Raw genomic sequence first — 60948 nt, forward strand, 5'->3', positions numbered from 1 at the left:
AATCACATGCAATGAAATGATGGGACCTATCTTTCGTTTCGTTTCATTTCGTTTTCCCTACGGTGTTGTCTTAACGGGTAATTGTGGACGTGTACCATATACTCTACACACAACCCATACATGCGAGTATGGGCTCACCAGCTAGTTCGCACACCGCTGGGCCACTTTCCTTATCCGGTGGGCATACTCTGGGAGCCCCTTATGCCGGGACCTGTTAAAACTAGTAACCGTCATGGCAGCGCTATGCAAAGCATAACGATCGTTGTCCTGCCATTGGATGTACGCGTCCGTACTCTCGTGATGGGATAGGGGTATCCCCCCAGATGCATGAACACACATAATGCATGAGGTCCCCACTACTTCTACATTTATCATTAATGAACATAATCCCCCTGTCACGTTTCATGCTTCATGTCCTTCTCATTTTCAAATTACATTTCATACATATTCCTATCGGGGTTATGATTCCAGATTGTTTATCGTATTTCATGTCATACAATTCATGCTATTTACATTCAAACATTCCATACAATCATGCCATAACCATTCAAGAACAACATATCGTTACATGCATTACACATCACATCAGACTAAACAACATACATAGCATACATTCACGTTCACATAACTACGTACTTTAGCACAATAATCTATCATACAATGTATCATATCATAAACAAGTCATAACGTAAACACTTCATAGTCATATCGTTCTCTAACTTACCATAGCCTTAACGTTCTTATACTTATCACAGACATATCATTACGTAACGTACCTTAGTCATATCATCACAAGGACGTATCCTAACGCTATTGTTCTATCAATCTATCACAAACCTATCCCTTTCTACCGATAACCTAACCGTATTCTTTCATCAATCTCTCCTATCCATAGCACTCCGGTATGTAACCTAACCTTAATGTTTCATGAACGTATCTTACTCCTATCGTTACATTTCGTTTTGTGCATCCTTCTCGTATCTTATCTCAAACATATCCTTGAGCACATCGTACCATAATTATTATCATACAATCCACATATTATAACATAACATAACATAACATAACATATAGGAAGCATATCGATCCACAGACAATTCACAAATATCAATATATATGACACGTGCAGAACCACAGGGCACGTGTCAACATCGAATATAACCATGCCGATAGTAAGGTCACTTACCTGGTTAGCTTAAGTCGTTGTCACGAATATATCCTTAATGAAAGTTCGATTCTGTCGTTATCCTTAATGAAAGTCCATTGAACTCCAACTCAACCTATGTGAGCCCATGACATCAGTTTCAAGTTTGAATTTCTACAAAATTGTTTCTCTAATTTATGTTGATCCATGTGTTATACATCATGCCAACGTTAGAGTCTTTGCGTGAGTTAGGTCTTGAAAGATTTATATATGTTTGTTATAGTATTATTTTCATACAAACCATTTAATACCCATTAAAATTTTCCAGATATTCTATTTTCTCTTACCGTGTTTAATACCCTTTAACATTTTCGAGATAATCTTCCCTCCCTGTTTGTTACTGTATTTCCTTCTCTTAATTATCACTCTGTGTTTGATGATGACTTTTAATATCATTAAATAAAATAAAAGAAAAACTACTTACCTCTTCAAATGCAAAATCTCTTTCTAGCAAAATATCTCTTACTAGCAAAACTAAATCTAAACTTTTTGTTGTGTTTGTTTTTGTAGGAGGGAAGAAATTTAAATATGTTTAAACCTTTCTTTTTATTGTTATTTGTTACCTTTTCAATTAGGTTAACAATTATTTTGGCCAATTTAATAGATTCTAGTTTTTTTCTGCTATTGATACTGACGATCACGGTAGATTGCTAAATAAAATTAAATAATTGAATAAAGAAAAGGAAATCTGAGATATAACTTACCAGAAATCTCAAATCTCTCTCCCAGGTAAATCTTGATTGTAAATCATCTCCTATAAATTTGATGCACTAGTTGTCCGTTTTATTTATTTATTTATTTTTGGGCTGTTACACTAGTTGTCTGTAGCTGGATGTTTGGTAGTTAGAAAACCTCCGAGTGTCATGTGAGGCATGATCATCATCATAGTGTACGCGTTCGTACTTATAATCATAAATGGGAAAGTCACCCGATGTATATGAACGCACAAAATGCATGAGATCCCTTTTTAACTTTTTCATCTTTTAATCATTCTAAGGCCAAAACCCTATGCATTATTCAAACATCAATTAGGGTTGTGTCTTAGAAAACTCGCCGTCATAATGTATCATGACATTTAATACATGCACATAATCTTACTATAGAATAAAATCATATTAAGTCATTTCATCATCATGCATCTTAAATCATCATGTTATCATGCATCATCATCATCATGTCATTATCATGTAACGTCATCATGTAACGTCATCATATAACATCATCGTGTAACATCATATAACATTATATGACATCGTCATATAAGAGTCTCATCATCATAAAACATAGTCACATAATCATATGATATAGTCACATCATCATATAATATAAAGCATAAATGACACGTGCAAGTGCCACTGGGCATGTATTGAAGGGAATGAACTCTTCATCCACGTAGCGGAAGCATTGGGAACCGTTTTGATTTTATTATGAATTAAAAGAAAAGCAATAAATATGAGAGTAATAACTCTACCTTTGTAGAAACCCTAGCTTGTAAGACTCTTCGAGTATTCCAACCATGCAGAAGTTTTTCAAGGCTTGGGGAGCCTCTTGAAAGAAAATCCCAAAGGGATTGGAGAAGAAAGAAAGAATTTCGAGAATTCTCTAGAGATGTAATTTCATTTTTCAGAGAAAGTGGGAGAGATTGATGTGTTTTGGCTCAACACGAGGGTCCTATTTATAGAGACTCTTGGAAAATCTTTACCAAACAATATATTTGCCTATTTAATATATTAGGATATAATGCCTTATCTAAATCATATTTAGATATTATAAGATATCCTAATATATATTTAATTAGTTTGAATCTCATTCAAATTTCAAATATATTTTTATTTAATGAAATACATTAATTTATTTAATATTTAATGGTATCAAATACAAAAAATATATTTTTCTTTTTTAATATAGCTAATATATTAAATATTAATTTGAACTCTTCACATTAATATATATATTTTTTTCATTTATATTTAGCATATCTAATATATTAGATATTAATGGGAACCCTTCAAATTAAATATATTTTTTCTACTTATTTAATATATCTAATATATTAAATGTTAATTTGACATTTAAATTAAATTTATTTTTTCATTTATATTTAATATATCAAATATATTAAATATCAATTTGAATACTTCAAATTTTCTTGTTCAAATAAATTCAACCTTTTAGCGTTACTATGAGTTAGAGGGGCCTTCTAGACCTACAGAGTATAAGCTCCAATGATACAAAATTAATTAATTAAACTCTTTAATTAACCAATTTCTATTAATTAACTATAGGTCACTCCACTATAGGCCTAAAGTTGAACTCTTATACACTGTAGGACAAGTTATGTCCATTGATATAATTATTACAATCAAGTCGATCCTTCACGAGTTGTTCATAATTACAACTGGGTCAAAAGTCCGTTTTACCCCTGTAATTACATCTTTCACCTTAAGTACCACTGATTCTCTAATGAACAATTTGTCTATGACCCAATCATAAACCAAGTCGCAAGGGTGGGGCCCCATTGTTCAAGTCTCGAAATCAGTATTTAAAGAGAACAACTCATCTACTTTCCTTATATGGAAAGGAGTGAATTCCATCACATGATATTATGTTCCCATCTCCCTATTTGGTCAAGTCCCCAAAATAGTAGGCATATTGAAACGACTAAAAGAGTCATTCTCACCCATGTAAATTAAAGGACAAGCCCTCATAGGCAGAATTAAGATCGGAGTCACATATGATCGATTGTCATGTGAAATATTAATCTTCTCAATTTACGGATTTATAAAGAGAGATTAAATATTTCTTGGTCCAGTCTTATACAAACTCATTGTATACGATACCCCCACTTACATGTCTCCACATGAATGATTTGAATCAAGTCATTTGTAACGATTACAAAATGGGCCGTATCAATAGTGTTACCAGGATAAGGCATCCAACTTTATCCATATGCTATAGACTCTTTAGGTTATTACTTGAACACGATCCTCTTGTATGTCAACCACATACGGTTCAAGATTACATTAATAACCTTTAATTATCATACAATGGATAATAATTAAATTACAAATAAAATAATATAAATTATTGTTAAAAACTAAATAATTAATTACAAGGTTTTAGGGCATAAATTCCAACAATCTCCCACTTGTACTAAAGCTGGTGAGACATGTGTCCTAGGGCATACTCTATACCCAACATGTTCTCCCACTTGCCCTAGAGAAGATGAGACATGTCTCGTAATCCTAGACATTCTAGATGACCCTCAAACACTTTAGCCTAGAGAGTTAGGTTATATAAATCAAAATATTTATCATGAAAAGTCATCTTGGTCACTACCACTATGCTTTCTGTAACGATTCAGATTTTCAATTTTTGCCTTATTTGGTTAAGATTTTATTTTTATTTGTATAAATGACAAGATATTATGCTAGTATTTATTGTCGCTGGGAAAGGGTGTGATTTCTAACAAGGAAGTTACTACCTTGAAGAAAAAGTCATAAAAACCTTTTATATTCCTATATTCAACTCTTCTCCTTCCTTTGAAAACGACTTTTGCTCTCCAAAGTTGTTTGTATTTTCGAGGGTGTCTGAGAGTACGAAAAAATCGAGTGTTAGCCAGGAAAACGTGTGGGTGGTTCGCTGGGTAGTTTTCTTGTTCAATGAGTTCTCGAAACCGATTGTGTTGTTGTTTTGGAGGAAGAGTCGAGTGGAAATTAATATCGACATCGGAATCGCTGCGTCAAAGAAGGAAAACCTTCGGAACGAAGGAGGAGGACGCCACATACCGTCGTCGGAAACGGAAGGGATTGCGTTGTCGGCATCGGCGTCGGCGGCGGCGGAACATCAGATTAGGGTTTTCGTGAGGGATCGGGCGAAGAAGACGCAAGGTCGAGTCGGGTTTCAGCCTCTGAACCGACCCACGAAACGAATGTGGGCCCTGTTTGTTTCAGCCCAACACAGACGTGCGCTGCAGCCTTGGTCTCGGCTCGGCTTGACGTGTACGGCGGCTCGGCTTCGTCAAATCCCGCAGCTCGGCTTGGCGGCTTAGTTGGTCGGCTCGGCAGCTCGGCTTGGTGACTCACTATCACTATAATATATCGATTCAAAGGTTTTCGACCCTTCTGAAGCCGTTTCTGCCTTAGTTTTACCAAACGAGGTCAGTATAGTTCCTAAACATTAAAGACATATTAGGTCGGGGGTTTATTTTGATAAATAGCATGAGGTTTAGCTAGGGTATATTATGAAAGGTTCCTAAGGTTTTATGTGGTTATCATAGGACGTATTTGATGGTGTTAATATAACACATGCGGAAGCAATTTGGATCTTAGGCACTCTAAGTACATCAATTATAGTAAATTAGCTAGCATGTTTCAAAAGCATTAAAACTCAATGAGTTTGAATACTAACCTTTTGTCGCTCAACTTTCTTCACAAACCGGTTTCGAACCACCGCTAGTGTCTTCTCCACTATCCTCTGGCCTTAGAACGGGATTGTGGAATCCGGTGAGTGACTAAACTTGGGAGTGATTTTGTATATACGAAGAGAGTGTTTGTGAGAGGTTTTTCTCAAGGTTTTTCACTAAAAGGAAGAAGACCTTCCATGTACCATGATCACTCTATTTAAAAAGTCATGTTTGCATGTTCATGCAAATTTGAGATCACCAAATTTTGACACTCAAAATTCCACTAAAATGTTTGGGATTATGTGGCAAGCATGCATGTTTGAGTTCTTTCTTCATTTTAATTCAACAATTAATTTGAATTATTAATGGATTAATTAAACTATTTAATTAATATTTAATATTAATTCAAATGCCAATCCCAATCAATTCCGACACATAATTGATTAAGATATTTAAATCTTATTCAAATATCTCAGATTCTCTCTTTTTGTTTAATTCATAAATAAAACAAAAATGCAGTTAAATATATCGTATATATGTAGCGCATATTCCCTAATTTGAATTCGAACACTTCGAACTCACTCGTCACACTATTCTATGGTTTAGTCCGATATGAGCTAGCAGAGAGACCTAATGGACCTATAGATCATGGGCTCCAACGATCCAAGATTAACCGGTTAAACTCATTAACCTTGTTAACCAACATTCGTTAGCTACTAGGACACTCCACTATAACCTAGTAGTTGCACTCCTCTCACTATAGATATATTTCTGTCCATTTGATATAACCATGATTAGTAAGTTGATCATTCACAGGTTGTTCGTAACTAGAGCTGGGTCAATTGACCGTTTTACCCCTGAAGTTACTTCTTGTTCCTTATGTCTCACTGATCCTCTAATGAACAATTGGTTTGTGGTTCAACTAGTAAACCGAATCCCTCTCAGGCCAATGAGAGGGTGGGACCCCTTGTTCAAGACCTGGAGTCAGTGCTTAAGGGAACTACCTCTCTTCTATCCCTAAAAGTGGGTAGGAGTGATTTCCATCTTGCACCCCACGTCCCCAGCCATTCACCCAGTCTTACCCCTGAAATGGGAGGCCTATTAAGTCGGCGAACTAGAGCCACTCTCACCCATGAAAATCTAAGGATAATTCCGAATAAATAGGAGTTCATGGTTAGCTCAGGATTAAAACCGAGTTACCTAGGTTATCGAATGAAAAAAAAACCAGTCTCAATAGTAAACGACATTATAAAGTGAGAGTGGTTTTCTTCATGATCCGATTTTATGCAATACTCATTGCATAGGATGCCCCCACTCACATGTCTCCACATGTACAATTTAGTGATCACATTGTTTATATCATATACAAAAGTGGGCCACATCCATAGTGTCCCCAGAATAAGGTACTCAGCCTTATCCTTATACTATAAATCATTTTGACTATATACTTGAACTTGATCCACTCTTATGTCTCTACATATAGTTCAAGTAATCATACTATAGCAAGAGTGTTTTTAGTTTATTGAATTTAGATTAATGATCATAAAGTTCACTTTATTCAATAACAATCTTTACTAAATAAACAACAATAATAACTTTATTGAAAATAGAATATGTTTTTGTTTACAAACTATGAGTTTTAGGACATAAAACCCAACAGTATTTAACCGCTGGGATTAGCTCGTTGTGAGTGACTTCAACTAGGACCATCGAGGTAAGTGACCTTACTGTTGGAGTTAGCTTACTACGTGTTGTATGATGGTGCGTGCCCTGTGGCCCCTGCATGCACCATATTTATGTGATATGATTAGGTGATGTATAGATGGTGTTGACGGTAGATTGTGTATGTTATGTGATGTATGAATTATGTTGACTGTTGACTGTTTATGTTATGTGAAGTTATGAATGAGATGTTAGTATTATATGCCATGAATATGTTGATCGATGTCATAGATACACGTAGAATTATCGAGTCATTTCATGAGATGTTTATGCAACTGGAATGTACTTTCATGTTATGGAATATCCCATGTAATGTAACTCATGTGAGATGCCATATGATGTAAGAAACGTAAATGCGATGTTAGCACTGCTTATGTAATGCCATGTTAGATATGTTAAGGGACCTCATGCATATATGTATGTCACGTGCATCGGGATTCTTCCCCTTTATGATACGAAAGAATGAATTACGATATTTATGTTCGCCATGATATCATGCGAGCCATTTTCTGTTCTGTAGTGTCCGGCGACGTGTAACACGTGCCCGACCAAGCCAGGCCTAAGGGGTATGTATACGAGCCCGCCTGGTGGGTTCATGTACGCGTACATGGGCCATGTGTGAAGGAGTACCACACATCCAACCCTACCCGGAATAGAAAAGCGCCCAAGGCTATGTAAAGTTTATGAAAAGTTAGGTCTCACTCATATGTTGCATGTGTTTGCATTCCTAACCCCAACAGTGGGGTGACTTACTGAGTATTTCATAAAATACTCAAGTCACGTGTTACCTACATTTTTAAGGTAAAGGCAAGCCGCCAATGTACGGTTGATGGTGGAGCTGAGGCTATAATAGAAGTTGGAGATGGAATGTTTTTAGGAGTTTACTTTTATTAGACTCAAGTTATAGGGTTGAGTATTGGTTTATTTGGATTTATTTTGAATTCAGCATTAAGGTTTATTTTTGGAGTTTAGGTTTTGTTTTGGATTGATGGATTTTTATGAAAGACTCTTCCAAGGTTATTTATGATGAGCTTCCGCTTAATAAGATATGTATGCATGGGTGACTTCACTAATTAGGTTAAAGAAAATTAGGGCGTTACACTTTCTCTTTCAATATCATTTTTATAGATTGATCTTTTATATTTCCTTAATATTAGTCTTTGTATCACTATCATCACAATAAAAGTGACAAACTAGATCACATCCGAAACACCTTTCAAATGTTTAAGAAATTATTATAGTCATCTAAGTCATTTTGTTGTTTTAAAAGCAAAAGTATTCCGCTTGTATACCATACTTCACAATCTAAGGTAAAATAAATTTCTCTAAATTGATGTAATAGTGTATCACTTAAAGATCAAATCTTTAACTCCAGACACAAATAAAAAATTTTCATTATCTATCGATACTCTGAGAAAACTTTAATTTTTCACTTAAGGGTCATACCATTAGTTTAACTAATATAATCTAACTAACGGTATATTTAATGTTAATTCTCGTCTACGCATTAATTGTCTCCCACTCAGGAAAGATAATTAATCATACTCTCAACATTTGATGTTACTTAGGATACTATTCTCTGACTTCATATTTCAATGATCGTTATTATTATTTGAAGTCTTGCATTAAATATTTGACAACAATTTTGTCAATATAATAGATATGAGAGTTTATTCTTAAATCTTTATTTTTAGGACATACAGAATTATTCCAAATCATTTATTAGAAATTGGTTAGGTAGTCATCTATTTATATTAGATTGAAAGATTACATCATTCATAATAAGTAATATGTCCCTAACATTAAATAAAAAAAAAAGAAAAAAAAAAATTTGAGAAAATCTGCTATTTTCTTGTTTTCACAAGCTTATTACAATTTATCAAAATCATAAGTTACCAAACCTCTTATTAAACAATCTATAGGTTAAAAATGAATTTTACTACAAACCTTTTGCTTTTGATCTTTAATAATACATCCATATAATAATATGTATAGATGTATCTATGAAAAGAAATCAAAATATTCCTTTAACATATCTCATATAAAAATGAATTAGATAATAATAATAGACTCTACCGGACAACATGAGAAAGTCTTACTTTCTCCCCTTAAGTTCTACTCTTTGTCATGAGTCCTATTTTGAAGATCTGTATCTTCTTACTCTACATAATTTTACTTTTGTAGATCCATTCACATTCTATGAGCTTAACCTCATCAAGAACATCTACAAATCCCTTGGATTTTATGACTTTAAAATATTTATCCTTTGTCATCATCCCTCATAACTATTTTGAGGGTAATAAGCCTTCAAATTGCTCATCTAACATGACAATTTCAATTTTAGTAGGATTGAATCAGTTCATAATTCTCCCACTACGAGGAGGCTTATCGTATTAATGACCAGGATCCACTTGACTCTCAAGCGAAATTAAATTGTTAACAACTTTTGTTAACTATTATCAGCTTCGATTGGAACTATTTAATTAACACTATCTCACCTTATTAAAGGTGTATGTCCATCTATTTGAACTAAATTACATTTGTCATACAAATATATATTTTTTTATTTAGAATTAAATAAAGGACTATTTTGTTTCTCTTTAAGAGTAACCTACCTTTAGGCATAATTTTGAACATATTTGTCCCACCATATATATGCTTGATTACAATTATTGAAGGGTTGTAAACTAAGTTTACTACATTTCCATAATACCAAAACTTGTCTCATAGACAATTTTAAAGGAAATCATGTTCACTATGCAATCACATATCCTAACAAGAGTTCAATAATAGCGTATAATTTTTTTTTAATAAGTGACTATATCTAATATAGTCTTGTTTTCTCCCCTGCATCACAATTTTACAAAATTGTATTGTGATTAGATTTGGAAATCTATTCCACTTTCTATCAACTAATTTTAGTACACAATGTTCTCGTACTATTCATTATGATCGGATCATAATGTCTCGATAGATTTACCCAAATGGATTTAACTTTAGTCTCATTTTTCTTGAACTTTTTTTTTTTTTAAAAAAAAAAGAAAGTATATTGAATAATCATCCATCAGATTGATAAAATATTAACAATATTCTTTGACTTTTACCTTCATAAGACCACTTGGGTCATAATGCATAAGCTCAAAATGCTCTTTGGTCTTGCAGCCTTATTCAATAAAAGCCCAATGGTTATCTTGTATGAAAAGCGAGATCTATAAACATGTAAAATAATTAACTCCAAGATTTAGAAAATTACCTTTTACTAGTCTTTTCATTATATTCAATTTGACATTAATCAAATGAACTGCCAAAGACAAGTATCATCCTTTGGAGAAAACAATTTGCCTTTTTATTCTTGATTCTCTAATCATGAATATCTCAATGTTTCGTAGCACAGTAAGTGTTCATACTAATTGTACTTAATTTGAACGGAACATATTTTCAAGCAATTTTGAAAATATAAACTTTAATATTTCAAAGTAATTCATACTATATGAACTAAAGTTTCTCTTATGGTTATTAAAAATACCATATTCAGCATTTAGACAATTTTTACTTAACGACATCTCAATGTCTCCCACTGCACCAATTGAGATTGATTTCCTAGTGCCAACATATATAATATATTCTACATTATCAAGTATTTTCTAAAAATTACATATAACTATAATGAAAAATAAATATTGAAAGTAGATCTTATATCAACTATCAAGTGTCACCTAGTCTCCATAAAAAATCTAGTAAATCAAATTTACTTTCATTTAGATTTTTCTTTCTTGAGAGTAATTTCCAAAAATTTTCTCACCACTGTAACCGTCTCCAAACTGTTTCCTATCAATAGTTTAGTCATAAAACTTTTCTTAAATTTTATAATACTTAATTTAGAGATTGAGATTGTTTAGTTAATTATCTAAATTTAGCTTCTATAACTTAAACATCTCATATGTTTTTGTCATTTTCTTATCTTTTATCATGACATCCAACATGTCAACTAAAGATATGAATAAAGCTTTCAAATCTTCTTTGATTCACCAATCATGTGCACTTCGAGGTTTTTGAGAACATTTTTCAATAAAGACAAAAAAAAAAAAATATATATATATATATATATATATATATATATATATATATATATATATACTACCAGTGCTAATATTATTTTTCCAAGTATTAAAATTTTCTCAATATGACTAATCAATATTGAAAATTAAACAATTGAGAGATCTCCAACATAATATTTGAAATATATAAAATATTATTTAATTACAAACAATCAACTATCCATTCAATTTCAGCATTGAACAAACAATTTTATAAAATGAACCCTATAAACCATTTCTAATGCTATGGTACTTTAGTGATCCTTTACTAAAAGACAATCTCAACCAAACATTATACCACAACAACTCTTATTCCTATAATATTTATTTACCATTAGTTCGGTCAAGAACATCATTAACAACCTTAATGATCTCTTAGTAAATGTAACCCATCATTTTAGATCTTGTAATTTTATCCCAACAAGTGTCGCGATAGGGTAGGTCAAGTATTAGAAATAAAATTACTATCTTATCCTTCTCAAGAGTTTACCCTGATATTGACCCATGCAAACACCCATAGGGGGACGGTCCAAAAGCCACCACAAGGCCCCGCATGGATCTCACGTTATGAACCAATGATGGAGACCATAGGATAGGTTGACATATTTCCTTCACCCATTTACTATAAATACTTTCTCAATATATTCACCTTGATATTGACTCATGCAAACACCTTCCGTAGGGGGACGGTCCAAAAGCCGCCATGAGGCCGCGCATGAATCTCACAGTGTGAATTAATAATAGAGAATATAGGATATCCTGACATGTATCCTTAATATAATCATGTGAAATATTAATCTTCTCAATTAACGGAATTATAAAGAGAGATTAAATATTTCTTGGTTCAGTCTTGTACAAACTCATTGGATAGGATACTTCCACTTACATGTCTCTACATGAATGATTTGGATCAAATCATTTGTAATGATTACAAAGTGCGTCGCATCAATAGTGTTACCAGGATAACTGTAACGACTCTAAATTTCCACATATCTAGAGTCGCCACTAACGTCTCATGCTCATCTATAATGCGGAAATATAACTCTTACATGAACATCATTTATAACATAAACTTCGAAAAACGTTTAAAACAACTTCTTCTCTGGAAAACACAGCCATGGTCTTACGTGTTTAAATACAAAATACTAAAATTTAGAGAAAATAAAAACAAATACAAAATAATTTAAAACAATGGAATGTAAAACAACCTATTCTAACTTAAAACTAAGAATTTAAATATGAGTCTGTTGGTGTTCGTATAACACATGCGAAAGCAATTTGGATCTTAGGCACTTTTAGAACATCAATTATTGTAAATAACTAGCATGTTCATAAGTATTAAAACTTAATGGGTTTAAATACTAACCTTTTGTAGTTCAAACTTCTTTTGCCTCACCAACCGGTTTCGAACCACCACTAGTGTCTTCTCCACTATCCTCCGGCCTTAGAACGGGATTGTGGAATCCGGTGAGTGACTAAACTTGGGAGGGATTTTGTATATGTGAAAGAGAGTGTTTGTGAGAGGTTTTTCTCAAGGTTTTTCATCAAGATGAAGAATCCCTTCCAAGTATCATGATCACTCTATTTAAAGAGTCAAGTTTGCATGTTCATGCAAACTTGAGATCACCAAATTTTGACACTTAAAATTCCACTCAAATGTTTGGGATTATGTGGCAAGCATGCATGTTTGAGTTAACCAAATTTTGACACTCAAAATTCCACTCAAACTTGTGGGGTTTGTTTGGCAAACATGCAAGTTTGGTTAAACCAAATTTTGACACCTCAAAATTCCACTAACATGGATTTTTCCATTTGATGAAAGTCAACATTTTGACTTTCTTCATTCTAATTCAACAATTAATTTGAATAATGAATTTCAAATTAAAGTAACATTAAATGATTAATTAAACTATTTAATTAATATTTAATATTAATTCAAATGCCAATCCCAATCAATTCCGACACATAATTGATTAAGATATTTAAATCTTATTTAAATATCTCAGATTCTCTCTTTTCGTTTAATTCGTAAATAAAACAAAATTGCGGTTAAATATATCGTATATATGTAACGCATATTCCCTAATTTGAATTCGAACACTTCGAACTCACTCGTCACACTGTTCTATGGTTTAGTCCGATATGAGCTAGCAGAGGGACCTAATGGACCTATAGATCATGGGCTCCAACGATCCAAGATTAACCGATTAAACTCATTAACCTGGTTAACCAACATTCGTTAACTACTAGGACACTCCACTATAGCCTAGTAGTTGCACTCCCCTCACTATAGATATATTTCTGTCCATCTGATATAACCATGATTAGTAAGTCGATCCTTCACAGGTTGTTCGTAACTAGAGCTGGGTCAATTTACCGTTTTACCCCTGAAGTTACTTCTTGTTCCTTATGTCTCACTGATCCTCTAATGAACAATTGGTTTGTGGTCCAACCAGTAAACCGAATCCCTCTCAGGCCAATGAGAGGGTGGGGCCCCTTGTTCAAGACCTGGAGTCAGTGCTTAAGGGAACTACCTTTCTTCTATCCCTAAAAGTGGGTAGGAGTGAATTCCATCTTGCACCCCACGTCCCCAGCCATTCACCCAGTCTTACCCCTGAAATGGGAGGCCTGTTGAGTCGGCGAACTAGAGCCACTCTCACCCATGCAAATCTAAGGATAATTCCGAATAAACAGGAGTTCATGGTTAGCTTAGGATTAAAACCGAGTTACCTAGGTTATCGAATGAAAAGAAAATCAGTCTCAACAGTAAACGACTTTATAAAGTGAGAGTGGTTTTCTTCATGGTCCGATCTTATGCAATACTCATTGCATAGGACGCCCCCACTCACATGTCTCCACATGCACAATTTAGTGATCACATTGTTTATATCATATACAAAAGTGGGCCGCATCCATAGTGTCCCCAGAATAAGGTACTCAGCCTTATCCTTATACTATAGATCATTTTGACTATATACTTGAACTTGATCCACTCTTATGTCTCTACATATAGTTCAAGTAATCATACTATAGCCAGAGTGTTCTTAGTTTATTGGATTTAGATTAATGATCGTAAAGTTCACTTTATTCAATAACAATTTTTACTGAATAAACATCAATAATAACTTTATTGAAAATAGAATATATCTTTGTTTACAAACTATGAGTTTTAGGACATAAAACCCAACAGAGTCTACCCTATCCACGTGCCACAGTCTCTGCTCGCGATGTCGCCGTCCTCCGTACAAATGCGTCATGCCTTTACCTGAAAAATGATGTGGCACACGACCTGAGTATTTCAAAGAATACTCAGTAAGTGGCCCCACTGTAGGGGTCATGCAAATGCAAACACATGCAATCATGATTTAGGGACCTATCTCTAATCATCTTAGGGGTGGCCTCCAATCTCGGACAAATTGGATGAGTAGTACTTCCCTACACACGACTCACACGTGTGAGTGTGAATCCCCAGGGCGCTCGCACACCCTCTGGACCCTCTAGTCAAGCTAATCTATAGCGATGTCCGGAGATCAGTGAAACCCCATAGTGTCATGCGCCTCATGAACACCCTCATCTGTGTGTGCATTCGCACTCATCATACGGTGCGCGCCCGCACTCATCATCTCTCTGGGAAGTAGCCCTATGCTTATGAACATACAATATGCATGAGGTCCCTCTAAATCCATCATAATATCTCTTCTGACACAACCCTCTAGTCTCATCTCTTTGTCACTCTAGGTAACACATACTCGTGGATATTTATATTAATATCATTTTCACGCTCTTAGGGTTGTGTCCTATGTCGATCTAACGACATGATGCAATATAGCACTCATCATCATATAACATGCTCAATATGGAAAACATCATCATATTAAGGTAAACGTCCCGCAATCATCATACTCATCATATTGCCACAAAGTGCATCAAACATATCAAGTACGACATTCATCAAAATATATATATATATATATATATATATATATATATATATATACACTGCACACATCATCAAGTATCGTAACCCACACATCATCATAACTCATACATCATCATAACTCATATACTGCATTGTACGACATAGTTCATACATCATCATAACTCATACAATTGTTAGCCTATCCTATAGTAAGACCACTTACCTGATTAGCTTAGATTGGTATCACCAATTTATCAAGTTCGGTTTTGTTCTTTGTATCCAAGCCAACCTATATGAACCATGACATCAATTTCAATTTCAATTTCAATTTCAATTTCAATTCTCTAAGTTTTACAATGGTCCATGTATTAATCTTCATGTGAGCATTAAAGACTTTATGAGTATTGAATATATATATTTCTCGTTATCCTTTTTACTCTATATATTTACTCTATCAAATTGTTTGTGCTCACCAAATTTTCCATTTTCCTCCTCCACGGTCTCTCTTTTCTTTTCTGCATTTAATTAGTTAAATATATATATATTTTCTTTACCTCTCTCTTTTCATTTATGTATTTACTTAATTAAATATATATATTTTCCTTTACCTTTGTATTTACTTAATTAAATATATATATTTTCCTTTACCTTTGTATTTACTTAATTAAATATATATATTTTCCTTTACCCCTGTCTTCCATCCTTTAAAAGTCTGTCTGTTTAATTCTTTTCAAACCTCCCTGTTTAATTCTTTTCAAACTTCTGGTTTAATTCTTTCTGTTTAATTCTTTTCAAACCTCTCTGTTCAATTCTTTTCAAACCTCTTGTTTAATTCTTTTCTTTTTCGGTTTAATTCTTTTTTTCTCTATTTAATTATGTGAGTTGATCTGATTTTAAATAATTGTATAAAGGAGAAGATCTATGATCTCACTCAAAGATCTGACATGATTTCTAACTGCTAATTAAAATCTAAATAATCGGGTAATGGAGGAGGAGATCTGATTCTAATTAATTCGACATAGGATTTTGATTTTTTTTCTTTTTTTTCCTAAAACTATCAGTCGGAAGGATTTTTTTTTTTTTTTTTTTAATTATGCACTTAGGCCATTTCTCAATCAAGTTTGATTTTTTATAAGATATCTAAAATCTAAATAATTGAAAGAGAGATCTAAGATAACTTTTATATCTGTTGCAAGAGATAAAAGAAGAGGAGAACTAACTTACCAATAACTCCTCTTTCCCTTCCTATTAAATCGGCTTGGAGTGAAGTCATTTCCAATTTTTCTCTCCCAAAATCTGCTATCTTTCTCTTGTTTCTTCCTCCCATTTTTCCCTTCCCATTTTTTTTTGTTCCTGTTTGTTTCCTTTTTTTGCAGATCATTTTGCAGTTGTGGGAGGTGGTGGGGAGATATTTGGGGAAGGTGGAGAGAGAGGGGATAATTTACTTTTTTTTTTTTTTTTTTTTTTAATTATTATTTACTTGTTATTATTATTATTTTATTTTTTCTTTTTCTTCTCTTTTCGGGGTCGTTACAATAACGCACCCAACCTTATCCATATACTATAGACTCTTTAGGTTATTACTTGAACGCGATCCTCTTGTATGTCAACCACATACGGTTCATGATTACATTAATAACCTTGAATTTTCATACAATGAATAACAATTAAATTACAAATAAAATAATATAAATTATTGTTAAAAACTAAATAATTAATTGTGTACACTATGATGATGATGATCATTCTTCACATAACACTCGGGGGTTTGCTAACCTCAAGACGTCCGGCTATGGACAACTAGCCCGACTATGATGGGTTGAAGGGAGTGCGAAACACTTGGGGATTCACGCTTGCAAGTGTGGGTCGTGTGTGGGGAAGTACTACACATCCAATTTTGTCGGGACTGGAGGCCACCTATATGATGGTTTTAATGTTAGATCCAAAATCATGAGTTGCATGTGGTTGCACAACTGAACCCAATAGTGGGGTCACTTTTGGAATATTTTTAAAGTACTCAACCCATGTGCTACTTCTATTTTAGATAAAGGCAAGACGCCCTATACCGTTGCCATTTTCTGGCTTTTTTTTTTTTTATTTTTTTTTTTATTTTTTTTTTATTTTTTTTATTCATTCATTACAAGATAGCTTGGTCAAGACTACTCGAATGAATTTAACATGCAAATCTAAACATAAGAAATGCAAAGGAACAAACTCATTTGTTAAGAAGTACAATCTGAAAGTTTTATTACGATATCAAAAAATCTTCATCCTGAAGGAAAGGTTCTAACTTTCATGGCTATCAATATCATAATCACCCTTAGCTAAGTAACCTATAATTATAAAGACAATTTTCTAAAACTTAAAAAAAAAAAAAAAAAAAAAAAAAAAAAAAATTACAATAAAACCTCCTTAAATCCAAATAACATATACGAGTTTTGTCATCGACCATGAAATCTTTGTGGCATGATTAAGACAATTTATTTTATATAGTAACTAAACCCATTGATGTATAAATAGGACTTTGCATGTATTTATATCATGGTTTATAAACATGAGTCTAGTTTCAACTCTTAAGTATGGCTACATAGTGAGTATATAATCACTTGAGACCGTGCGACAAGAGCATTTCATCTAGTTTTAATTTTCGCTCATTTCTTTTTATCCCATGTTTTTAAATATCACGAAGGTTCTGAAAGATTAGGTAGGCTTGATATATATATATTTTTTCATATGAACTTTAGTTTGTTGCCAAAAGTCCGTGTCATGTATGTATTTGTAGCCGATACAAATTATCACCATGCTCACATTGTCAAACTCGTGATTCAAAATTAGAAGAAAAAAGCATGGCTATAATAAAATTTTTGCAACTTTCTCATTTTGAATTTTTTTCTAGTTTTGTAGTAGAGACATGGTGTTTCACAATTATTTTGTATTTGATATAGTTTTTTTTTTTTTTTTTTTAACAATAATGCTGTTTCCATCCTTCTAGAGTATTAGCTTTTGAACTATAAATTTATTCAAGTTTTGTTTTCCAAAATTTTTATGCTCTTTTTTGGTTCTCATTCTTGAAGATTTCTATCTACAAAATCTATGTTAATTTGTCAAAATATTCGTGTTATTAGCTATAAACAAAGCAAAATTATGCAAGAACCTCTTGAACATGTTTTTGTAATATGGATTTTAATAGAGGAACTTGAAATTGTTGGAAGTCATTAATTCTTTTGATCTTGGGTAGGAAACTTCTTATATTCACAATTGCAATCAATCTTGAGAACTGCAATTTATAGAACAATGCGTTCCACTCTAAGGAAAGATAAGTTTATAATTTTATTGATAATTTCATATCTTATGCAAAGAAAGGAATTAAAGTTGAACCAAAATTAAGGGTCATAACAACAAATTATGTTTGTTGGGTTTGGAATGCATACTCCATGTTGAAATCCTCTTCTAGAACACAACTATATGCATTTATCATTTTCAGCGTCGCTGTCGTTTCCGCAAACTTCAATACAAGTTAATGGAACTGAAGTTTCCAACTTCACCTCTGGATCTGCATTAATTGAATTAAACAAAAATTTAGTGTCTCATAAATTTGAAAGAGAGAAAGAGAGGGAGTAGGAGAGCAATTAGAGATAATAGAGAGGATACGAGAGCAAACTAAAAGCGAAAACATGACCATTGATCTTCATCCTTAACTTCGAAAACTATATGTTTAATTTTCTTGGACCGTGTTATTTTAGCTTTTGAAAATATCTTTTATAATAACCAAAAAAATATATGTATATATATATAAAAATAAATAAACAAACAAATAAATAAGAATATATGTATATGTAATTATTTAGTTTGAGTTAGAAATTAAATGTTAACAATTTTACCTACCATCTAATAACCATTGTATATAAATTCAAGATACTTTTTATCTCCACATCTAATAGCTAGAGGGTCCAATATCGTTGAATGTAGAGAGAGAGAAGTACCTTAAATTACGATAGAGGTCACCCCTATGATGGTTTTAACATTAAATCTCTAATCATGAGTTGCATGTGGTTGCACTCCCAACTCCAATAGTGGGGTTACTTACTGAGTATTTCTTTAAGTACTCGAGTCATGTGCTACTTCTATTTTAGGTAAAAGCAAAACACTCATATACTGCCGAGTGTCGTTTTAATGCGAGTCTCTCGAGTATTTTTGCTAGATTTTAATAACAAATATTTTAGAATTATATGACAATACAACCTCCAAATATCAACGATTTAATTAGACTTCTGATGGATCAACAATAATGGGTAATTAAAAATTTGTCACTAGAAAAAGTAAATTTCAGTTCTTAAAAAGTCCTCAATATGAAGACATTTTATGTTTTCAAGGTGTGTGGGAGCTTATTTGATATGCCAATATAAATTCTCATAAATTTTAGAAAAATAAAACGTGGGAAACTCTTCTCTACAATTACCTTGAATTTATCAGAAAAATAAAAAAATTATTCAATGAAATCATCACAACGAAACTGTCTCATAAATACCGTCGCAATAGATTCAAAAGTCAACCTACCATCTAATAACCATTGTATATAAATTCAAGATACTTTTTATCTCCACATCTAATAGCGAGAGGGTCACAATATCGTTGGATGTAGAGAGAGAAGTACCTAAAATTACAACGGCTAATAAGGCATACAAATTATTAAATATACATTCAAAATGGATATATTATGCTATAGATAATGAAAATAATGAGATAGATATATATACAAAAGAGTCCCTAGTATTTTTGGGTAATTTCACTTTTATCGTCAATTTAATGCAATTATGAAATTGATGTTTTAATATATTAAAAAATATCAATCAAACTTGAGTAGAGTTAAATTTAAAAATAAAGTTGATGTTATTTTATTAGTTCATCCATTGCATGGACAAAAAAAAAAAAAAAAAAAAAAAAACGATGGAGTGAATTATGCTCATATTGACGAAGAATAATAATAAACTTTTAATCATGCACGAGTAACAATAACTTTGTTGGATCTCACTTAGAGCTAGAGCTACAACAACAAGATACAAGATTTGTACTTAGAAGGCATACTCATGTAGAAATCCTCTATAGAGGCATGAGATTAAGTACACTTGGAAGGCATACCATGTAGAAATCCTCTGTAGAGGCATGAGATTAAGTAATCTTGGTTTGCTTTCTCGTTTCTGTCCGCGCAAGTTGTATCACAAGTTAATGGAACAAAATGGTTGGTCTTTCCTATCATATCTACATAACATTCAACAAATAAAACAAAATAAATTAAGTTAGCTAAATCAAATTATGAGATAAAGAAAAATACGAGAACAAAAACTGTTTTAAGTACTCAAAGAGTAATTAAAAAAAATATCTCTAAAAGAGAAAAACAAGGTAATCGGGAAGAAGAGAGAAAGGTATACGAGAGGAAATCGAAAGTGATAGAATGGCGATTATAGTGAAAAAAATCCAAACAAACATATGCATGTTGGTCTCTCCAAAGACCAAATATTTTCTTTTGGGGTGTGATTTTAGATTTTGGAATTCATCGCCGTTAATGTGCATTCATCTTCTTTCCTTTATTTCACAGCTTTACATGTATGGCAATTAACCGTGAAGGAAAACGTAACTTTTATATTAGATATTGATACAGATTTAATTTTACATGTATTAAGTCGACGTTTGTTTGTGTAATTTGTTACTCCTTTTGTTTATGATGATATGCCTCCTTATGTTCACGTTATCAAGCTATAATGTGGGAAATTGTTAAAGAGTCATCAACTAATATTTCCTAGTAAATTGTCTAAATTGAAAAGGTGGGTATTGATAGATATTATCTTACCGTTTTAATTGCATGTATGTTTCTTTGAGAATGTGTTTTGTACTCGAAGCAATTGATGGGCGTTATCTTACTATAAAGCTTTCATATATACTTAAGGTGGTATTCTTTATGCTAGGTAGTCGATAATATTATCTCCATATTAAATCATGCATGATTATGCTCAATTAAGGGTAGGGCGCTAGAGCTAGGATAGTTTTACGTGACCTAGTTCAAAACATTTCCGTTAGACCGAGAATTTGAGGTTCATGAGCAACAATCATTGAAAAGACCCTAATGCTCCTAAGATGAGATGAGCCCCAAGGAGTTAGTCCAAATTGTCTTGGAAATGAAAATTCAAGAATTAAACTACCTACATGTCGTGAGAACCTAGTAAACCTCTACAACATCCTCTTAACAAGTCTACTGGGTGTGAATAGTATCACTAGAGTTTGACGGTCTCCTATTCCCTCTAGTATCTCAATAGTACTATTTGGTGGTATGGGTCAGTACTATGGAGCGAAAGGTATCTAGGAATCTATATTGTCGAACTTGACCAAGGTCAAATAGGATAGTGTGTTGTGGCTACTTGAGGATTTACTAAAGTGTGTAGAAACATGATAAGAGTCAAGTTTGTGATTTCGTAAATCTTTCCTAAGAGGGGGGATGGATTACATAAGTAGTTTAGTTCATGATGAATGTCAAACGTGTGTAGAATTGGTAAGGGCGCTTAAAATAGGGTAACTACATGATAAACCCACCATGAGAGGGGATGAGTGACAACGTAAGAGACTTAGTATTTGGTTGACACACGAGATCTCTCTCAAATTTTTTTACTCTATAGTAGTTCCTGTGGAAGGATCAGCAGGTAACCTTAGATAATGATCTTTAAAAAAAGACATCATACTATCCTTTGAGATATGATGAAGTCACGCCTCTAACTAAGACATTGATCATTCATTGTTAAAGCAATGCAAGCTGGCTAAATCTAAGAACATAAACATTGAACAATATGTGCCCACAGGGTTTGTATTTGAAGAGAACTATTTGGAACATTAAGGTTTCTCTAACAGCTCATATAGGTAAATTAAGGCTCAAACTTCTAAATCCTAGAGAAAATCTCATGGTAGTTTACCAGACAAGTTTGCAATGAGGCCTCTACAAGTATGTTTTTCCAAGTTTCTTGTCTAGATGATTGTTAATTGATGGACGAGTGGTTGAGCAATTGAAAGTTGCGCAATCTTTTGTGTATTTTGTATTATGTTTGAATTTGTATCCCATTCCTAGTCCCCATTTTGTAATAAACTCTAAACAACACAGAATTGTAATTGATTTCGATAATTTTGTACTTTTGTCTTTTTCATCATGGTCTGAGATTCAAACTTCAAAACTCAAGTCGAGATACTACGTGTATGAAAGTAATACACATCCCTAAAAAAATAAAATATGTCCCAACATAATCATACTTTTTACGGACCACAATGTTAAAGTTGTTAGAAAAAGGCCTCATATCAATGGAGGTAGTGTGTCACTTATATACTCTCAGACAAAGTATATTGTAACACCATAAGAGCCCTTGAGGTCTCCTTCTTTGGAACTCTCGAACAACCTCCCTTAATTGAGGCTCGAATCTTTCTATGAATCATCTTCAAAGTATACCATAACACCATAGAGCCCGTGAGGCATCTTTCGCTGGAACTCTCGAACAACCTCCCCTTAATTGAGGCTCGATTCTTTTTCTGAAGCCTTTGATCAACACTTAACTTCTTTATTTGACATGGCAGAGTCAAGATAAAATGAGTTGCTTATAATACTATGTTAGGAACCATGAATCTCAATATTGATATGATATTATCCACTTTGAGCATAAACTCTCATGACTTTACATTTGGTTTCCTCAAAATGCTTCGTACCAATGGAAATAGTGTCTTTCACTTGTATACACATGATCTTCCCCTTAATTAGCCAACGTGCGACCCCAACAATTCTTAATAAAAGTGACTTACTATCTATTCTTAATACTCAACCTTTTTCCAAACCTTTATTTTATATGGACAAGAACATTTTGGATGACTCATGATTCTTTATGTGGAGTATATGAAATCCTAACCAAGTAAGTGACCTCACTATCAACTTGGTCAGAAGACTTGCCTTATTATGACGACACATGCCCAGTGATCCTTGCACGTGTGATTTATGGTTTATATTATATGATGATGTGACTATTTTGTATGATGATGAGACTATGTTATAAGAATGATGTTATGCGATGAGGTTATATGATAACGTTATATGATGATGAGACTTTGCTATAAGAATGATGTTACGCGATGATGTTATAAGATGACATTATACTATGATAACATGATGATGATGCATGATAACATGACAATGTAAGATACATGATGATGACATGACTTAATATGATGTTATTCCATAGTAAGATGATGTGCCTGTATTAAATGTCATGATACATTATGACGACGAGTTTTTAAGACCCAACCCTAATTGATGTTGAGGACCAAGAAAGTATTGGGTACAATTTTTATTTTTTAACAATAATGCTGTTTCACGAATCCTAGTACTTGCTTTTGGACTAAAAATTTATTGTAAGTTTTGTTTTCCAAAATTTTAGGCACCTCTTGAGTTCTTATGCTTGAAGATTCTATCTACTAAATCTATGTTAATTTGTCAAAGTTTTCCTTTCTATTGTCTAAAAAAAATGCAAGAATCTCTTGAACTTGTTTTTGTAACGTGGATTCTGAGAGACTTGAAATAGATGGAAGCCATAATTTTTGAAGTGCACAATTACAATCAATCTTGAGAACGGTAATTTATAGAACAATGCATTGCACTCGAATGAAAGATAAGTTTATGATTTTATTGATAATTTCATATCTTTTGCAGGAATTAAAGTTGAACCAAAATTAAGGGGCACAACAGCAAATTATGTTTGCAGGGTTGGAATGCATACTCCATGTTAAATCTTCTTCTAGAGCATAACTGTATGCATTTATCATTTTCAGCGTTGTTGTTCTTTGGGCAAACTTCATTACAAGTTAATGGAAGTGAAGTTACCTCCTTCACCTCGGTATTTGCATCAATCATATTAAACAAGAAGTTAGAGCCTCATAAAACTGAAAGAGAGAAAGAGAGGGTATAGGGGAGCAATTAGGGATAATAGAGAGGGTACGAGAGAAAACTAAAAGCGAAAGCATGACCATTGTACTGGCAGAAATCAAGAGAAACTTCTGCATCTTCATCCTTAATTTCGAAAACTATATATTTAATTTACTTCGACCATGTAATTTTAGCTTTTGAAAATAGCTTTTGTAATAACCTAGTATATATATTTAAATAAATAAATAAACAAATAAATAAGAAAAGTTACCTCTCTTAAAAAAAAAAAAAAAAAACCTTTTCCCACTTCTCTCCCCCTCACGTCTCTGTATCTTTCTCCAATTATCTCTCTTCAACCAACTAGTTATGCCATAAGATTACAATGACAAGCATAAAAAATAAGAAATGTCACATTTAAGAAAAAATTAAAAGGGTAATTTACGTGAAAAATGTCTTAAATTTGTTAAGATACATTAAATCTTTCTTCTCTCATACTAATTTTATTGTTAGGACATCACATCCAATAAATTAAAAATTAGGCAATAATTTAAACATAATCGAAAATAATACAGAGATGAGAAAAAAAAGGAAAGATTCAATTAATAGAATTAAAAACGGAAACTAAATACCTAGATAAGAGTAGATACAAACAGAAGTTTGAGAAAATTGTCTTTACCTAGTTGCGATTATGGTAATGATGGTCATGAAAGTTGCAACATTTCAATTAAACATAAGTTACTCTAAGGTTTATTTTCAAGACTATAAATAGTCATTAATGTTGTTACTTTATGATGAAGATTTTTTTATACTATAATAAAAGTGGTATATTATACTACTTAAACAATGAATTTATTCCTTTTATATTTGCATGCTAATGTCATTCAAGTAGTCTTGATCAACCTATCTTGTAACGACTAGAAAAAAAAAAAAGTTAGAAAACGATAGTCAGTTGTATAGGGTGCTTTGACTTTACCTGAAATAGAAGTAGCACTAAGCTTGAGTATAAATGACCCCATTGTTGCGATCAGGGAATGCAATCACATGCAACTCATGATTAGGAACCTATCCTTAAAACCATCATATAGGTAGCCTCCAGTCAGGACAAAATTAGATGTGCAGTACTTCTCTACACACGACCCACACTTGTGAGTATGAATGATATTCACGATGATCTTATATGATGATGCATGATAATAGGACAATGTAAGATGCTTGATAATGACATGACTTAATATGATGTTATTCCATAGTAAGATGATGTGCATATATTAAATGACACGATACAATATGACGACGCGTTTTCTAAGACACAATCATAATTGATGTTAATGTCGAGGAAAGTATGAAAGCCAACGCATGCACGTCGCCCAATGTGATGTGTATAGGGTTGTGTTCTAAGAATTATTTAAAGATGAAAAACCATAGGGACCTCATGCATTTTGTGTGTTTATATACATAAGGTTATTTCTCCATTTATGATGATGAGTACGAACGCGTACACTATGATGATGATGATGGGGATCATGCTTCACATGACACTCGGGGGTTTGCTAACCTCCAGACATCCGACTACGGATTCAATGGAGTGCGAAACGCTTGTGGTAAGTGTGTGGGGAAGTACTACATATCCAATTTTGTTCGGACTAGAGGTCACCCATACGGTGGTTTGAACGTTAGATCCCTAATCATGAGTTGCATGTGGTTGCACTCCCGAAGCTAATAGCGGGGTCACTTGCTAAGCATTTCTTAAACTACTCAACTCATGTGCTACATCTATTTTAGGTATAGACAAGACACCCCTAAAAGGCTGACTTTTTTTTTTTTATTATTAGTTATAAGATAGGTTTCTCAAGATTACTTGGAAATCTAAACATAAGAAATGAAAAGGAACAAACTCATTTGTTAATCTGCAACTTTTATTAACATCCAAAAATCTTCATCGAAAGTAAAACCTTCGATGGTTATTCATAGTATTGAAAACAAACCTTGTAGTAACCAATGGTTAATTGAAAGGTTGAAACTTTCATGGCTATCAATACCATAAAGTCATTAGCTAATTGTAACGTATAACCATAAAGACAATTCTCTAAAAAAAAAAAAAAAAAAAAAAAAAAAAAAAAAAAAAAAACCTCCTTAAATCTAAATAACATATACTAGTTTTGTCATCCACCATGAAATCTTTGTAGTATGATTAAGACAACTTATTTTATATAGCAACTAAACACATTGACGTATAAATAGGACTTTGCATGTATTTAATATCATGGTTTATAAACATGAATCTAGTTTCAACTCTTAAGTATGACTACATAGTGAGTATATAATCACCCTTGCTACTTTTTTTTATCATTTTAGATAATGCATAAATATATGAGATCGTGTGACAAGAGCATTTCATCTAGTATTAATTTTCGCTCATTTCTTTTTATCCCATGTTTTTAAATATCATGAAGGTTCTAAAAGATTAGGTGTGCTTGATATATATATAGTTTTTAATATGAACTTTAGTTTGTTGTCAAAAGTTCGTGTCATGTATGTATATGTAGCCGATACCAATTATCACCATGCTCACATTGTTTTACTCGTGATTCAAAATTAGAAGAAAAAAGCATGGCTATAGTAAAAATTTTGCAATATTTTGATTTTTTTTTTTCTAGTTTTGTAGTAGACACATGGTGTTTCACAATTATTTTGTATTTAGTACAATTTTTTTTAACAATAATGTTGTTTCAAGAATTTTAGAGTACTAGCTTTTGAACTAAAATTTTATTACAGTTTAGTTTTCCAAAATTTTTAGGCACTTTTTTGGTTCTCATTCTTAAAGATTTCTATCTACTAAATCTATGTTAATTTGTCAAAATATTCGTGCTATTGGCCGTAAACAAAGCAAAACAAAGAAATTATGCAAGAAACTTTTCAACTTGTTTTTGTAACATAGATTTTAATAGAGGGACTTGAAATTGTTAGAAATCATGAATTCTTTAATCTTGTATAGGAAACTTATGGTGTTTACCATTGCAATCAATCTTGAGAACTGCAAATTATAAAACAATACATTGCACTCGAGAAAAGATAAGTTTATAATTTTATTGATAAATTCATATCTTTTGCAAAGAAAGGAATTAAAGTTGAACCAAAATTAAGGGTCACAACAACAAATTATGTTGGTTGGATTTGGAATGCATTGTCCATGTTCAAATCCTCTTCTAGAACATGATTCTATGCATTTCTCATTTTCAGCGTCGCTGTCGTTTCCGCAAACTCCAATACAAGTTAATGGAACTGAAGTTCCCAACTTCACCTCTGTATCTGCATCAATCGAATTAAACAAAAATTTAGTGTCTCATAAATTTGAAAGAGAGAAAGAGAGGGAGTAGGGGAGCAATTAGAGATAATAGAGAGGGTACGAGAGCAAACTAAAAGCGAAAGCATGACCATTGCAGCGACAGTAATTAAGATAAACTTCTGCATCTTCATCCTTAACTTCAAAAACTATATGTTTAATTTTCTTCCACGGTGTGATTTTAGCTTTTGAAAACAGCTTTATATAATAATGTTATTAACTTCCAATTAATCTCTGTCATTAAGATCAAATACGTTCATTTCTTTCCATGCATATTAATATTAATTCTACATTCATACGTTTTGAGAGTTATTCGAAGATATAAATGCTAATAAATGCAAATATTTGTGAAGTAATATGGATACTATGGAAAATAACTCACGTTACAAAATAATAGTTGGGAATGAGAATTAATTTCTTGATTTTTTCTTTAAATAAAAGAAAAGAAAATTGGATGTGTTTTAGAGCTTTGAGCTTAAATTGGATGTGTTTACTTCTTTCTATGTTTAATGAAATGAAATAAAAATACTTTTTTGGAAAGGTGGTATAAAATTCGTCATCTTTGGTACAAGAACTAAGTTTTATTGAGTTACATAGAAAAAAAATACTAGAAGAAAATAGGAAGAACATGAAATCATGTTGGATTTGGAAATCAATTTGTTGAAGATGAAATGTAGGTGTACACGTATTAGGCGCAAAGTGGATGAACGGGGCTGACAAGGATAAGGACATGCATCGGACATTGTTCAGGCCACACCTTATGACGCCATTTTCCGAAGAATAAATAGAAATTCTTACATTCATGATACTCAAACACATGGGTTGGAAAATGGAAGGCCAGTCATAGGATACGTGTTGCAATCGGAGCATGGCTACTCCCTTCAAATGTGCATTTGTACTAGTGTCTAGGTTACACACGTAGATCACCTCCAGTCCAGTAACTATATTAATTACGAAAATTTCATACATAAATCTTAATAGGAAAAACATGCCCTTAATAAAATACTATAAGTTCACGTTTTCTAGTCTCCATAAACTAGAGTTTCCTAACATGAGACAATTTAACACGAAGCAAAGAAAAAAAAACATAAAACATAAAACTCTAGTCATCCTGCGGACGGCTCTCACAACCTTACTTGTCACTCCCATATCACGACTTTGCTTTAACCTAAAAAATCATTTTTAAAAAGGTGAAAAGGTGAGTCCTAAAAACACTCACTAATGCACTCATTTATTGGGGGCAAATATGCACAAAAACATATAAGAATAACAAGCAAAATCAAAGTTCAAAATTTATTTTTAAAATGGGGTCACTGGCTCATGTCCTATTCTAGATCAGAATCATCTAACTCGACTCAAACTGGCACATAGAGACACCAAGTAATCAACTTCCAAGTTAATAAACAATTCTCATCATCGACGATTCGTAATTGTAACGCCCCTAAATTTCTTAACCTAATTAGTGACGTCATCCCAAGCATGCTTTAATCACATATGCAGAAGTTCTTAATAAATACTTTTAAAACAAAGCCATGGACTTAGTATTCAATTCAAAACAAGAAATTAAACCTAACATAGTTTTAAATATAAAACAATTCCATTAAAACATCTATCAACTACTAATTGAAACTGAATGCCTTCTACGGTTCTATCATGCTCTATCGGAACTTCTATGGTCTTTCCAACAATCTGTCATCTGTGCATGGAAACTTTACCTGAAAAATATAAGGGTAGCACTTGACTTGATTATTTTAGGAAATACTCAGTAAGTCACCGTTGGGGTTAGCAATACAATCACACATATAACATGATTGGGACCTTTCTTAAAACCATCACATGGCCTTGGACTCTTTCCAATTATAAGCAGGGTTGGATATGTGGTATTTCTCCACACACATCCTACGTGCACGCACATGAACCCACCAAACGAGTTTGTATAGGTACCCCTAGGCCTGACATGGTCGGACTTAACGCGTTAGACATGTCGGACGCCACAAAAAAGGAAAGGCCTGCATGATATCATGGCGAATATGAATATCAAAAGTACACGTCCGTACTAACATAACATTTAGTCTTAACATTAGTAGACATCACATTGCATACATAGTACAACATAACATTTCAATACATAAAGCACACAAGCATAGCATAAAAAATGTTAGGGTACATGCAGGGGCTAGAAGGCATGCACTATCATATATCATACAGTTAGCATTGGAATCGGGACGAACAAGTGAAAAATCTAGCGAAAAACAAACGAAAGTAGGTGGTCCACATGCTGACACACAATGACAGGCTCCCCCACGTGCGGGCTCCACGCGGGGTCAGCACAGCAACGCACGGGCAGTGTCGCGCTTCAAACCCCACCGGACAAAGACTTAGCCTTCAAATTTTCTGGGAGAGACACATGGCGTGCAAGGACTGTCGATAGAATTCAAGTTAGATCGTGGGTTGTCGGATCGCTTCATGGTGCGCGGGTCAGTTTCCAGTTTTGGGTATATGGGTCGGTAGTTGGACGCATGCTAGCGCACGGCGTTGGACGCATTCCTCCACAGAGTGTTCGACGCTTGTCCTCCTTGTTGCCGGATGCGTCTCCCCCTTTCCGGCCTTCGCATGTCCATCGCCAATTGCCTGAATTCATCAAATTTTCCAGATTCGATTCAAATCACATATCAACCTATTTGTTTTGAATTTTTCTATCTTCCAATCCGTTACTCGTACTAACTCGATTCCTTCATGAGAGTTCAATAATAACCATTGCATAAATATTCAAGATACTTTTATCTCCACATCTAATAGTGAGAGGGTCAGGATATCCTTGGATGTAGAGAGAGAAGTACCTTAAATTAGAATGGCTATTAAGGCATACAAAGTATTAAATATTCATTCAAAATGGTTATATTATACTTAGATATTGAAAATAATGAGATAGATATATATAAAAAAGAGTCGTGTTTTTGGGTAATTTCACTTTTATCTTCAATTTTAATGCAATTATGAAATTTGATTTTTTAATATATTAAAAAATATCAATCAAGCTTCGGTAGAAAAACTTGTTAAAATTAATAATAAAGTTGATGTTATTTTATTAGTTTATCCATTGCATGGACAAAATAAAATAAATAAATAAAATCGATGGAGTGAATTATGCTCATATTGACGAAGAATAATAATAATAACTTTTAATCATGCACAAGTAACAATAACTTTGTTGGATCTCACTTAGAGCTAGAGCTACAACAACAAGATACAAGATTTGTACTTGGAAGGCATACTCCATGTAGAAATCCTCTATGGAGGCATGAGCTTATGCAGTCTTGGTTTTCTTTCTCGCTTCTGTCCGCGCAAGTTGTATCACAAGTTAATGGAACAAAATAGTCGGTCTTTCCTATAATATCTACATAACATTGAACAAATAAAACAAAATAAATTAAGTTAGCTAAATCAAGTTATGAGATAAAGAAAAATAGGAGAACAGAAACGGTTTTAAGTACTCAAAGAGTCATTAAAAAAAATATCTCTAAAAGAGAAAAACAAGGTAATCGGGAAGAAGAGAGAAAGGCATACGAGAGGAAATCGAAAGAGATAGCATGGCGATTATAGTGAGAAAAAAATCCAAACAAACATATGCATGTTGGTCTCTCCAAAGACCAAATATTTTCTTTTGGGGTGTGATTTTAGGTTTTGGAATTCATTGCCATTAATGCGCATTCATCTTCTTTCCTTTATTTTACAGCTTTACATGTATGACAATTAACAGAGAAGGAAAACATAACTTCTATATTAGATATTGATACAGATTTAATTTTACATGTATGAAGTCGACTTTGTTTGTGTAATTTGTTACTCCTTATGTGTAGGAACCTATCCTTAAAACCATTATATGGGTAGCCTCCGGTCAGGACAAAATTAGATGTGTAGTACTTCTCATCACATGGCCCACACTTGCGAGCATGAATAATATTCACGATGATGTTATATGATGACATTATATGATGATGCATGATAACAGAACAATGTAAGATGCTTGATGATGACATGACTTAATATGATGTTATTCCATAGTAAGATGATGTGCATATATTAAATGACACGATACAATATGATTACGCATTTTCTAAGACACAATCATGTGATGTGTATAGTATGAAATTTGGTGGTACGGGTTAGTACTATTGAGCGATGATGTGTATAGTATGATGTGCATATATTCCCTCTAGTATCTCAATAGTACTATTTGGTGGTATGGGTTAGTACTATTGAGCGAAAGTTATCTAGGAACCTATACCTTCGAACTTGACCAAGGCCAAATAGGAAAGTGTGTTGTGGCTACTCGAGGATTTACTGAAGTGTGTAGAAACATGACAAGAGTCAAGTTTGTGATTTCGTAAATCTTTCCTAAGAAGGGGGGAGCGATTACATAAGTAGTTTAGTTCATGATGAATGTCAAACGTGTGTAGAAATAGTAACGGCTCTTTAAACAGGGTAACTACATGATAAACCCATCCTGAGAGGGGATGAGTGACAACATAGGAGACTTAGTATTTGGTTGGCACACGAGATCTCTCTCAAAAAAAAAAATTTACTCTATAGTAGTTCATGTGGAAGGGTCGATAGTTAACCTTAGATAATGATCTTTAGAAAAATACATCATATTATCCTTTAAGATATGATGAGGTCACGCCTCTAACAAAGATATTGATCATTCATTGTTAAAGCTGTGACCAAGGGGTTTGGATTAGAAAAGAACTATTTGGAACTTTAAGGTCTCTCTAGAAGCTCAGATAGGTAAAATTAAGGCTCAAACTTCTAAAACTTAGAGAAAAGCTCATGGTAATTTACTAGACAAGTTTGCGATGAGAGTCTCTACAAGTATGTTTGTTACTAAGTAGTATGTTTTTTACTAAGTATGTTTAGGCTCCCGAAATTCCAAGTTTCTTTTTTAGATGATCGTTGATTGTTGGACGAGTGGGAGAGCAATTGGAAGTTACACAATCTTTTGTGTATTTTGAACTTTTTATTATGTTTGAATTTGTATTGGGTTCCTAGTCCTCATTTAGTAATAAACTCTAAACAACACAAAATTGTAATTGATTTTGATACTTTTGTACTTTTGTCTTTTTCGTCATGGTCTGAGATTCAAGTCGAGATACTACGTGTATGAAAGTAATACACATCCCTAGAAAATAAAATAGGTCCCAACAAGAGTCATACTTTTTACATACTACAACCGTATGGTTGTTAGGAAAATGCCTCATACCAATGGAGGTAATGTCTGTTAGTGGTTGTCGCTTGTTAGGAAAACGCTTCGTACCAATGGAGGTAGTGTTTGTCACTTATATACTCTCAAATAGAGTACACTATAACAGCATAATAGCTCCTGAGGCCTCCTTCTTTGGAACTCTCGAACAACCTCCCTTCATAGAGACTCGAATCTTTCTCTGAATCTTCAAAGTACACCATAACACCATAGAGCCTAGACTTGGATTTCAAATGACAAAATCGAACTTTAAATTAGTGACAACAGCTTAAATTAATCAGGCGAGTGGTCTTGCTAAAAGATAGCGTAGAAATTGAATAAGTTATAATTTATGATGGATGAGCTATGATGATGTATGAGTTATATCGTATGATGTAATATACTAGTATATGATGATGTATGAATATGATATTTGAGCTGTGATGCATGATAATGTACGTAATTTATACATTTGGATGTATGACGTACACGATATGTTTGATGCACTTGTGGCGTTATGATGAGTATGATGATTGCATGACATTTATCTTAATATAGTGATGTTTTCCATATTAAACATGTTGTATGATGATGAGTGTCATATTAAGCAGACGGGGCTATTGGGACGCTATAGTATTCGGCATTGGGTTTTTTGCAGGTTGGACAGGCGATGAGTCACGGGCTTGCATGCGAGCTGGGCTGCTGGACTTGGGTCGTGAGAATGGATCGGGTCCGACCCAAGTCCAACGAATCCTTCTTCCTTACCCGACTCTCTGCAATTCTCCGACGCCGTTTTCTCTCTCCTTTGCACGATGGTTCCTAACGTTGTTTTTTCGTTCTTTTTCTTCCTCTTCCTCTTCCTCTCTGTTTGCTTATCCTCCTCTCTCTCACGAAGTTTCGTGGTTGTTGAACGTCGAGGGAGGTAGATCTGGGTTCTCCAAAAATCCGATTTCTCGGTTCCTTCTGTGACGGTGGTGATGACGGCGGGTGGAGGTACTTAGGCTGACGTTTTTTTAGTTATGGCTTCTCTCGCCAGAAAAACTACCAAGTCTCTCTCTCTCTCCCTCTCTCGTTTTTCTGCTCTTTTCTTCCTCTGTGCAAGTGTTCGAGGCATTGGCTGGAGGCTAGAGGAGGGAGGGACGCATCTGGAGACGATCCACGAGGTCGTAGTCATGTGAGATTCGAAAATTTCGACAGTCGCTGGAATTTTCACGTCCACCGGCGATTGACGCAATTTTTTTTAAATAAATAAACTTGTGCACATTTAATAACCATCCAATTGAACAACTAATTTAAAATAAACAAATACATTTAAGCATTTGAAGGGCAATCAGATAATTTACAAAATAACTTTGAGTTCATAAATACATCATCAATCTAGTCCGACCCCTATAGCCCCTCAACTCGTGGACGCCCTTGCCTCGATCTCTATTTAGGCCTCATCTGAAAAAGAATTAAAGTAGCATGGGTGAGTTTAAAAATACTTAATAACTAACTTGTCTGTAGTTCTTAATTCGTTCTTAAGTCTTACAACATTGGTTCATTCGTTTGTCTCGTGTCTTATTCATGCTTAGGAGTTTGTTTCTAAGTATCAGCTCTTTCTAGGTTGTACCCTACGTTAAATTGGTTCACCTAAGCTCAACTTAGGTTCATGGTAAGAAAATTGTATGTTTCTCTTTTCGTAGCCCTACTTGGGTCGTTAGTTCTCATAGTTCGTTCATAGGTTTCATAGGTATATTGTTTAAATGTTCTACTAGTCCCTTTAATCGTCATCATGGACCTATACCTAGTAGGTCCTCGAGGTGTGACCCCGACATCGTTTCTAACTCATAATTCTCATCATATTATGGACAGATCATGACTCAGGGGTGGTTGAAAACCCCGTAATTGCACCCATAAGGCGCTTCTTAAGTTTCTCATTTGATTCATGCATTTCAAGGCTCCACCCTAGTTCTACTCGCTCATAAACGTAATAAAGTACTGTATAGACCCCTGACAATCTAATCGGGTTCATGATTAGGAGTTAGTTGGTAAATCCCTAATCATCCTATACACTAGCATAATCATTCATACACGAACAAATCATTACAAGAATCCAACTGTGATAGATAACAGACGAACAATAATGATAAATAGAGGCAAGTGAGGATTATAGATGAAGGGGGGAGATAGAATGAAAGGAGATAGAAAAAAGAAAAAGACAAAAAAAAAACTTTATATGAAAGGTTGAGTTTTAAAACAGAAAGACCAAAATCAATTCACATTTCAATCATCAAAATCCTATTAAATTCAAACTTCATCAACCAAAATGTTATTACCCTTCCAATTACCCTCCTATTGGAAGGACCAAAATACTATTAACTCAAAATTCATGGACCTAAATGCTATCGATCTTAAATTTTATGGACTTAGCTATCAAACTCAAACTTCATGATCAAAACGTTATTAAACTCGAATTTCAAGAACCAAAATGCTATCAGACTCATTCGAATAACAAAAATTCAATCAAACTCAAGCTTCACGAACAAAAATGCAATAAAACTCGAAGAATTCATCGAAAACCCGTAAATCAACTCATGACGACTTAGAAAACAAACAAAAAAAAAAAAAAAAAAATCATGAGATAAAACGTTGGATCTAAATAGAGATGAAACAATTACCATTTGTCTCCCAAAGTTCTGCATAGTTTCATTCACACCACCCGCGGCCGTCACTCCAAATTCAGCCCCATCCATCAAAATGCTATCCAATTTGGGCGTCACAACAACACCATACGAAAACGCCTTCATCTCAGGGCATCGTCCAATGATCAAACACTCCAATCTTGGGAACTCAATCCTACATTTCCCACAATAAAAACTCACCAATTCCGGCAACAAATCCAACTCCACCGTCTTCAATTTCCCAAAAACAACACCACCCTGTTCTTCCCCCGCCGCAACCACGCACCTCATCCCTCTACAACAACGCACCTTAATCGACCTAAGATTCACCAGCCCTTTCGCCACAGTCGCGCTAAACAAACTCATCATTCCATTACATTTCTCCACACTCAGCTCATTCAAGCTCAAGAACAGCATCGATGATGGCAGTAATCGCTTCAAATTCCCACATTTTCTCACCTCGATCCTCTCCAAACTGTCGAACCTAGCGCTTGTGCTCGATGGAAACATGCATCTTAATCGCTTGCAACCTTCGATTCTCACCGTTTGGAGTTTGCTGAAGGAATTTGAAGACAACCCATCACTATGCCATAATGTCTCCAAATTGTTTCCTTTAGTGATTGATAAATGCTTCAATTCAGGAAATGAAACCCGTTCATCAAAACAGGGGATTATACTTTGTGGGTCTTCTTGGATGAACAATTTGGTGCAGAAACTCGTAAGTTTATCCACTTTTTCAAGTGTTAAAGAGGTTATACTACAAATGCTGCTCTGTTCTTCAGTTTCTATGGATATAATCTCATCCATCATGCCACAATCCGTCACAGAAATCTCTTGAAGATTTGAAACCGCTTTAAGAACAGAGATTGAGAACAGGTTTCTGATCTCCCCACATGATTGAATTGATATGGATTTAAGCTTTTTAAAAGGAAGGATTGGCGAGTTCCTGGGAGATAAATTCATCAATCTCTTCATTCCATAAACAGTCAAGAACTCCAAGGAATTGAAGTCAGATGTGAACAGATATGGCAAATTTGAGTATCCATGTTCATCAATTATCCATAGATACTTCAAAAATGGATACCCATTTCGATTTGGATTGAACATTTCGTTTATAAAACGACCCACTGAATCGCTTAGAACCAATCGTTCGGATCTTTTCAAAAGTGTTTCAAGCCCTCCATCAATGGCGGTTTGAGATTCTATACTAAGAATCATAGTTGTTGCATATTCGTAAGAAACAAAGGGGAGAATAAAATCATCTGATTCATTAACACAAACCCAGAATTCTTTCAACTTATTTGATGTTTCCGAGGTTATCTCCGACAGAATTTTGACATTTGAGCTCTCTAATCTTAAACTTGAAAGGCGTGGCAGACAATTCAGTTCAGAAAGTTTGATGTTCATAATCAGTTCATCTTTGTACCATACTTCTTCTCCCCATCTATCAAAGCTGTCGCGTAATTTCAACACTTCTAGTTTGTTCATACTTGAAATAATACTTGCAGGAAACACCTCCAAGTTCGAGCAATTTAACACTTCGAGTACCTTAAGTTCTGTTAATTGATTCATAGCCACAGGTAAATGATCCAGCTCCTTGCAGCTACAAATCCTTAAGATCTCCAAGTTCTTCAGCTCACCAATTGTGTCAATATGATTGAATTCACAGCGTAACAGACATAATGTTCGAATGTTCTTCAATGATCTCCAAGAAGTTTGGAGGAAACTCATCCCTGACATGTCCAAAGCTTTAATCTTTTCCATTCCTGCAAAAAACCCATCTGGGATTTCAAGATTTCCCACAAACCCATTTGATGATCTTAATATCAAGAGCTCGAGATCAGGAAAGTTCAAGTTTTGGGGAAGTTTTTGAAAGTTATCACAGTTTACAAAGATAGCACGATGAGCTCCACTTTGATACTCATCTTCCCAATCACTAAGCTTAGATCCAAAGCTCATTGTTGTCATGATACCCTCCATTGATGCAATGTGTATAGCAACATCACGAACAACATCATGCATTTTAACATATGTGTCTCTTGAATGTTCATCCGCATCAAGAAGTAAAGAACAAGTTTTAAGATCATGAACCAATTTCATTACTCTGTTCTTCACATCCTCCCAAGTGTTTACTTTTCTCAATAATCTCATACCCATTGCATACATTTGCAAATCATTCAAAGAAATCTTGTAATCATCTGGAAAAACACTGCATAAAAGGAACATTAACTTGGGTTCTTCTCCAACTAAATGATCATAGCTCAATCTCAATGAAGCATAAACTTTGTCACTAACTCCTTTGATATCCATTCCTATGGAGTTTCTTAATTTGCTCAAAGCATCCTTCCAATGGTTCATATGCTTCCCTTTCAATGCCTTGGCAACGGTATCAAGCGCAAGAGGTAGCCCTCCACATTCTCTTACCACCATCTTAGCCAAATTCTCCATATCAGGGGTATCAAACTCATCACCAATGATAGCTGTGAAGAACTTCCATGACTCCTCTTCGCTTAAAGAATTCACCTGAAAACACACTGTTGTGTTCATATTGTTCATCAATATATCCTGTGATCGACTCGTCATAAGCACTTTACATGAAGAACAAGGAATTCCAATCTCTTTTAGAAGATCATATTCCTTCCATAAATCATCCAATATAATAAGAACATCCTCTTCCATTTTAGCCAATTTATTCCTTAGAAAAGAAGCTCTTCCCTCCTTACTCTTTGGTAATTTTACATTCAAAACATCTCCAATTTGTTCTTGAATCCGTATAACTCCATTGGATTGGCCTACAAACACTTCAATCACTCGATCAAACACTTTTTCTTCCAAAACCATCTTCTTAACTTCATTAAGCAAGTAAGTTTTTCCAACGCCTCCCATGCCATAAACACCAACCCTGCTAACCTCTGCCTTTTGAAGTGCTTTCTTGATTTGTTTAGCCATTGAAATCTTGGATTCCAGAACTTGATACCCACCAGGAACAATGATGTTCTTAGTCTCTAAAAGCGGTGCAGGGTAGCCCACTTCCACAAAGTTGATTCTTTTGGCTATGAGTTCATGAAGAGCTTCAATTTTCTTCTTTGTTTTTCTGCCTAATTGGTATCTATCGATCAAGTTAAAGGCTGATGGGGTTGAAGAATTTGATGATAGCTCATCATGGATGGCGTTGTCTGCATCAGCCAACCACTTTGAAACTTCCTCGCGGATTGCATATGCGTTGCTTCTTGCCTCTTGGACTCGTCCTTGGACGTCCCTGCGCGCTGTCTTGAGAGCTTGGAGCTGCTCTTTGAGCTTATTTTTGTTTCTGTTGTAGCAGAGGAGATAGCTTAGTTGACGTCCAATGGGTTTAATCACATATTCTCCCATTATTGATTCAGCTACTGAGACTAGAATTTCCATTCCAGCTCTTTGAATGTCCCTGCAGATGGCATAAACATCAAAATACTTGAAAAAAATGATCTTTTTATGTATGTTTTTGTAAAAAAAGTTATGAAAATGTTGTAAGAAATAATGAATTCCGTGAAAATAAGCTATGATATCATTCCATAAAAAAATAAAAAATAAAAAAAACAAGCTCTGCAACGCTGAACATCGTCCTATAATAGATCGGAAAGGCTGTGGTAGACCCAACTATCACTTTAGCGTAAATGTCATCATAGCTTGTCGCAAATGCACCAGCCGGGAATCGAACCCGGGTCTGTACCGTGGCAGGGTACTATTCTACCACTAGACCACTGGTGCTGTTGATAATGAATTTAAACTCATATAAATAAAATAAGATTAATGTTTGATTAGTTTCAAATAATTTTATTTTAGACATTTTATTATCAACTGTCCTAAAGAGAATTTGGAACGAAACCACGTCTATTAGGGGCACATCTAGTTTTTCTTTTTCTTTTTTTTTTTTTTTGTCCTTTAAAAATTAAATATTTATTTCTTTTCATATAAAACAAAAATATTATCCAAAACAAATAATCTAAATTAATAAAAATACCTTTTCATTTTCTATTTTTCTCAAAAATATTTCTAGATTTTTCTTTTTAAGTTTTAATAATATCCTTCCATTTTAAAAAAAAAAATCTAAAAAAGTATAGTTTTGAATGGAAAGATACCGGGTCTTAAAAAATATTTTAAAACTATCCTTAAAACTTTAAAAAGTTTCATTAATACCCTACAATTTTTTAAATAAAAAAATCTTTAAATACAATTACCACTTTGTTTAAAAAATGAAATTTTAAAGTTAGTATTAATATTTTTAACCTTTATTAAAAAAATGTTTGAAAAAGTTTTTATCACTAATATATAGACGAAAATTATCTATAGATAATTCATACTGTCTCCCTTTTTAATATTACGTTTGAAAGTGCATTAGTATTAGACTATTTTTAAAGTTTTTTAAAAAAATTTAAAAATATTAATGAACCTTTTAAAAATTTAGCTATTTTCTAAATTAAGTTAAAAATATTTTTGAAATCCTATGGAATGTTTAAGGATATTTTTCAAAAAAATATTAATGTAAAGATATTTTTAAACTCTTTTTAAAGTTTGGAAGTATTTTTAAGAGAGTCTGAATTTTAAGAGTATTTTTATTAATTTAACAAAAAAAAACAATAATATCTAATTTTTATCTTCTCCTATAAAATAAAATAATTATAATTGTTTTTTTTATAAAAAAAAATAATCAAGCAATATGCACCTTTTAATTTTAAATAGTCTTTCTTTCATCACGAGAGTTCATTTTACCACTCTACCAACTCGTAGTTGTTAACTTGTTTCTTTTTACTCTATTCGTTTCTCATTTATTCAAATTATAAACATATCGTCTCTTTAAAAAAAAAACAACATACGATCATATTTTATGAAGTAAAACTAAATAGAATTAGATATTATGGCATGAAATGAAAAAGGGTTTGTAAAGATAACTTACTCGGTGTGTTGCGGCGGAACGAGGAAGGTGGGAAGAGTTGATTAGTTTAAGTGAGTCCCAAATTGTATGATTTATATTAACAATACCATTCCCTCCTTCCTTGCACATTCATGAAGCTTAGAATATGCCTTTTCCATCTTCCTTTTTTTAGTGTTTCTTTAGCCCACCCCTCACTTTTCAACTCTCTTCTCGAGTGAGCTCATGAAAACTCTTTTCATCCCTTTTAATACTCACAAAATTATACAAAATTCGAGTTTCTTTTCATTTCTCACTATTCATTCATCTACAAGTGTTCAAAAATATTGAATATAGGACTCGAACAACTCGAACCAACCTATAATGACTCAAGCTCACAATAATGGGTAGGTGTCACGATTAGAGACCCTATTGAGTATAGGAAAAAGTCAAGGTTGATGGTGCGTCAAGGTTGATGTTGCTGACTTCATAAACTGGTCTTGGAAGAGATCAAGGACTACGCCGGTAGGTAGGTTAGTATGAACATCTCTATTGAGTGTAGGAACGGGTCACAGTCGACATTGTGACACTGTAAACTAGTCTCGAAAAGGGACTAGAGACTACACGGGTAGGTGATCATTGAGGAATCAATTAGAACTTCGTATAGATCAAAGGAAAGTTGTGAAACCCTATTAGGAGAAAGAAGTAACGAGAGTCTACAAGTATATTGCTTACTGACTATATTTTTATACTCACCCCTTTTTCCCTTTCTTTGTCACGTACCGGTCAAGGTGGGCAAGTGCTTTGGAGATGCACTATCACAGAGGGGTGTCGACTCGAGGCGTCAGTTAGTTGTATTCTTTTAGGGTTGATTTTGAATTCTTTTGTATCCCTGCCATTTTCCCCATTTGTAAATAACTTGCAATTTTGACATTGGTGTTGTAAAATTTTACCCTATTTCCTACAATATCAATGTTTTGTTTTATTTTGATTCTGTTTCGTTTCTTCATCACGATCCAATTTCTTGAAATCTCGAAAATTTGGTCATAACACAACCTAACTCAAAAATTTATGATTTGATTGGATTGAATTCGTTATATATAAGAGTTGTTTGGATTGAAAAAATTTATAACTACGGATAATTGGATTGGGACGAAAAAAATGTCATTGATATCCAAACTAAGCGTTTTCTAAGTCTCCCAATAATACATAAATAGAAAAATCTTCCTCTATTTCTTTTTCGTTGCACCCTCTTGCAATTCTTCTCTCATTCCTTTTACAATTTTTTCAAACCAAAAATTCCATTCTTCTTCATTTTCCTACTTTCATTCCAAAACCCATCTACCTTCTTACCTAACAAGAAAAACTCCATCAAATATGGCTACCTTCCCAACAATCAACAACAACTCCCCTTACTTCATCATATTCTTATATACCTCTATCATGAGTTTGAGAAAACGTTTTGGATATATGTTCGTCTCTAATCCTCAATTGATGATATTCATAGCATAGATAAATCTTTAAGAACATTGAGGTTCCAATAATTGGTCGAACATGTCAACTATTAGTGGCATTGGGTATTTGTTCTTCATTGTCACTCTACTTAGTTCTCTATGTCCATGCATAACCGCATAAATCTGTCTTTCTTTTTTTTAACGAATAGTACTAGTGCTCCCTAAGGTGACATGCTCAGGCGTATGAAGCCTAAGCCTAACAATTCCTGTATTTGTTCCTTCAATTCTTTCAACTTAGTTGAGGCTATTCTATAGGGAGCCTTGGAGATCAGGGTCATTTCTGGTTCAAACTCGATGTTGAAGTTCATTTTCTACAAGGAGAAAAACTTAACCATTCATAAGGAAATACATCTAGGAACTCATTTAATATTAGAACTGAAGTTATGTCGCATTCCATGCATCTGACATCTATAATACTAAACAATAGAGTCCAAGCTTCTCGACTTATTATTTTTCTCATCTTCAAGGACGAGATCACTTTGGGTACACTCTTAGCCTTCGATCCCCTAAATTTGAAGTTCTTTCTAGAGGGAAACTGGAATATAATGTCTTTGGTGTAAGCTTCAATGTTGGCACGGTTCTTTACTAGTCAATATATCTTCAAAATGACATCAAAGTTGCACATGTCCAACACAATCTCGGTTACATCAAGTAATCGTCCATTACACCATGCTCTCTTCTATTAACAATACTATCTCATACAGGGTAGATACTAACAATTTGTATTCTAAATATTCTAACGTTGATCGTATTTGTCTAACGAATATAGTAGATATAAAGGAATCCATAGACGTAAAATCAAATAAGACTCTGGCATAATGGGCAAAGTATTTGCCACCACAATATTGGCATCCTTCACTCTCATGCTCATGATAGCATAGGTCATGCCTCATCCCACTTCTAGTTTGAGCCTAAACGTTTTCAACTTTTGAACTCTTTTTGTGTGGACAATCTGCTACTATATGCTCACTTTTGTTGTGCTCTCATTTTGTTTTAGTCTTTAAGAATGCAATCTAATTCCAATACCTCATCACGATAGAATAGTGTCGTTTTGTTCTACTAAAACACACTAAAAATGGATCTTTCATAAGGGCAATTCATATACTTGAAAATGGACTTCCAAGTTAAAAATCGGATGAAATCACGTGATTTTGGTCGAAAAAATTATAATTTTCCATGTCATCAACCATACGTTTATAGTGCCCGTGATTGTTATTAATTTTCTATTTTTTTTCCATTGGGTATTACATTGAATGGTCAAGTTCTATCTAGTATAAAATTTTAAGAGAAAGAATGAGCTAAGAAATTCCTATGATCGGCCATAGTTCATTGAAAAAAATAATTTTAAGAAAGCTACAAACCTTAAAAACTTAATATCAATTGTTCATAAACATATATTATTAAGACATAAATCTTGCAAACACTTCAATTTCAAATAATCACTTGATCTAATGCTATGAAATCTTTGAAATATTTAAAATGTGATCTTACAAGATAAATTTTAAAACATAATCTTTAAAATGGTGTTCCCATGGCTAGGGAAACTCATCATTAAATTTGACTTCAAACTAGTGAACTAGTGATAAGGAAATCACGGCAAGAGAAGTAAGATTTGGGTTATCTTGTCGATCGAATATCTCAAGGCAAGAACATTGTTTGAGATTTCAATCACTCCACAAGCAAGATCGATCATTTCTAGCTTGAATGATTCTTGTTGATCAAATATTTCAAGGCAAGAACACTTGTGTGAGATTCGAATCACTCCACAAACAAGATTGATCACGTCAACCTTGAATGATTCTACATGCAACCTAACTACATAGAATTGCAAAGAAACTTAGTCATTGGCTAAAAAAAAAAAAAGCACAAATGCTCCTTTTTACTATATTTTCGAAGTCTCTCTTGCAAAGACAACATACATGGCTATGTATGGCCTCAAAATGAAACTGTTGACCTTCCATTAGGCATTTCAAGAGTTATACCATTCATACTTTAGGACCATAATTAACCATTATGTAAATGTAACCTAAAGTAAATAAAAAGTCCTAAAATACATTAATGAAACATCATAACTCTAAATTATGATCCATCCAGAATTTATAACAATGAGACTTCATTCTTCTTCAATATTGGCATGAATTGAAACATCTTTTGATATTTTTGACAACATTTTCTTCTCATCTTCCTTAAAGTATATTGTATGATTGATGTCTCTTAGTTCATATCAACTAGTCATACTGCCATTGAGTAATCTCAATATGCACACGAGAGCAATTATATATAGGGAAGACTACAAATACACAACAAATAAAATCTAATTGTATTATGCACCGATTGACCTCAACAAGAAAATCTAAGTGGCGAGTTGGACTTTTTCAAGTAATACACGTAGGGATCGCTAGACATGCTAACATGAGCATATCTTGCTTTATGTGGTTAGAATATGCATGGTTAGGACTCATAATGGCCCGTTTAGATGAAAATGTTGTGTATGTTATGGAAAATTACTAAAATGCCCCTAGGATGAGAATTTAAACTGAATATCTATTTTAATGTTTTCCGTTGTGTAAGAAGGGAGGATGGGATATTGTGATTTTTACTCTGAGAGTTAGATCGATGTTATCACCTTGTTGAGTTTGCATGAATGATTATATTATGATTTATGTACTTTAGGTGATAGATAGGAATATCTCCCTAATTAATAAGTATGTATGAACAAAATAGATCATGTTTCTCGTGCTTGTGATTCATGGGAATATCTTCTCAACCAAGCATGTATGAGTGAGTCAAGTTAAGAATAGTGCACCAGAGCTAGAGTGGTTTTCATGTTGACCAAGGTTAGTACATTTCTAGTAGATAAAGCACCCTAGGATCGTGAGCGGCAATCAGAGATCTAAACCTAAGTGCACCGAGAGGATTTGTTTAGCCCCCCCAAAGAGCTATCCCCAAACGATCTGGAAACGTGAGATGAGATCTAAACCGCCTAGACATCCAAAGAACCTAGTAAATCTTCACTTCACCCAAGAAAAATTATGAGAACTTATGAGAACGTTAGCAGCGTGAATAGATCAATTTGAGGTTACTATTGTGTGTAGAATAAACTCACCTTGAGAGAAGACAAGGGACTATATAAATAATTGACTTGAAGAGTCACTATTGTGTGTGAAGTAAACCCTCATTGGGTTTTCCCTTTTAGGCTTCAACTCAAGATTTTTAAAACATGACTGATAGAGAGAGGTTTCCACACCCTTATAAAGAGTGTTTCGTTCTCCTCCCCAACTGATATGGGATCTCACGCCCGAGTCCCGATATGAACGAATTGTTGGACCTATTTAAAATTTTCAACTCGAGGGATTTGATGGAGATTAAATTTCAATTTCAAGAATGGTAGAAAGAAATATTTTTATCATATTCACACAAATCATAGAAAGATATAAAAAAAAAAAAAAATCAAATAGCTAAAAATAAAATAAATAAAAAAAGTCAAATTCAAAGTCAACCTTCTTATGCTCCTCTCCTAATTATGTATGTGCAAATCACTTAATTAAGAGACTAAAAAAAGGAAGAAAATAAAATAAAAGGAGAGAGAGAGAGAGAGGAGAGGGAAAAGGAAAAGTAACTCTCATGACTTCTTAGATTAGGCTCCTCCATTTTTTAGTCAATATTTCTTCATCAAAATTTGTTAGAACCTTAACAAAAGTAGCACCGGATCGATAGTCATTCGAGTGGGTGAGCCAGCCGTGCGTGTGTGAAATCCTCCAAGTGCGTGAAATAATGTGATGGTGCGTAGTGAGCTTCTTTCTATCGGATCGATAGTCATTCAAGTTATTGGTTTAGTATAAAGATTTTGGAGATAAATGAAAGTTGCATATTATGCTTATGAAGTCATGAGTTTGTTCTTTTGCATTGTTTGTGTTTAAATTTATACATGTTAGAGTCATTCAAGTAGTCTTGATTAAACTATCTCGTGGAGCGATTCAAACCACAAGTTTAGAAACAAGCTTTCTTTACTGATCTTGATCATCAAGAAAATCCGTTACAAAACTTTCTCTTGGATTTACTTATCCTTTTTGGGGTTAATTTAGATTTAAAGCATCTTTCTTCAACAAGTTTGTTATATCAAATCCTAAGAGCGTCATAACATTTGACATAAGAACTGTACGTTCTAGGTCGGTTAAGCTAGCTACCCAAGACTATGCACATCAAGAGCAATACACCAAAACCTAGAATAAAGCTCGTGGTCACCTGCTAGGTTATGGATGCGATAAGAACCTTCAAGTAGGTTACTTACTGAGTATTTTTATACTCACCTCTTTCTCCTTTTTTTTAGGTGTTTGCAGGCTGCCGGTCGAGATCTAGGACCATTCGAGAGTTGTGCTATTACAGAGGGGGTTCGAGAGTTGTGCGATCAGAAAGGAGGTTGTTCTGAAGCGTAAATCCATTTTTACATTGTGTAGTCTTTTGTATTTTCTTTTATAATTGTATTCCCCATTTATAATATTTTGAACAACATCTTTTTATAGTTTGACTTATTTGGTATATTTTGTATTCGATTTTGGTGGTGTTGACTTTTTCTGTTTAATTTTTATCAAATTTTTTATCTTATATCTTATTTTACTTTTATTTGGTTTGGGAGTGATAGTCCTTTATAATTGTATTCCCGGTTTATAATATTTTGAACAACATCATCTTATAATTAGATTTCATTTTGGTGTTGTTGATTTTTTCTGTCTTAAAATTTTGGGTTGTGACATTTAGTTAATTATTTCTTTTATGGTCCCAAACCTGCCAACATTAGCACTGATGGTAAATTATTTAAAGTTAACTCTATGATAACTAATTAGTTAGTTATCTAGATGTTTAAGGATTATTCAAAGTTAAGTCCATGATAACGGTTGTTTAACAATAAGTCCATGGTAACTAATTAGTTAGTTGTTTGTTTCTTTCAATGTCCCAAACATACATAGCCAACATTAACCCCGATGGTAAACACGCTAACATTTCCCAAACATGCTAACATTTTCTTTCATGGTCCCAAACAAATTAGTTAGTTATTTCTATCATGGTCACAAGCATCCAACATAATTAGTTAGTTATTTCTTTCATGCCAACATACCATAGACCATTAATTAGTTATTTCTTTGGTCGTCCCAAATATGCCAACATTTTCTTTAATCGTCCCAAACAAATTAGTTAGTTATTTCTTTCATCCGCCGAAATATGCCAACATTTTCTTTCATCTTCCCATGCCAACAATTTTTTCATGAATCAAACGACGACGACGACGACGAAAAACAAAAAAAAAAAAAAAAAAAAAAAAGTCAGAGGGGTCCGTGGTCGCCGGCGAACACGGGAGTTTTCATTCCCCACGACCCACGACCACAGCACCTCCCCCTCAGATGACAACAACAAGTTCCAGACCTTCCGCCACCACGGAGCTACCTGCAACAAAAGAAAAACGGTGAGAAAAATGAAAGAAAGAGAGAGACCGAGGAAGGGACTTCTACGAGGGACCAACCACCGATGATAGCGTAGGACGCATACAATGAGCTAGGAGCTTACGTATATATTTTAAAGAGTACGTCGGCTAAGGCCTACAGAGTAAGTGGCCCTACCATCATAGGTTATGTAAATTGTATGTTGTATGTTGGCACGTGTCAGTGATTTCGCACGTGTCATAAATTGTATATTTGGACTGTTACGATTTAATACGTAAATGTATGTAATGTGAACGTATGCTATTTTGGAATGATTTGATGTGCGATATATTGTGACGTGATATGTTACGTTCAAATTGTTTTATGTGATTGTTGAGATAATTATTATATGAATCGCACGTCATGAAATGGTACGTTAAAAGCATGGAACGTTATGTTATGTCTCCTAAATTGTATGTATACAACATAATATGAATGACATGAAATCACGATAAATAGCATGAAATATAACCCCGTTAGAATTATGCATGATAAAAGAACTGAAAAATTAGAAAGGATATGATATGAATGAAAAATGGTAGTAGGGTTATATTTAATAATGTTGAAAACGGAAAAATATTGGGACCTCATGCATTATGTGTGCTCATACATTGAGGGATACCCTTATTCCATCACAAGGGTACGAACGCGTACACCACTAGGCAGGTGAAGTATCATTATGTTTTACATAATGTTGTCGTGACGGTTACTAATTCTAATGGGTGTCCGGCATAAAGAGCTACCAGAGTAGGCTCGCTCAACAAGAAAAGGGATCCAGCAGTGTGCAAACTAACTGGTGAGCCCATACTCGCACGTATGGGTTGGGTGTGAAGTATATGGTACACATCCAAGCTCCCCGTTAGGATAGTGTCGTAGGAAAATAGACTGATATGATAGGTCTTGTCATTGCATTTGCATGTTCTTGTTGCATAACCCCGATAGGGGGTCGTTTACTAAGTATTCTTAATATACTCAAGCCTCGTGCTACTACATTTTCAGATAAAAGGCAAGGCACCCATGTGAGACCAATGGAAGCAACGCATATCCCGTGACCGTGGCGCATGCATAAGATAGATTCGCTTTTCAATTTAATAGTATAGGTTAGCATAAGTTGAATTGTAATTACATTCATTGAATAGGTTAGTATAGGCTGAATTGTATTTGCATTAGTAGTATAGGTTGAGCTGTATTCGCATTAATAGTATAGGTCAGTTAGAATTGCATTTAATAAAATATAGGCTAGTATAAGGTATCTAATTCAGTATTGTTTTTCTTTTCTTTTATTGATATTTATTTATTCACAAACTAATAAAGGAGGTATGAATTAATATTAATACTATAAAGAGTAGATTTAAATAATTCCTCTTAAGGTTAGAGGTATAGTAATGACTCTAGATTAAAAGGGAAATTTAGGTTGCTAACGTCCAAAAAATTTAGTTAGTTATGCCAACCTAATTAGTTAGTTATTTTCCATGCCAAGATTTCCAAAACATGCCAACATTTTCTTTCATCGTCCCAAACAAAATTAGTTAGTTATGCCAACCTAATTAGTTAGTTATTTCTTGCATGCCAACATACGGTAGACAATTAATTAGTTAGTTCTTTGATCGTCCCAAACATGCCAACATTTTCTTTCATCATCCCAAAACAAATTAGTTAGTTATTTCTTTGATCGTCCCAAACATGCCAATATTTTCTTTCATTATCCCAAACAAATTAGTTGCCCAAACACGTCGACATTTCTCGAACATGCCAACATAATTAGTTAGTTATTTTTTTTCCTGCCAACATTTTCTTTCATCATCCCAAACAAAGATTAATTATTAGAATATAGATTAAAACACTATTTATAAACTCTTGAATGTTCCAAGGATTGTTTATATCTTGCTTGTTATTAAAAAAAATTAGATAGCATGTTAGGTTATATAATTGCGTAAGAGCATTAGTTGAGCTCGAGTGAATTATCAAATTCATCTTTTAACATTAAAAAATCTCAATCAACTTTTTTTTTTTTTTTTTTTTTAATAATAACAATAGAAAATAAGATTTTTTTAATAAAAATAGATTATATATACATTTTTCAAGATAAGGTAAGGCATTCCTGTACGGCTGATGATGACATCGCAACTCGAGACCATAACACATGCATAGGGTAGTTGTATTTATTTTCTTAGAATTAGGATAGAATAGGATGTTGTTTTGAATTTAAACGTTTATTTATTTTATTTAGTGTTTTGTTGTGTCGTTTTTAAAGGTGTTTTTAAAACACGTAAGTCCATGGTTGTGTTTGAAGTTGAAGATTATGTTTTACGAGAGGTTAAATGAATATTTCCGTATTTATTGTTTATGATTTGTATACAATAGCGACCTTAAATTAAGTAGAAAATTTCGGGTTGTTACAATTATGCGGGAACTTTAAGATTAGTAATTCATTTTACAGAGAATAATAACAAACTTTCGATTTATTATTCAAGATAATTTATTTCATACAGAGTCATAGTAACTTTGTTGGATCTCACTTATAGCTACAACAACATGATACAAACTTTGTATTTGGAAGGCATACTCCGTATACAAATCCTCTATGAAGGCATGAGCTTAAGCATTTTTTGTCTGCAATCTCACCCCTGTCCGCACAATTTGTATCACAAGTTAATGGAATAAAATGTCCGATCATTCCTCCCCTATCTACATCAAATTCAACATATAAAATAAAATAAGTCAGCTGAATCAAACTATTAGATAAAAAAGATACGATAATAAACACGACTTCAATTACTCAAAAATTTATTACAAAAAAACAACTCTAAAAGAGAAAAACTAGGTGATCGAGATGAAGAGAGAAGAATATACTAGAGGAAACCGAAAGAGATAGCAGGGCGATTATAGTAAGAAAGATCCACACAAACTTGTGCATGTTCATCTCTCCAAAAACCAAATATTTTCTTGTGGTGTGTGATTTTGGGTTTGGGAATTCAGTTTATATAGATCATTTTTCCGTTAATGTGCATTAATCTTCTTTCCTTTATTTCCGTTAATGTACGAGAGGAAACCGAAAGAAATATTTTCCGTTAGTGTACAACAGTCATATCATCATATATGGTAATTAACTGAAAATCAGTTAATCAAAACATAACACCCATTAATACATGTTTAGATGTTTGTTTGTGATTTGTTACTCCTTAGGTACGATTTATGATTATGTGCCTCGTTGCATTCATGTTATCAAGTTATAATATGGGAACTATTAAAGAGTTAACGAGCATCTATTAGTAAATCATATTTAAATGAAGGTAATCTTAAAGATACCATAGTTGAGAAATTTAAAAAAAAAATGTAATTACTATCTATATCAACAAGGTGTATCACCCCGGCCAAATGAACAAATCAAGGAGAGCCACATGTCAAGGAGCAACTTCTACTTTCCACGTTTGAGTCAGTTGCACGTGTGTAACATCTTCCAAGTGCGTGAAAACGCATGACAATCCTTAGGATGAGATTCATGTTATCTGAGTTAACAAGTCTACTTGTAGTGTAAACAGTATCACGGGAGTGAAAGGTATCTGATTTTCATATTGATCTCAACTCCTTATTGGTTGAAGTTCACAAATTGATAAACTCTTTAATCATTTCATTTCCGACACATTAGACTTTTTTATTTATTTTAATAGTAAATTTGATTTGAACCGGTGACATGAAGATTTGAGTCCTCTGCTCTACCAATTGAGCTATACCGGTCATTTCATTTTTGAACCATTATCTTTATTTTAACTACAATGACCCATGAGCATCAAAGGACAAATCCTTGTTGAAAAGAGTTCATAACTACAACGAACCATTTTTTGAGTGACTTGAGTTACAGGCTATCACCTAAGGACGTGAAATATTTGAAAATACACAATAATTTAAAACTTTAAAAACGTGCGTGCATTTAATAAATATAAAATCGAACAATTAATATAAGACAAACAAATACATTTAATCGTTTAAAACAAGACAAGACAATTTACACAATAGACAAACACCAAAACATGGATATAAAACTTTAAGTTCATAAATATATAAAGTTGAAAAAATATAAGACAATGATCTAGTTTGATCCATATAGCCCCATAGCTCGTGTGCGCCTTGCCTCGACCATTCCATTTAGGCTTCATCTAAAAAGAATTATAATAGTATGAAATACTTAGTAACTAGCTTTCATAAACGTAATAAAATAAATAAAATATTGTATAGACCCCAACAATCTAGTCGGATTCATGATTAGGAGTTATTAACGAACCCTTAATCATCCCTGTACAATAGCATAATCATACATGCACGAACAAATGATCATAAGAGACATAGTATAGTAAGGTAAACATGGGATATCCATTCATGCTTTCAATTTCGTTCAATTTTGAGTTTATTTCATTATTTTTGTAAAAATCAAGCATTCTAATCATTTAACATGCTTGTTATCAAACAAATCCACTCATTTCGATTCTAAAATTTAATAACATGCTTCCATATATACTACAAGCTTGTCTTAATTTGAAGTTCCAAGGTGCTACTTTCTTGGTTTTGTCGGCTCATACCCTTAAAAATTCACATTGTTTTGGGCTTCCCAAAAAGCCTTATAGCAACAGAGATAGTATTCCTCACTTATAAACTCACAATCATTCTCTAAATTATTAGCCAACGTGGAACTCCCTCCTAATCATCCTTGACAAAGATCATGTTTATATGTTATTTTCATTCTTATAACCAATTCAACACAAGTAAGGTAATACAAATGTTAAATCTATCAAATGTGGAATCTATAATTCGAATCCCGATCTAAATTTTGAGCATTGAACATCAAAGATGATCTTGGAGTGAAAGAAACAAATCAAAGCAAAACTTAATAGATATGTGACATCTTAGCAGAGGAATATCATCTATTATATTCAACAAGCTGCACTTATACCAAATCCAAATGAGTGGGTCTCCATGAAATGCAATTATGCCTAAGAAATATTTCAAAAAAAAAAAAATTGATAGTTATTACTTAGTACCATTCCAAAAATAAGTATATTTGGCTTAGTATCTTACTATGTAGAGTGACCTGTTCAAAATTTTCTTAAAAAAGGTACGAGTGAGGAGAAGTACGTTGAAATGACTCGGTACTAGTTTATGGAGCCTAATTTAATTGATAGGAACTTTACCTTCAAATGAAGTATCTCCATAGTCAGAATTCGTTTCAGAATCTTCGTCATCATTCGATACCTAAAAAATTTTAAAAAAAGAATACCAAGAAACATAAATTAACCAGAAATAAAAATGTTACCAAAGGAGACGTTAATAACATTCATGCTTCTTGTATCTAGTTCTTATTTTTTGTTTTTTAAGAATTAATAAACACAACGTGTTTTATAACTATTTTTTTTTTCGTTGAAATAAAACTTATTACACATAATTTAATAAGATTTATAACATGCATTAAAATAAATATAAAAACGTATGTTTGGTTTGTCAAAATTATAAGTCAATTAGGTGAGTCAATTTTATATCAAATCTAATGAATTTGAATTAACTCATCTCATTCTCTCCCTCTTAGACCTAAACAATCCAACGGTGGTGAGAGGTGACCGATAGTATGGACTAAAATGGTATCAAATTTAAATATTAGGATGAAAATGCTATCAATTTCAAATTTCATGGACTAAAATGGTATCAAACTTAAACTTCATAATCAAAATGGTGGTAAACTCAAATGAATGGTGATAGCACTATAACACTATTAAACTAAAATTTGAAGATAAAAAATGCTATTAAACTCAAATTTGGGAAACAAAAATGCTCTATAAAACCCAAAGGATTGGTTGGAAACCCTTAAATCAATTCAAGATAAAAAAAAAAAAAAAAAAAAAAAAAAAAAAAAAAAAAAAAAAAAAAAAAAAAAAATTGGGATGAAAGAGTTACCATTTGTCTCCAGAAGTTTCGGATAGTTTCATTCACACCACCATCCACCGCCACTCCAAAGTATCTCACATCAATCCAAACTCTATCCAATATGGGCGTCACTACAACTCCACGCGAAAACGTCTTCATCTTAGGGCATCCTAAAATGAACAAACGATCCAACCTGGGGAACTTAACCCTGCATTTCCCACCGTAAAAACTAACCAATTCCGGCAACCAATCCAACCGCACCCTCCTCAATCCCCTAAAAACAACGCCACCCTGTTCTTCCTCCGCCGCAACCACGCACCTCATTCCTCTACAACAACGCACTTCAATCGACCAGAGATTCACTAGCCCTTTCGCCACTGTCAAGCTAAACAAATTCATCATTCCATTACATTTCTCCACGCTCAGCTCACTCAAGCTCCAGAACACCACTGATGATGGCAGTAATCGCTTCAAATTCCCACATTTTTTCACCTCGATCCTCTCCAAACTGTCCAACCTCGCGCTTGTGTTCGATGGAAACATGAATCTTAATCGCTTGCAGCCTTCAATTCTCACCGTTTCGAGTTTGCTGAAGGAATTTGAAGCCAACCCATCACTATGCCATAATGCCTCCAAATTGTTTCCTCTGGTGATTGATAAATGCTTCAATTCAGGAAATGAAACCCGTTGATCAAAACAGGGGATTGTTCTTTGTGGGTCTTCTTGGATGAACAATTTGGTGCAGAAACTCTTAAGTTTATCCACTTTTTCAAGTGTTAAAGAGGTTATTCCAGTGAAAATAGTGCTCTGTTCTTCAGTTTCTATCGATACAATCCCATCCATCATGCCACAATCCGTCACAGAAATATCTTGAAGATCTGAAAGCGCTTTAAGAACAGAGATTGAGAACAGATTTCTGATCTCCCCACATGATCGAATTGATATGGATTTAAGCTTCTTGAAAGGAAGGATTGGAGAATTCCTGGGAGCTAAATTCATCAATCTGTCCATTCCATAAACAGTCAAGAACTCCAAGGAATTGAACTCAGATCTGAACAGGTATGGCAAATTTGAGTGTCCATGTACATCAATTATCCATAGATACTTCAAAAATGGATACCCATTACTATTTGGATTGAAAACATCGTTTATAAAACGACCCACTGAATCCCTTACAACCAATCGTTCAGATCTTTTCAAAAGTGTTTCAAGCCCTCCATGAATGGCTTTTGGTAAAACAATATTAAGAATCAAAGTTGTTGCATATTCATGAGAAACCATGGGGAGAATAAAATCATCTGTTTTATTAACACAAACCCAGAATTCTTTCAACTTGCTTGATGTTTCCGAGGTTATCTGCGACATAAAGCGGAATTTTGAGATCTCTAATCTTAAACTTGAAAGGCGTGGCAGACGGTTCAGCTCAGAAAGTGTAACATTCTTAATTACTTCATCTTTGTACCATACTTCTTCTCCCCATCTATCAAAGCTGTCCCGTAATTTCAACACTTCTAGTTTGTTCATACTTGAAATAATATTTGCAGGAAACACCTCCAAGTTCGAGCAATTTAACACTTCGAGTACCTTAAGTTCTGTTAATTGATTCATAGCCACAGGTAAATGATCCAGCTCCTTGCAGCTACAAATCCTTAAGATCTCCAAGTTCTTCAGCTCCCCAATTGTGTCAATATGATTGAATTCGCAGCGTAACAGACATAATGTTCGAATGTTCTTCAATGATCTCCAAGAAGTTTGGAGGAAACTCATCCCTGTTATGTCCAAAGCTTTAATCTTTTCCATTCCTGCAAAAAACCCATCTGGGATTTCAAGATTTCCCACAAACTCATTTGATGATCTTAATATCAAGAGCTCGAGATCAGGAAAGTTCAAGTTTTGGGGAAGTTTTTGAAAGTTATCACAGTTTACAAAGATAGCACGATGAGCTCCACTTTGATACTCATCTTCCCAATCACTAAGCTTAGATCCAAAGCTCAATGTTGGCATGATACCCTCCATTGATGCAATGTGTATGGCAACATCACGAACAACATCATGCATTTTAACATATTTATCACTTGAATGTTCAAGAAGTAAAGAACAAGATTTAAGATCATGAACCAATTTCAATACTCTGTTCTTCACATCCTCCCATGTGTTTATGTTTCTCAATAATCTCATACCCATTGCATACATTTGCAAATCATTCAAAGAAATCTTGTAATGATCTGGAAAAACACTGCATAAAAGGAACACTAACTTGGGTTCTTCTCCAACTAAATGATCATAGCTCAATCTCAATGAAGCATAAACTTTGTCACTAACTCCTTTGATATCCATTCCTATGGGGTTTCTTAATTTGCTTAAAGCATCCTTCCAATGGTTCATATGCTTCCCTTTCAATGCCTTGGCAATGGTATCAAGCGCAAGAGGAAGCCCTCCACATTCTCTTGCTACCATCTTAGCCAAATTCTCCATATCAGGAGTATCAAACTCATCACTAATGATAGTTGTGAAAAACTTCCATGACTCCTCTTCGCTTAAAGAATTCACCTGAAAACACTCTGTTGCGTTCATGTTGTTCATCAATATATCCTGTGATCGACTCGTCATAAGTACTTTACATGAAGAACAAGGAATTCCAATCTCTTTTAGAAGATCATATTCCTTCCATAAATCATCCAATATCATAAGAACATCCTCTTCCATTTTAGCCAAATTATTCCTTAGAAAAGAAGCTCTTCCCTCCTTACTCTTTGGTAATTTTACATTCAAAACATCTCCAATTTGTTCTTGAATCTGTGTAACTCCATTGGATTGGCCTACAAACACTTCAATCACTCGATCAAACACTTCTTCTTCCAAAACCATCTTCTTAACTTCATTAAGCAAGTAAGTTTTTCCAACGCCTCCCATGCCATAAACACCAACCCTGCTAACCTCTGCCTTTTCAAGTGCTTTCTTGATTTGTTTAGCCATTGAAATCTTGGATTCCAGAACTTGATACCCACCAGGAACAATGATGTTCTTAGTCTCTAAAAGCGGTGCAGGGTAGCCCACTTCCACAAAGTTGATTCTTTTGGCTATGAGTTCATGAAGAGCTTCAATTTTCTTCTTTGTTTTTCTGCCTAATTGGTATCTATCGATCAAGTTAAAGGCTGATGGGGTTGAAGAATTTGATGATAGCTCATCATGGATGGCGTTGTCTGCATCAGCCAACCACTTTGAAACTTCCTCGCGGATTGCATATGCGTTGCTCCTTGCCTCCTGGACTCGTCCTTGGACGTCCCTGCGCGCTGTCTTGAGAGCTTGGAGCTGCTCTTTGAGCTTGTTTTTGTTTCTGTTGTAGCAGAGGAGATAGCTTAGTTGACGTCCAATGGGTTTAATCACATATTCTCCCATTATTGATTCAGCTATTGGGACTAGAATTTCCACTCCAGCTCTTTGAATATCCTGCAGATGCCATAATCATCAAAATACTTGAAAGAAATTGTCTTTCTGTGAAAAAAAAGTTTGAGGTATGAATAATGGATTCCGCAAAAATAACCATGAAATCATTCCATTAAAAATAAAAAAAAAATATATATATATATATATATATATATATATATATATTGAAAAAAGGGACCACGAGACTCTGGAACGCCGAACATTGTCCTAATAGATCAGAAAGGCTGTGATAGACCCAACTACCACTTCAACCTAAATTATCTGTATCGGTCACAGGATACTATTCTACCACTAGATTAGTTTTGTTATTAAATTTACATATTACTCAAATATTGATTTAATAAAATCATATAAAGAAAAAGAATTTTATTTTAAATATTTTATTATCAATCATCTTAAATATTTGAAATGTTTATTTCTTTTCATATAAAAAAAATATTATCCAAAACAAATAATCTAAATTAATAAAAATACCTTTTAATTTTCTATTTTTCGCAAAAATATTTCTAGATTTTTCTTTTTAAGTTTTAATAATATTCTTCCAATTTTAAAAAAGAATCTAAAATATGTCTATTTCGAAAATATTCTTAAAAATTTAAATTTTTTTATTAAAATACAATTAGTACTATGCTTAAAAATTACCTATGAAATTTTAAAGTTAGCATTAATACCTTTAATTTTTATTAAAAAAAATGTTTGAGAAAGATTTTACTGTGAATATATAGACGAAAATTGTATTAGTATCAAAGTTTGTAGAGGATTAGACTATTTTTAAAGCTTTTTAAAAAATTTAAGAATATTAATGAACCTTTTAAAATTTTAGCTATTTTTTAAATAAGTTAAAAATATTTTTGAAACCGCAGGGAAGGTTTATTAATGCTTTTAAAATTTAGAAGTATTATTGAAACTTTATGGATATTTATTTTAAAGAAAGTCTAAATTTTAAGGGTATTTTTATTAATTTAACAAAAAAAAAATAATAATAATATTGAATTTTTATCTTCTCCTATAAAATAAAATAATTTCAAACCGTCTCTCTTTGATCACGAGAGTTCATTTTACCACTCTACCAACACATAATAGTTTTTTTTTTTTTTTTTTTTTTTTTTTTTTTTTTTTTTTTTTTTTTTTTGTAGTATTCTCACTTCTTCAAATTGTAAACATATCGTCTCTTTAAAAAAGACAACATATGATCGTACTTAACGAAGTAAAACTATATAGAATTAGAGGACGATATATGAAAAGAAACGTGAAGGATAAATTGATTATGGCATGAAATTAAAAAGGGTTTGTAAAGATAACTTACGTGGTGTGTTATGGCAGAACGAGGGAAGAGTCGATTAGTTTAAGGGAAGAGTTTAAGGGAAGAGTTGATTAGTTTAATTGAGTCCCAAATTGTATGATTTATATTAACAATATCATTCCCTCCTTCCTTGCACATTCATGAAGCTTAGAATATGCCTTTTCCATCTTCCCTTTTTTGAGTGTTCCTTTAGCCAACCCCTCCCTTTTCAACTCTCTTCTCAAGTGAGCTCATGAAAACTCTTTTCATCCCTTTTAATACTCACAAAATTATACAAATTCGGGTTTCTTTTCATTTTCCACTATTCATTCATCTACAAAAGTGTTCAAAACTCGAACCAACCTTTAATGACTCAAGCCCACAATAATGAATAGGTGTCACGATTAAAGACCCTATTGAGTATAGGAAAAAAATCAAGGTTGATGTTGTTGACTTCATAAACTGGTCTTGGAAGAGATCAAGGACTACGCGGGTAGGTAGGTTAGTATGAACATTTCTATTGAGTGTAGGAACGGGTCAAAGTCGACATTGTGATACTGTAAACTAGTCTCGAAAAGAGACTAGGGACTACACAGGTAGGCGATCATTGAGGAATCAATTAGAACTTCGTATAGACCAAAGGAAAGTTATGGATCCCTATTAGGAGAAAGAAGTAACGAGAGTCTACAAGTATGTTGCTTACTGACTATATTTTTATACTCACCCCTTTTTTCCCTTTTTTTTGTCATGTTTCGGTCAAGGTGGGGAAGTGCTTTGGAGATGCACTATCACATAGGGGTGTCGACCCGGGGCGTCATTTAGTTGTATTCTTTTGTATTCCGTGCTCTGTTCTCTATTTGTAAATAACTTGGATATTGAAACTCGGGTTGTATGTCTTTTAAAACCACGCAAAATTTTACCTTATTTTCTACCATTTCAATGTTTTGTTTTATATTTATTCCGTTCCGTTTTGTGTCTGAATTCGTCTTTTTGTCGCAATCCAATTTCTCGAAAGCTCAAAAATTGAGTCATGACACAACCTAACTCAAAATTTATAGTTTGATTGAGCTGAGTTCGTTATATAATAATAGTTGTTTGAATTGAAAAAATATATAACTCACGTAATTGGATTGGGACGAAAGAAAAAATGTCCTAAACCCAATTCAACCCAAGAACACCTCTACTGTTCTCTTTTCCGTGGAAGATACCAAACTAAGCGATCTCTCTCTTCTTTTTATTCTCTAAGTCTCCCAATAATACATAAATATCTTCTTCATCATCAAAGCCACTCATAAAAAACTTCCTCTCCTTTTTTTTTTTTCTTGCACCCTCTTGCAATTCTCCTCTCATTCCTTTTCCAATTTTTTCAAACCAAAAAATTCCATTCTTCTTCATTTTCCTAATTTCATTCCAAAACCCATCTGCCTTCTTACCTAACAAGAAAAACTCCATCAAATATGGCTACCTTCCCAACAATCTTGCCTAATTTGAGGTCGTCAACAACTCCCCTTACTTCATCAAAAACCCTTGGCCAGATAGGAATCATTCTTATATACCTCTATCATGAGTTCAAGAAAAACGTTTTGGATATATCCTCGTCTCTAATCCTCAATTAATGATATCCATAGCATAGATAAATCTTTAAGAACATTGAGGTTCTAGCAACTGGTCGAACATGTCAACTATTAGTGGCATTGGGTATTTGTTCTTCATTGTTACCCTACTTAGTTCTCTATAGTCGCATGACTGCATAGACCTGTCTTTTTATGCATAACCGCATTAATCTATCTTTTTTCTTCACAAATAATACTGGTGCTCCCTAGTTGACATGCTCGTGTGTGAAGGGCAGGTCTAACAACTCCTGCATTTGTTCCTAAGTTCTTTCAACTCAGTTAGTCATTTGATTATAAACTTGTTTTAATATTTTGATGAGTAAGTTTTTGGTTAAAAATAGCTGTTAGTATTTATTTTATAATTGTTGTTTATTTCTTTGTAAATAAGGCTGGAGTTATTTTGATTAAAGGAGTGGTTGCTGATTTGTAGCAAGAAATGTGTTATTTTTTATTATATAAGGAAAATGGTGTCAAGTTAGTAAAACACAACAAGAAGACAAAATTAATTTGTGTGTCTTGCTCCTACCCCTCCTATTATTTTCTTTCATTTGGTATCAGAGATACAAGATCAAAGCCTATTTTCAATCACATCTCACCTAGAGCTCGAGCGGTCAAGAAGAGAGAGAGAGATCAAAAAATGAGACAGGAATCGAATGACAGGAGCCAAAGCACCGGTGCAATAGAAGATGATGCCTCAAACGAAGTGAGTGTACGGATTCGAGAAAAGGAGGGATCTGTCACACTCAAATACCCGATGTTGACAAAATGCAACTATGCAGCTTGGGTGATTAAGATGGAGGTATTTATGATGGCACAAGGTGTTTGGGAGGCAATTGAATCACCCGAAACAGTAGATAACCGCAAAGATAAGATGGTTTTAGCAACTATTTATCAAAGTATTGGAGAAGATACGTTGCTACAGTTGGGTGCCAAGAAAACGACCAAAGAAGCCTGGATCATGTTGAAAAATATGAATTTAGGTGCGGAAAGAGTGAAAGAAGTTAGAACGCAAACTCTCTGGCGGGAGTTTGAAGTGTTGAGGAGGATAGGTGATTCAGAAAGTATTGATGAGTATTTTGGAAAACTCATCATTATTGTCAACAAATTGAGAGGCCTCAGCAACGCTGTGGATGATGTCCAAGTAGGTAAGAAACTTCTACGATCCACATCTACAAAGGTTCTTCAAATCACTTCAACGGTTGAGGAGTTCATTGATCTCAAAACGAAATCCATTGATGAGATTATTGGATCACTCAAGGCACATGAAGAAAGGTTGCA

General features: G+C 33.6%; 2 protein-coding genes, 1 long non-coding RNA gene and 2 other non-coding genes across 5 annotated transcripts; all 5 read right to left on the bottom strand.

Annotated features, from left to right (window-relative positions):
* Positions 1-34067: 34067 nt before the first annotated feature.
* LOC111786906 (putative disease resistance protein At4g27220) lies at positions 34068-39102 on the bottom strand. The gene is made up of 2 exons (XM_087118574.1): positions 35534-39102; positions 34068-34316 (listed from the first exon to the last, which is right to left on the bottom strand). The coding sequence occupies exons 1-2, from the start codon at positions 38939-38941 to the stop codon at positions 34302-34304; spliced, it is 3423 nt and encodes a 1140-aa protein (XP_086974700.1). The 5' UTR covers positions 38942-39102; the 3' UTR covers positions 34068-34301.
* Positions 39103-39113: 11 nt separating this feature from the next.
* Positions 39114-39204, bottom strand: LOC111785107 (small nucleolar RNA snoR114). The gene has a single exon (XR_015412606.1). It is a non-coding gene; the product is annotated as a small nucleolar RNA snoR114 (small nucleolar RNA).
* An 8-nt stretch (positions 39205-39212) lies between these two features.
* On the bottom strand, positions 39213-39283 carry TRNAG-GCC (transfer RNA glycine (anticodon GCC)). Its single transcript has one exon. It is a non-coding gene; the product is annotated as a tRNA-Gly (tRNA).
* A 10576-nt stretch (positions 39284-49859) lies between these two features.
* LOC111786621 (uncharacterized) lies at positions 49860-50419 on the bottom strand. Its single transcript, XR_002813809.2, has 2 exons — positions 50269-50419; positions 49860-50103 (listed from the first exon to the last, which is right to left on the bottom strand). It is a non-coding gene; the product is annotated as an uncharacterized LOC111786621 (long non-coding RNA).
* A 956-nt stretch (positions 50420-51375) lies between these two features.
* On the bottom strand, positions 51376-58145 carry LOC111777867 (putative disease resistance protein At4g27220). Its single transcript, XM_087118573.1, has 4 exons — positions 58082-58145; positions 53359-56778; positions 52602-52662; positions 51376-51572 (listed from the first exon to the last, which is right to left on the bottom strand). Exons 2-4 carry the CDS (start codon positions 56725-56727, stop codon positions 51562-51564), a joined length of 3441 nt encoding a protein of 1146 aa, XP_086974699.1. The 5' UTR covers positions 56728-56778; positions 58082-58145; the 3' UTR covers positions 51376-51561.
* Between the last annotated feature and the right edge of the window lie 2803 nt (positions 58146-60948).

The sequence above is a fragment of the Cucurbita pepo genome, chromosome 16 (genome assembly GCF_057944985.1).
Source record: "Cucurbita pepo subsp. pepo isolate OVF chromosome 16, ASM5794498v1, whole genome shotgun sequence".
Classification (NCBI taxonomy): Eukaryota; Viridiplantae; Streptophyta; class Magnoliopsida; order Cucurbitales; family Cucurbitaceae; genus Cucurbita; species Cucurbita pepo.

What these genes read in the sequence shown, in the direction of transcription:
- LOC111786906 (XM_087118574.1), bottom strand. Translation starts at nt 38,941, where the DNA reads ATGGAAATTCTAGTCTCAGTAGCTGAATCAATAATGGGAGAATATGTG.
- LOC111777867 (XM_087118573.1), bottom strand. Translation starts at nt 56,727, where the DNA reads ATGGGAGAATATGTGATTAAACCCATTGGACGTCAACTAAGCTATCTC. An exon ending in GAAACTTCTGGAGACAAATG is followed by an intron (nt 52,663 to 53,358) that starts GTAACTCTTTCA and finishes AAAATTTTTTAG; the next exon opens with GTATCGAATGATGACGAAGA.